Here is a 57,423-nt window from a genome sequence, read left to right as displayed (position 1 = left end):
TTGTTGTTATTGCTTGATCTGGCAGGGTCTTTGATCTCCATAATGTGGGCATGTTCAGTGATGTCGGCAGACCACTGTCCTATGACACCAGAGTTGTGAATGCTGGGAATGATACTCTGCATTAGCTCTAGCTTGGGAATATAAAAGTTGTCGATGTTTCTATTGTCCTTCCCCCAATGAGCCCCAGCAGCAAGGATTACATCCTTGTTCATGTGAAACTCAGTTAGAGCACCTGAGATGCGCCCAAGATCTTCCTGGTCAATACAGTGGCTCAAAAAAGTGTCTCAATGTTTGTTGGTTTTCATGTAATTGCTTTCTTATGAGTCAGGGTGTGGGAATCTGACTATGCTATAGGAAGGTGTCAGAAAGGTCCACCTCCCAGCTATATTTATGTTCCCTATAGCGTGGGAGGCCGACGCTACCGTGTGAAGATATGGACATCTTAATCTGATGACTCATTGAGACACTTTTTGACTTCAAGTTTGACCAATACAATCTTTATAATTCTAGTACTTTGTGTTACCTCCCTTGGCTTTAATCACTGCTGCTATTCTTCTGGGCATACTTTCTATCAATCTCTGACATTCCTCTTTGGTAATTCTTTTCCACTCTACCACAACTCTCTCCCATAGTTCAAATAGCCCCTTTGGAGAATCTTGATAGGCAGCAAGTAGTCTTTTGAGTAATTCCCAGAGATGTTCAATAGGATTGAGGTCTGGAGACTGTGCTGGCCATGATAGAACATTGATATCATGGTCTTCAAACCATTTGGTGGCCAGTTTTGAGGTATGCTTGAGATCATTGTTCTGCTGGAAAATGATGTCTTCTTCATCAACACCTGACTCCTGCATGCTTCTGAGCAGACACTCCTCTAGAATGGAGACATACTGCTCTGCATTCATCCTCCCCTCCACCTCACACAAAATCCCCACTCCATTCCATCCCATCTAGCCCCATACCATCAAGTTTCCCCCTCCAAACTTTAGTGTGCCTTTCACCTCTCTTTCTCCTAGTGGTTCTCCTGCCTTTTTCCATACATATTCCTGACCATCTGACCCTAGTCTATTGATTTTGGTCTCATCTAACCAAATAACCCTCTTCCAGTCCTCTATAGTCCAGTGTTGGTGCTTTAGAGCAAAGGCTAGTCTCTTCTTCCTATGAGCTGGTGAAAGAAGTGGTTTCTTCTTCTTGGTTACAGCTTTCAGGTTAGCTGCCTTGAGAGTATTTCTTACTGTTTGGGTGGAGACAGTGAAGGGGATGATGGAATTAATGAGTTTGGTGGCTTGAACAGCATTTGAAGCTTCTCCAGATAGAATAGAATAGACAATAGCTCTTTTGTCATGAGGGGTGAGCTTAGAGGGACGTCCCATATTGATATTTTCTTTGTTTGGAATAGACTTCTTGATGACTCTAGCAATAGTAGCCCTGCTAAGACCAGTTTTGGAAGCAATCTGTCTAGTAGATAGACCAGAGGAGGTAAGAACAAGGATATTATCCTTTTGAGCAGGAGAGATAGACTTCATAAGGATTATGAAGGATTTCATGGTTTAGCTTGTACTTATATAAATGTCAGATATTAAAATCAGACCATATAATTAATATGACACCATTTTTTGAAATATTTAGTAATGATATTTTGTCTAGGTGGTCTGATTTATCTAAAAGAAATTAAAGTCAAAAAAGTGTCTCAATGAGTCATCAAATCAAAATGTCCATATCTTCACACGGTAGTGTCAGCCTCCCACACTATATGGAACATAAATATAGCTGGGAGGTGGACCTTTCTGACACCTCCCCATAGCATAGTCAGATTCCCACACCCTGACTCATAAGAAAGCAATTACATGAAAACCAACAAACATTGAGACACTTTTTTGAGCTACTGTATGTGGCGACTGTATGAGATACCAGAACTGCATGAGTGCATGTACAGCAGTGATGACACAAGGAGGTGCTGCATCCACACTGATAGCAATGATATAACATTGAATTTCTTGTTCACAGCGACCAGTGACTTGTTTTAATTTGGAGATGCCACCGTAAAAGTGTCGATAACTGGTGATGGGCTGTAACACTGAGAACCGGAAGTCTATTTCAGAATCTCCAACAGCGCGAATGAGCCATTGGGTGTCATGGTCAAAGAATTCTTTATGATGATGGAGTGATTCCGGTGTAAGAAACCGGGAGGGGTCTGCTAGTGCATAGTCCCACCAGAACGGTTTGTCGACACCATTCAGTCAGAATTTATGTGCCTTATGGAAATATGCCTCAAGATCATTAGGATCAGCACGTGAGCACACAACAGCGAGCTGTGCAATCATCATTGATTTTGTCTGGGGTTCATGATGGAATGCATCCCTGAACTGCTTATACATTGCCATCATCACTGGCGATGTTTTTCCACCAATGACTGCCAGCATCATGGCCTCGGGGGTGTCGGTGATATAGCTCATGAGAGCAGTGAAGCAATACCGACTGCATCCGATAGGATCAGACAGCATGACACCATGTTGAGTGGATTGCTTGAGTGGCTCAAGAATAATATTGAGGCATTGATGTATAAGGCAATCCTCCAATACACCCTTCATTCACTTTTTCTTGTGAATGAACTTGGGGACTGGTAACAGGGCAGTGAGAACGAAAGAGTTGGTTGATGATTTCAAGTGTACATTCATATGGATGTTGGAGAGGCTAATTAGGAGCGGATGAGTTACATGATCCCCTGTTAATGCAGTGATGTTCGTCTTGTCAGAGGAGAGAATGGTGCCAAGGAGGGTTGCACCCTTGGGTATTGCCGACTTTAAGAATACATGAGTACCAAACCTCAATATTTGACTATCTACTCACTTGCATATCCCATGTGACGTTTCCTGACATCCATCCGGTATATACATGACATAGTTTCTCTGCAGTAGAGTAAATCTTGCGAGGCATGAGATCCATATGACGGTGAAACAGTGGGTGATTGAAGATGCTGGCGATACATTCAATAGGGTCACGCCAGTACAGAATGACTGGTGACTTTGTAGGATGCGATGTATGAATGACTTGAGACTTCCAGCATGGACCACTGGGCAGCATCTCAGCTTGACTGCATAGTTCTCTGGTGGAGCGGAATGACAAGGGTAAATCCTTGATCTAAAAAGACGTGAATCGTTAGCAGTGAAAGTGAAGTAGACAAACTGACCATTTCGAGTGATAGAAAAGAGTCGATCTTCCCCATGCTTAGGCCCGAATGTAAGAGCCATGCTGCAAGTTGCCAATCTTGTCAACTGCTAAACAGATAATAGAGGTTCGTTTTCCGATATACACTGTTTTCATCCACATCAAACAGCCCCAGAAATGTGTAGCTGTCCTCATAGGCCAGAGTAGGCTCTGGAAATTAGTCGATTACTTCACCAGCATGCACTTTATTTCCATCAGGGATGTCCTCTCCTCCTGCACCGAAATAATGAAAATTTTCCTTGCCTCCAAGTCCCAGATCATAAGAAACATCACAAGGAAGTCCAGTGAAGTCCTCGTCATCTGCAGAGCCCATGTTATGATCTTCACCAGGTGAAATGGAGTTGATCATATCCTCTAACCACGTGTTGCATCCAGACCGAGGCTGGCTCATATGACGAGCTGTCACAACCCCTTTAAACGAATTAACGCAGGGCAGAGACTAGGACTCAAACAACAAGATAATCACAAAGAGGATAAGGCAGCAGGTACATCTTGGATTGCTCACTTGGAGATACAAGAGGTTTGAACTAAAGAACTACTGACTACGACAAGCTACCTATATACACATATTGAAACTGAGATCGAAACTGAGTATGAACTAACTAACCAATCAGAATAATTAAAGGTATCGTACGATTCTATATATAACTATGATGTCATAACATGTGCCGCAGCCGCAGTAAGACTCTGGAACATTCCAAGAGTGTCGCAAGGCATGACGTCAATATCTTCGGCATTGTCCGATTGATCATGTGACTCTGGTAATTCTACAATAGACGCAATAATAGGAACTTCTTCAACAGTAAACATATTCTTAGGAACAGGCGCTGTGACTGGGCGCTTAAAGGACTTAAAATTAAGGAACGAATAATGGTTTGTATTTGGAACTCGTGACATTACCCCCTCTCTAGGATGAGCGTCATCGCGAATGAAACTAGGACGAATAAACTTCTTGCGCCATTCCAAAAACTCTTGGGTTTCGAACACCGATTTGTTAATTTTGCAGGGATTCAATGCCTTCGGATTTTGCCGGTGAAATTCTTGAACTTTCAACCGTGCATTCTCAAGGTTTTCCTCAGGTTCCCATGTCGCTTCTTCTATCGGATATCCTTCCCACTCTACTAGGTATTGGAGTTTTGATCTGTGCAGTCTCGAGTCTAGGACTTTTCGTACTGTCCATTCGGAATCGCCTTCTGATAAGATCTCTGGCGGCGGACGATGATGTGGAGGTCTTTGGACTAAGGTTGAGGGGGAATGCGGAGTGAGTAATTCTACATGGAATACCGGATGAATCTGATATTTTGCTGGAAGGTTCAGGCGGTAATTTACATCACCCGTCTTCTCTAGCACTTCAAACGGACCAAGTCGTCGATCGGAGAGTTTCTTATTTGGTCTTTTCTGACGGATATTTTTGGCATTGAGCCAGACCAGATCTCCTTTCTTGAATTGTGGTGCGTCTTTTACTCCTCTATCATAGAATTTTTTCATCCGCTCATTCACCATTCGCAGCATACTTTCTGTGTCTTCCTTCGCCTCTTTCATTACATCCACTCGTTCATCAGCTGCAGGTACTTTAGAATTGGAAATTGGTGAAAAAGTAAACTCTGGATTGTATCCATAGAGTACTTTGAATGGACTATGACCCGTTACAGTGACAGAGTTATTGTGAGCGAATTCTGCTATCGGAAGCCAGTCTACCCAATCATTTTGGCGGTAAGACGTGAACATTCTCAGATATTGCTCTACTTCTTGGTTGATTCTCTCTGTTTGTCCGTCTGTCTGAGGATGATAAGCCGTTGACATGTTCCATTTTATGCCTAGGCGTTTCGACACTTGTCCCATAAACTTGGAAACAAATTGTGTTCCTCTGTCCGATATCACCTGTTTCGGAGTTCCATGGTGTTTCCATACGTTATCTAAGAAAAGTTTCGCGATTCCTCGAGCGTCAACTTCCTTTTTTGTAGGCATGATGTGCGTTTGTTTTGTGTATCGATCAACGACAACAAAAATAGAGTCGAACCCTTCGCTTTTAGGCAAATCTACTATCAAATCACAAGTGATTGATTGCCAAGGTCCCGCTGGTATTTCATTTGGTTTAAGCGGACCATGTGGTTGCATTGGGTGAATCTTTGTTGCTCTGCATCTATCACAGCCATCTACGTAATCGTGGACATACTTTGTCATTGAAGGCCACCAATAATTTCTGGAAATCAATTCTAAGGTTTTGGCACGTCCAGGATGTCCAGCCGGTGGAGAGTCATGAAACAACTCCAATATCTCTCGGCGAATCTCTTTATCGTTTGGAACGTAAACCAGTCCTCGGAATAACACCAATCCATCCTCCACATTCCATTCTTCAACTCCTCTACGCAATTGTACCGGTGCTGCTTTTAGCGTTTGTAGTGCTTTAGCGACTTCAGGCTCTCGTTCTGTGCATTGCCTTATCTTTCTCAGCAATTGTTTTTCTCCTTGCACTAGAACTTGACCTCTTTTAGCAGCTTTTACAGTAAAAAACTCCGGTTTTAACAAAATACGATCAGAATTGTCGTTTTCTACCCCCCCTCTGTGGTCTTCTCTCCGAGAAAGCTTATCGGCCTTATCGTTGACTACACCAGGCTTATGTTGGAGCGTAAATTCATACTCCGCCAGGAACAGACTCCATCTGGCTTGCCTTCTTGTCAACTTTTGGCTCGTCATAAAGTACTCGAGATTCTTATGATCCATCCAGATCTCCACATGATGAGGTTTTCCCTGCACATAGTGCCTCCACTCCTCCAACGCTCGAATGATTGCGAGTAACTCTTTGTCATGGATGTCGTAATTTCTTTCTGCATCATTCATTGACTTAGAGTAATATGCCACGGGGTGCCATAGGTCATCTTCCATCAGTTGAGATAGAACCGCTCCAGTTGCGTAATCAGAAGCATCGGTTTCTATTTTCATTTTTTTCTCAACGTCAGGCATTACTAGGATCGGAGCTGATGTAAACCTTGACTTCAGTTCATCAAAAGCATCTTGCTGTTTCTCCATCCAATCCCATTTGACATCTTTCCATAGTAAATCATTCATTGGTCTAGCGATGTCTGAGAACCCGAAGATAAATCTTCTGTAGAAGTTGGCGAAGCCCATAAATGCTTGTATATCTTTAACGCATTTGGGTACCGGCCATTTCATTACTCCTTCTACTTTCACAGGGTCCATTTGAACACCACCCTTCTCCACTATCAACCCGAGGAACTCGACTTCTGTCTGTTCGAAGCTACACTTTTCAGGCTTCAGATACAGATCATTCTCTTTTAGTCATTTCAGTACCTCTCATACAACTTTTCGGTGTTGCTCCCTATTGCCATTCGTGAATACGAGGATATCATCGATATAGACAACTACGGTCTTTCCATCAATTAAATCTCTGAATATCTCGTTCATCATGGTTTGAAACGTGGCAGGGGAGTTTGTTAAACCGAAGTACATTACGGTTGGTTCGTGGTGACCAAACGGCGTTTTGAAGGCCGCCTTCCACTCATCTCCTTCTTTCATGCGAATATTATTGTACCCCCATCTTACATCCATCTTGGAGTACATCGTGGCACCGGTTAAAGCATCAATCAAATCTTGAGATCTCGGTAGCGGATATGCATTTTTAACCGTCTTCTCATTGAGCTTTCTATAGTCCATCACCGGTCTCAACTTGCCATCTTTTTTGGCCACAAAGAAGAAAGGTGCTGCCACTGGAGATTGTGAATTTCTTATACGTCCCAGTGCAGTCTCGGCTTTTAACCAATCTTTCAAAGTGTCCATCTCCTTGGGTGATAAGGGATAGGGTTTCGCATTTGGCGGAAGATCGCCATCATCTTTAAGATCTATCGCATGATCCCATTTCTTTCTTTCAGGGAAGCGCTTAGATTCTTCTTCTGAGAAAACTCCCAGGTACTCGTGAAGCCAATCGGGAACCATCTCTTTGACCGATTTCTTCACCTTCGTTGCTTCTTCTGCAACCTTCTGCTCCGTGGCAACCGAGGCTTTATACTTGATCCATTCTCCAGGATACTCTTCGTCTTCTATTTCCTCAACCGTCGCCCTCTTCATCGCCATGTCTTCTTCGTCATCCTCTTCTGTGGGAATCAGGTCTGGCACTTCTTCTATCTTTTTTTGTTCTTTTCTTTTTTCTTTATTTTTTTGTCTTTGTTCTTTTTTAGTAATACATTTAACTGGGCAATGAGAAAGTGCAAAACGTCCAGCGTTCCAATCTATTTCCGGGTTGTGATATCTTAGCCAATCTATGCCAATAATAACATCATCGCTTCCTAAGTCCGTAACCATGAAGGCTGCTTGATCCTCAACATGGTCACCGATCTTTAGACCTAATTCAGCGTAATGAGTCATCGATCCAGCGGCATTTAACGAGCCATCAATATTTTTAACCGGAATGGGCCTTAATAATTTATGGCACCGGACTTCGTTCTTTTTTACAAACTTCTCGCTAATAAATAATGTCGATGCACCGCAATCTACCAGTGCTTTCACATCTGCTTGTCGGTTCTTTCCCTTCAACGTGATCGGAATGTAAAAATGTTCAGATTTGGATTTAATATATACTTCTGATACATCCGAGAACGTAGATAGGATAGAGAAACGATTGTTTGGGTCTAAGTTCGCAGACTTTGACTTCGACCCTTCTAAAAACCCTTGCCTTCCTTGGAGCTGACCCAAGCTTTGAACCAACTTGGAATAGGGTCTTCTTCTTTTGGCACTGTAGTAGCCTTCACCTGCACTTTTGGTGCGACTGCGTCTTTGCAGTTTCTAGCCATATGGCCTTCGCCTCCACAGCGGTAGCATTTGAAGGATCCAGTCCTTCCTTGAGGTTTTGGAGCACCTCGCTGTTTGTTGGCGTCGACGTCCATAGCGTCACTTTCCCTACTAGGGCCAGGTTTGTATTCTGGGGTCCTGGGGCCTTGTTTAGGGGTCCACCAGGTCGTCTTCTTCTTGTCCGCATCCAGCTCTTCGAAGTTGCGTCCGATTTGGATCGCATGTTCCACCAGTTTCTTCATGGTGTTTTTGTCCTCGTAACGGACATGAGCGAGCTGTATTTTGACACGGTCTTGAAGTCCCAGTCTAAACTTCTGTCTCTGGTCGTAATCGGAAAATGAAGTGTGTGCAGCCTTTTGTCTGAAAGCGGCTGCGTACTCTGGAACTGAGGAAGATCCTTGTCTAAGGGATTCCAGTTCTCTGATCGCTTTTCCTTCACGATCTTCTTGCCCCCACATGGCTTCTAAGTCTTCCAGGAATTTCTCCACGGTCAACTTCTCATCTCCGGTCTTTCCAAGTTTGGTGATGTAAGGTTGCGCCCATTTGGCTGCAGTACCTTTCATAAAGGAGAGCATTACTCCGATTCTTTGGCCTTCTTGGATGTTGGGCCATTGCGCAGTGTATAGCGCTACTTGGGATATCCAGACCATGAGTTCTATGGAGTCCTTTTCTCCAGTGAAGTCTTGGGGTTTGGAGTATTTGATGGAAGGGGAGGAGTTCGATGAAAGTAAGCTAGCTCCTGCAGAGCCGAATGATGGTTGTTGAGACTGCATTTTCACAGTCTCGTCTTCTTGCATTTCTAGGCGTACGCCCAGGAGTCTGTTTGCTTCTTCTAGAGCCGCATTCTTGGCTTCTAGTTCTGTGATTCTGACCCTGAAGCTTTCCGCTTGATTTGCAAGTGACATGTGAATGTACTCGACAACCTCCTGTGGAGTGGATGGTAACACCACTGTCGGTGCAGACTGTGTAGGAGAGTTTGGTAATTCAGACATAGTGCCAGTTGTGTTCTGGAACCCGATTCACTGATGTCTGTTGAAGAGCTGCTCGTAAGGGCTCTTCCGAAAGGGAATGATGGTGAAAAGAAGAAGGTTATGTAAATGGAAAACTGAAGCGGTCCCCAATATCTGATCGGATCTACCACGTACTTCAGGATCGAAGGGTTCTTTAATCAACCCAACCGATGCTTCCCTAATACTAACTAAAAAGGATACGTAACTATACTCGATCGAGTGGGAAAAACTAGGGACAATGCAATCTCCGTTCTGAGGGTACAAGCTTAGGACAAGTTATCACTCTTCCAGCCGAAGCTTACAAGTGCGAGTCTCACTAGGGTATGTCTCTAAATCCTCGTAGGTCGAAAGCACGGTTTGTCGTCTAGACAGTTCCGCTATTGACTCGAAACGAATGCCTACGTGCGTATGAAGAAAGGGATAGGTAAAATGAAACTATAGTAACGTTGAGCAGGCAGGGTTTTGGGCCAGCACTCAAAGTTGCAGTGACACGCCTAATGTCGTGAACACCTCCGTATACTGGCGGCTGCGGTAAGACAGGGCCTGGTATAGGACTACTAACTACGAAAGATGATAGGTAGGAAAATGCGCTCAAATGAGCAAAGGGATGAAATCAAAAGATCGCGGCGGTTTAAGCCGGGCAAAAGTATAACGGTTCTGTTTCGGTTGATGGTGTGGTGACTACCAACACGACCAGGCGAAAGAGAAAGAGATGCGAGAGTGTAACGCGAGAGTCGGAGTCTCCTATAGTTCAAACCTAATGTCACAACCCCTTTAAACGAATTAACGCAGGGCAGAGACTAGGACTCAAACAACAAGATAATCACAAAGAGGATAAGGCAGCAGGTACATCTTGGATTGCTCACTTGGAGATACAAGAGGTTTGAACTAAAGAACTACTGACTACGACAAGCTACCTATATACACATATTGAAACTGAGATCGAAACTGAGTATGAACTAACTAACCAATCAGAATAATTAAAGGTATCGTACGATTCTATATATAACTATGATGTCATAACATGTGCCGCAGCCGCAGTAAGACTCTGGAACATTCCAAGAGTGTCGCAAGGCATGACGTCAATATCTTCGGCATTGTCCGATTGATCATGTGACTCTGGTAATTCTACAATAGATGCAATAATAGGAACTTCTTCAACAGTAAACATATTCTTAGGAACAGGCGCTGTGACTGGGCGCTTAAAGGACTTAGAATTAAGGAACGAATAATGGTTTGTATTTGGAACTCGTGACACGAGCAATGGAAGTGTGGTCTTTGAAGATTTTGCCGCATGAGGGGCAGCTGGAATCATGATGAGACATACTAGTAGTAAGACACTCAGCCTAGTAAGAAACACAGACTTCAGTAATATGGCTGATACTAATACCGGCATTTCCCGAAACTATTTCTCAATACACAATGACCATCAATCTGCGTGCATTATCGACAAAAGTGTCAGGTCTAGCTGACGACATTCTTCATCAGCACCATGATGACGCGAGACCAGGGACATGTGGGATGGACTTTTACGAGCTTCTTGAAGCTATTACTTCCTTGGTAAAGTCAATTTTACATTTCTCATTTCTTGAAGGCACCTAAATTTTTATCAATTGATACAGAATTCAACTAATTCTGAAACAAAACTTGTTATGGACCTCGCACGAGCCAAGCGTGAAGTATTTCGGGCACAAAAGGCACTTGCAGAGTGTTTACTACAGGAAAATGAAGTATTATTGAGCTTGCTCAGATTCCGAGTAGATGTCACAGGGAAGACACTAGACGATGCAGACATGGGCCTGGGGTGCATGAGACTTGCCTTAAACAGCATGGCTGGTCTCATTTATCTGCAAGACAATGCAAAAGTGATCATCAGTGTGCCGGTAAGTTTATGATCTGTGAGAGAAAGCAATTGTACTTATCAGGTGCAGAAAATTCATTATCTGCTACGACAGAAGGTCCAAGTGGCCGCGCTCTCACTATCCAGCTTGACTGACCTGTTTGTCATGAACTGTTTGCACTACTATATGTCACATTATGATATTAGCCTCGTGTACTACTAGCACTATTAGTACTGTGTTTTCCTTACAGTTCATACAATGTTTATGCTCATGTTGTTATCTCAGTGTTTGAATGTAATTTTGCATTGTCCAAAGCCATCCATAGTCCAAAATAAAAGATTGAGTTCACATTTCTATGGTATTACTAGTACTGGTATATACTACTTACTACTGGTAGCTATTCAAACTCGGACTCCTTCGACTTTCAAATGCAAAGTCCTGTGAGTCATGTTGAACTGTGAGTGATTGTAATAAATGTATACCTTGTGGTACTATTTGCTGTGACTCTCGGCGGAACTGTGAAATCTGTGATCAGCTGTTGTGGGAACATAAGTCGTGTGCCTTCTGTGGGGAAAGTTGTAGTTTGCTGATGGACCACAATTGTGATTGTGATGCCTCAGATCTAATCTCTCTCTCCCAGTTGGCACCCACACCTCATATCTAGTCAGCCTAAGTATTGGTATATTTGCTCTCACAGAGCAGTCTGGAAAGAAGGGAAGATTGTGATTGACTGCTACAGTTGTTTTACCCAGCGAGAACAGATTGTCACTTGTAATGCTGTGACAGGGAAACTTATGCACACATCTGAAGTGGCTACTGGAGGGCCACAAATGATTCTCATTGGATGGCCCGTCGGGATTGGTGGAGGTCTTCGAATTAGTGCAAATTTACTGTATAATAAATACAATACTGTTTATGATGTACACTTTTTTGTATGACATCAGTAAATTCACACATTGCTTGACCTTCCTTTTTTGCAACTTGCCGCCGGATAATTCCCAAAAAGGAGCAGAAAAGCCATTCATAAGAACGGTGACATCAACTTGCCGTGAACTTGCCACACGACGATTATAAGTCAAAAAAGCAGATGCCTCCTCTTGACTTCAACTTTTTCCAAACTTATTTTAGTTTTTTTGGCAATTATTTCGTACTTATTGCTACATTGTGAGCTGTGCCAGTAGCACAATTCAGAGATACTTATTATACTTATTTCACTTATTGTACACTTTCCAGACTTATTTAACTCTTGTTAAGATCATAAGCAAAAAACACTGAATTTCAGAGGGAGTAACTAATATAATGAGTACTAGTGAGCGGGTGAGAGTAAGTAGCGAGCAAGCGAAAGTAAGTAGCGAGCAGGAGAGAGTAAGTAGCGAGCAGGAGAGAGTAGCGAGCAGGAGAATAACAGGCTAACTGATGGAGATGTTATTAGTATAAAAAAGACAAGAAAAACAAAGACTTACTCACATAGTACCTACAGGCAGGACATGGCACTGTCAACCGTCCACCAAGAGACGAGATCATGCACTGGCTGAGAGCAGGATACGGCTGCGGCACTATCAGAATCGGGTAGGCAGATTAAAAGATGAGATCACGCACGGTCTAAGAGTGGGATACGGCCGCAACACCATCAGCGTGGAGTAGGCAGGTAAAAGGCCATGTAAAAAAACAAAGTAGGTTAGCAACATAAAGAATACACTCACCTCTGTGGCTTACCAGAGAAAGATACCGCAATTCCAAGACAAGTTGTGTTGAAGAAGATGGAGGGGCAGAGCAGTGGAAGAAAGCATTGACGTGTCCAAGAACATTTGTTGAACCATGGGAATAAACAAACATACACAAATGTTTGACTTGGATGTTTCGGACTCGTTCAAGCTCAGGCCGATCCAAGTCGTTGCCCACTGTCCACAGTATGTGAGTGTGTCATTCCTTGTTCGAGTTCGAGCCACACTGATTCAAGTTGTTGCCTACCGTTTGGGGGAGGTGAGTGTGTCGTTCCTCATTTGAGCTTGGGCCATGCTGATCCAAGTTGTTGCCCACCATTTGCAGGAAGTGAGTGTGTTGTTCCTCGTTCAAGCAACGGCCATGCTAATCCAAGTTGTCACCCACCATTTGCAGGAAGTGAGTGTGTCGTTCCTCATTCGAGCAATGGCCATGCTGATCCAAGTCGTCGCCCACCATTTGCAGGAAGTGAGTGTGTCATTCCTTGTTCGAGCAATGGCCATGCTGATCCAAGTCGTCGCCCACTGTTCGCAGGAAGTGAGTGTGTCGTTCCTTGTTCGAGCAACAGCCATGCTGATCCAAGTCTTTGCCTGCTGTTCGCGCTTCGTGGGTGTGTCGGTCATCCTTCAAGCAAGAGCCACGCTGATCCAGGTTGTTGCCCGCTGTTCGTGCTTCATGGGTGTGTTGATCCTCCTTCAAGCAAGAGCCATGCTGATCCAAGTCGTTGCCCGCTGTTCACAGTTCATGAGTCTGTCGATCCTTCTTCGAGCAAGAGCCATGCTGATCCAAGTCATTTCCTGCCATTCACCATTCGTGAGTCCGTCAATCTCGTTATTGTGTTGCTACTACTGACATACATTGTACCTACACCCATATATCTAGTGCAGGAATATATGGGTCACGAGCTACCCGCCACAGATTAGATACCAAGTTGAATTACTTATTTTACTTGCTGTACTTATTTTTGTTTTGAATACTTGAACTAACTTTTCTGACTTTTCGGCACTTGTGTGTCATGCGCTTCCTTTTTTGACTTGTGAAAACAAACAGCCAAGTGAATAAAGGTGAATAAGTGTCAATAAGTTAAAAATAAGTTTTAATTTTTGAAAAAAGGTCTGCCAAGCAATGTGTGAATTTACTGATGGAGCTGTGGATAGCAGCTTTCCGTCAGCGGAAAAGGCTGCACAAGTGACGTCATATGTGTGTTGAAGAGGTGGCCCGTCAGAAGTTGCCGAGTCAACACTTACCACAACCACGACCTCACCTTACCAGCGTCAGCGAGCAGCACGGTCCCCAACTCTATTTCACAGCTATCTTTCGTCGGTACCGACCCGCATAATGCTTAGCACCTCGTTCTCGTCATTTGCATCCTATTCGCAGCCCACAACTTCGGCACTTGTCAATAATTACACATGTCTCTTCTTATACTGTCTACAAGATACCAATTCGTCCAACCGTTCACTCATTCTCGTACTCTCGTTCTCGTCATTCAGACCCTACGCTGTCAAACACGACGCCACTCCCTTCTGCCTCCTTTTTTCGCATTCCATTCGGCCCAGCGACAACCGAGGACCCTTACTATTTTACAGCATAATCCCTACTGCCAGGCAATCACATCCAGTCTCGAAGCCTCAGTCTCGCACTTGTTATCATTAGTATCGCTATATCTATCATCTATCATCTCAGATTCTCTATAGTATAACCCTCGCTGACGAATACTTGATTCATCAGCGCACTTATATCCCCCAGGGGTCAGTGGTCTCCACACCCCTTCGCACTCACACTCTTCCGCAGACTTACATATCTTTTTCTCACTTCAGTTTTTCCTACTCCCAACCAGAGTGTCACTCACGGCAAAGTCCCACTTGGACCAATCAGACACAGATTCACTCGACGCAAGAGCGAGAGGGTGCCAAAGGAAGATATGAGTTTTCATGCGAACCATCACCGTTAATCGAACTTTTGACGGACTAGAAGCCCAGGCCATCCAGCGATCGGTAGGATACTTTCCCGGATCCGCGAACATTTTATTTCCTCGCCAAGAGGGAGGTACCCGCGACTACGTGGTTCACCCCACGGTTCATACACTTCACAGAAGTTTTAACCAACTTTATACCACTGTGCTCAGGTCTTCGTCGAAGATATTTCACGACGGATGTATTTGTGGACAGTACTTATCTACCTACCGCATATCATAGTAAAGTGGTAATCAATTGAAACTAGAAATTGACTATAAAATTACAAAGAGGTTATAAGTAAAGTTAGGGAATAAATCAAGTACGGCACGCTTGTGGTACGCTATACATTTGCCTCTGCCGACTTTGCCGAAACAGAACACGATTCACTGGCACTGTCCTGCTCTGGCGTAGTTGCGTTGGTTCCTTCTGATGTGGTCCCTGCAAACGCCAGAGTCGTAGGTGCCGCTGGAGCATTTCGGGTCGACCAAGCATGGGTAACTGCCCTCCCTCGTGCCACGCGTATGATGATGAACAACTGCGTAATGCCCTATTTTTTTGGAAAAAGAAGCCAGTGTCAGAGACACAGATAAATCAGGTCTTTACATGCTTACTTGAACTTGGTAAATGGATAGGAAGCATAGCGTGGAAACAGTGTCTGAATGCACAGCAAATGCAACTATGAAGATGATGACGAAGACAGTGTATGCCATGGCGGACTCGACGACCATGAGGATGATGGTATCATAGATGCTAGAGTCATATTCAGCCAACGCCGTCTTCATCTCGCTTCGTATGGAGAGCAGGCGTTTCGCCACGAGAATGGTATAAAGCACAGTGTTTGCCACTAAGAAGGCGAGGTATGCAAGCGTGGCGTTGATAGTGTAAAATGAAGCCCCGGTGCCCGCCTGGACCAACACGACGATGGCTGCTGCTGCTCAAGATGTCAGCAACTACGACCGTTTTGTAAATAATCTAGCTGCACCAATCATGCCGATATAGACGACGAACATGGGGATCATCACATGTCTCGCCCAATCCCATAGCACGAAACATCGGTAAAGCTAAGTATTTCAGGGGTCAGGCTTACACATACGGCAAACTATTCGGCTCACGAGCAGTGCTTGCATGAACCACTCCGCGACGTAACCACTAGATGAGATTGTCAACGTTGTGTGTAGGTGGATAGATAAAGGTGCTTGCCAGAGTATCGCCACAAAGTTGATACGGTAGTGCATTGAGTTCTCAATCAGCGCAACGGGTCCACCAGGTGCATCGCGAAGGGTTATCCAGATCACCTCGGTATATTTGGTACTGCAAGCAAAGCATATCGTCGAAAGTGCGAACGTGATGAGGGTGTAACAAAGAAGCATGCGACGATTGTTTGCAATTTTCTGCCCACGTCGGGGACGTTGCATGAGAGCAGTCACCGCTTGTACAGTAAGGAGAAGGTATACGCCTATCATGGTACAGAGGTCAACTACCGAATCCTCGTGAGTGGGCCGAAAACGCACCGTAGGATACACCTCCCAGAATTATTCCGATAAGACGAGACCGTTCAAGTGACAAATCTGTCTGTGGGGTATAGGATGACATGACCGAAAATTTGGGAAGATGAGGGGATGTCGGGAAGGTGTATCTTAATATCTGGCAGCAGCAGCGGTGAGAACAACCAGCAGGGTGGTTTAGCCCTGGCCCGGGAGAAAGCAGCAGTCATATATACGGTCTCGGAATACAATTTTCACCCAGGAGAAAGAATGTGTCGACCAGGGACAGTGTAAACCCTTTTACGTGAAGTGATAAAGACGAGCGCGACAGCCTAGGGTTGATATATCAATCATCCACAAGGCTGCAACGTGCCGTTAAATCTTGACGTGGGATCGAGCGAAAGAATGGACTAACCTCAAGCTTCGTAGCCTCAGATGGCCTGAAGGATAAATTACAAACTTCCCATAACTTTGGTGTAGCTGCTGGTCATGCTCAGATGTGACACCTGCATATACACATCGGGGTGAACGATATTTAAAAGAGGTTTATATGTTGTACAAAATGTGAAGACAATATTTAATATTTAAACTAACATAAAGATGGGTGCACGACTTCAAATTTTGGTGGTGTTTTGTGCGTAATCCAAAATATCAAATATTCACAACCATATTCCCACAGACAATATGTCAACAAACATAAGAAATATAGTCAGATTTTTCATGTCTGCTTCAACTTAAAGTTCAATTTCCATGTAAAACTTTGGAGAAAACTTGAAGTTTTACAGATGACATGACATTAAAACTCGATTTAAATGTCAAGCTTTGGCAAAACTTCAAGTTTTCTCCAAAGTTTTATGTAAGAATCAAACTTTAAATTGAAGCAGACATGGAAAATCTGATTATATTTATTATATTTGTTGACATATTGTCTGTGGGAATATGGTTGTGAATATTTGATATTTTGGATGACACACAAAACACCACCAAAATTTGAAGTCGTGCACCCATCTTTATGTTAGTTTAAATATCAAATATTGTTTTCACATTTTGTACAACATATAAACCTCTTTTAAATATTGTTCACCCCGATGTGATACTTAACCGTTCATTTGATCCTTCTCACGCCTTTTTCAGACTCGCAACATGCACATCACAATGATATTCAAGCAAAAGAATACTGTAATACAACCCCCGTCATTAGCACGAACGTACTGTTCTCCACATGCATGATGTACTCGCAAGGAGGCGGTCATTTGGAAAAGGAAGTGGACTTGATATATTCGTGGATCGTGAGCCGTGAGTCGTGACCCAGGCTGCCATCGGTGGCAGTGTTTGAGTAATATCCTAATCAAGCCATACTTTAAACTCGCAGTGTTGGATGACTATGTCAACTTGTTGGTACTCGCTGTACGTGACACTTTCATAAAGCGGAACTCATCAATCATTTAAACATATGTAGGGCTGATGCCAACATGACGTCCCGTTCAGCCATTCCATCTCTGTACGTGACACACTCGTGCCTATTGCACTCAAACCTATCTTCCAGGCCGATGACACGACCTCCAGTCCGTCAGCCAATCAGCGCCGGGTACCAAAGTTTTTCCGACGACCTACCAGATCGCACTCAGGTATGTCGTTAATGTCTCATCCAGTGCTGTTATTTCCTGACCTCGATATTCAGGTTTCTGTATGACACCGCCTCCATCCTCGATCATGAACATCGCATGTACTAAGCACCCTTGGTGACCGGTTGTCTCCTCTATTCAGTCTCATACACCCCGATGCCCATGATACATCATCCCGACCCCGCTTTTTCCACTGGGTTCGAAATCGTCTCTGGCAGACCAGGCGGTGAAGATATCGAGTTCCGCGAGCGTTCCTCAGGAGTTGTCGATATTCCGTATGCTAAGTGTGTGTCACCTTTGTCCTTCTCGAATATCCAACCCATCTCATATTACGTAGAGGAATGCATCAGCAAGAGAAAACAGATAAAAATCATTCCATTGAAACACGGAAAGCCTGCCGCATGTCCTCCCGATAGCAACGCCACAGCACACTCTAATGGTGCGGCTCAAGCCCAATCTCCGCAAGCACAAGCTGCTGTCTCCGTCTCCGCCGCACTTCCCATTGTTAATACGATAATCCTGATGCAACGATAAAAAATGCTGGACGCTGGACTCGCTTCTGGCTGTTTTTATTGTACCTCTCCCGAATAATTGTCATCAGGATAACATACGAAAACGGCATTGACACATACTAGTGCGCAGACAGCCAAGCACATTGGCAGGAGCGGTGGAGTGCAGGTAGAGCGTGCACATGGGAGTCACTTCTACGGGAACAACTGTCTCGTCCTTGCATACGTTAGAAACAAGAAATTCGCGGACGGACAAGTATTATTCAGATTCCCAATCATTCTTTATTTACAGTAGTAATGACTTGAATAAATTGAGTACACTTGCTGTATCTTTCCCTCATTCATCAGTGGACTTGGAGAGAGATAAAATATATCAAAAGGATCTATTTCTCAAACGAATGCCAATATCGAGCTTCGTTCCGGCTCTCCCATAATACGCTTCTTCTCCGCGACGCGTTTTTCCAGTTCCCATCGAACGAGTTCGCTCTTAAGCTTCTCTATGCGAACCTCATTCACAGGATGTGAGGAACCCATGATCTGTCGTGTAAGCGCCCAACTCGAATTGCTTGTCTCCGGGCGACCAGTCAGAGAACATTCAGCAGCTTGAGGCGCATTCTGTTTGTGTTCCCAGAATGCTACTGCCTGGCGCGCATCAAAACCGGCATGCGCAAGGATCCTGGCGGATACAACATCCGCCTCTATCTCTTGGTGCACACTCGTGCAGTATTCCCCTATTTTGGTCAGTTCCCCAGAACCAACTTTACCCAGCTGGGCAACTGCGTCATTGACAAACGGCCCAAAGAGCATCGTTACGGGGAATAAGAGGGTACGTGTGAAGTCAGCAAACATGGAAATCAAAGCAGGGACCATGATAGTGACGGATGAGAGCGTCTCCAGGTGATGCGAGAGAACGAGGTGTGCAACTTCATGGGCAAGGAGAATGGCGAGTTCGGCTGTTTGTTGCTCTGTGGGCACTGGATGGGGTGGTAATGTGGATAATGGCGAAATAAAGAGCGAACCGAAAAGGTGTGCCCACCACGAGCTTTCTTCAGGTAGACCTTGTGGCGTGTAGCCGGAGGAGAAAGTTGTAGAAGGAGCTTTCGAAAGGATGTTGTCAATGAATCCGGAGTAAACCACAATGCCGCAAGCACCATCTGGCCCAAAGCCGTAAGAAAATGCATTAGCCGCATCGGGTTTATCAACGATAAGCAGTGAATATGGTGGTCCAGCGATGACATGAGCTGAATGAGGTGAGCTTCGCCCACAGAGACCTTCCGACCACCTTCTCATGGTGTCCGTGGCTCGGGGCCGAGGTCGTAGGGGATACTCTGCAGGTGGAGGTAATGGCGGCTGATCAGGAGTTGTATCCAACCAATGCGAAGCCAACTCTTGTTCGCGCTGCAATACGGGAATGCCAACCTCTAATCGCCGTAAGGTGTCACGTACCCACTGATATCGCCAATCAGTGGCTGGAATCAACTTGAGTTGACCGTCTGTTGAGAGAATTTCAGTGACAGCGTGATACCAATTCGGGCCTTTGAGCTGCGCAGCTATCTCATCCTCCTCTTCGGGCGATAGAACGATAAGCCGCCATCTGTAAATCAACTTAGCTGATAGGCAGAAATTGAATACTATACATGACATACCGTCCTGTGATAGGTGTCTGCTCGGCGCTTGCTAGAATTGCCAACCAGAATAATGTGACAGGAACAAACAAAAGTACGTTAAAAACAAGCGTCCTTGCACGTATACGTTTTAAAAGCGCGGCTTTTTTCTCTTCGTCGACCGGTGTACCAGGATGAAATTTGTCGTGGTGCTTGAGGTATTTCTTTGACCAGCGGTTTTTGAAAAGGATGAGGGGCAGGAATGTAAGTGCAATACGGGCAGTGGTACGCGCTACCTCTATGGTAGTAGATGCCTGAAAAACTAAGTATAGGACTTGCAAGAGTTATTCAGGTGAACATGCCTTGAAGGCTCCCAATAGCATCGGTATGAGAGGAAGTCCCTGGTTTGGCCCGGAAGAATGAAATGGTGCAATTCCTCTCTGTGCATGCCATATTTGCCTCCTCATACAATCGTTAACTTGAACATGGACAAGACCGCTGAATTTTGGCGTGGGATGGAATACATGATATGAACTTGAACGTGCTGTGATTAGTACTCTTGCTGCTCGAGCGCCAGCTGAAGGGAAGTGCCAGGATATCGAGGAAATTGAAGGAGCTCTGGGCGTGACTGGGCGAAACATTGTACATGGTTCTGTCGAACCAGTGTATTTCCTTGATCAAGTTATAGGATTTGATAGCCTTGAAGCTGCGGTGCCGCTACCGAAGTCATGACGGTATGTGTGGCTGTGCCCATCGGTTGGGCTTGGCTGTGCCATATCGTTCCCGCTTTCAGCCGCTTTCACCGACTCCTGTCACTCAAGTCGAAAAGTCAGCCAGCACCTTGCAAGAGGTCTTCATAAATCATCCCTCGCACGCGACTTTAATCATATTGGGCTATTATTAGCTTTGCGGGTTGTTTGCCATGGCCAGTGACCGATATTAATGTTGGTGACCGCGCTGCTGATCATCACCGATCGGCCAGGGCCTTTGCTATTGATGTGACTGGGGTCTGCCAGCTTTATTCAATCAAATCATACGTGCTGTGGATATCCCTGCAGTAGGTTCAATATATATACTCGCATCTAAAATTTGAAGTCTCTGCCAGTCTGGTGTTAAGACTCAAAGGGTGCCAATTGCCAGCTGGAGCCTCGTGACCCAATTGACTTTCGGGGCCCACCTCCGCTTTTGCAGCACGAATTCGAATTTCAGCTGTTCGGAAGCACTGGCGTGTACTATCGCTGAGTGGTCGTTACTTTGACGCATCTCTTGATGGTTGCCGGATCTTGTACCATTTCCTTGCAGAATATCCTTCTGTGGCATGTTGGCATACTTCTACGGACCAGTCAGGAAAGTGAGGCAGGGAATACTGACTATGTAACTTCTTTATGTCTTTGTCGAATCCGCTTGTGTTGACCATCTCGCGGTGACGGGCAATATATTTTGTACTTCGTACAACTCAAAGACGTTTCAGCGTCACGTTCCTGAAAGTAGCTTTCGATGAACGCCAACCTACGCCAACCCCCAAACCGTAATACCCGAGGCTCCTCGTGTCCCATTTTACGTGATAGCTATGACACCATTACAAGTGCACATGACAGCGCTCCTTATAGCAAAGAGTGGAAGCTGTGGAAGGTTGTGGAGATATCGATTGGAGTTCCTCTCGGAGCGCGCCTACATCACCGTCTTTCTCCTCCGCTATGACACTCTATCCGACGCCGGAGCAAACTATCGATCATCTATTTCAGATCATCTACATCACCGATCCAGGTTCAAGCAGTCAAATCCCTTGTCGGGATATCAAGGGGAAGGGATCGGAGTTCTTCGGATCCGTGAGTACTTGGTTCACAATCTTCAGGATCTTGCTCCCGATGTGACCGCTTCTGCTTATTTCCCCGTTTCGATTCAGACTTTTTTGTTTATTACTCACCAGGGGTGTATGATGAAATTGCCGAATTCCGCGGGGTAATCGTGAAAACGCGTTACCTAGGACTAATCTCTGTAAGATATCTTGGCTTACTTTTGAAACGAGTTAAACATCCGTCCGAGGAATTTCTCGTGCCATTGACTTGGCGTGATCTCGCATAAAACATTGGGCATTTCTGGCGAGGTTTTAGCGACGATATGGGAAAGAGTGCGTCCTGTTTTTCATTTCACAAAAACACAGGTAGCTCATGACTCATTCGACTCACTTGTATAGAATTCTGTACCGCCGTTGTGGTTCGATGAGGATACATAGGTGCTGCTACTGGCTTCGGGTGGCTGTGGAAAACAGAGGAATCGTCTGGCTACAACGGGCCGCGGTGATTGTGTGCGATCTGCTTGGGCCAAGTCTTGAAGCGCGGATCATTTACGAGGTCAGCAATGGTGGGTTTGGACATTCTTATTGGCCTTGATACCGACTGACCGGCCAGTGCCGTCACCTATCAACAAATGATCGAACCATCAAACGGACACTAGACTCAGGTTTCAGATGCGGCAGCTGACATGACATGGAATCTAATGCAATCCCTCAATCAAACGATATGTTGCGTTGACTATTGAGTGGGTTTTCCAAGAGGTGATGATTTCCGGGGGTAGTGTTATTCTAATAATATCAAGAGGCACTGATGTGTTTACTATTCACCCCCAGAGTACTTGTGGGGAAATCTCTCTGCTCAATACACCAGTCTTTTATAAACCAATCCATGTCGCTCAATCCGCCTACCGTGGCAATCGGCACGAAAATGATGTTGACCCCTTGAACCACGCATCAAATCGTTGATCTATTCCTCGACTTCAGCTGCAGGACTAAACATATCCGACGGAGCGGGGCGTCCCATCAGAGGCAGGTCCGAGCGCAGTAGCAGGTGTCCCGGCTCGTACTCGGCAAGCGCGTGTCCTCGATAGATAGAGCCGTAGCCTCCCGCTATAGAGGTCTGGCCTTGGTTCCCCTTGCAGTCCGTCCCATTACACCGAGTGAATATTTATGCCTTGAGTTAATTACTCAACACTGAAAAGAAAGATTTGCTGCTGACCATAATTCTCCACGGTACCGAAGGGTCTCCAAGATACGTATAAATTGCATACGCCACTCGCGTCACTTCCCCCACAAACATGAACAGTCTCATCAATATCGTTGTCTGGGTGTTAGTAGCTTGCGTTCTTATTGCCTTGGTTATTCCAAGGTTTGAGAGAATGGCTAGACTACCACTCCCCCCAGGTCCGAAACCGCTTCCCATCATGGGCAACTTCCTCCAATTGAATATTGCTCGACCATGGCTAACATATACACACTGGAGGAAAAAATATGGTGTGCAGCGGGTACATTCTAGTAAATGGGACGTGCTCACCCCAATACAGGCGATCTGATCTATTTTCGCCTCCTTGGACTTGACTTTATCGTGGTCAATTCGGAAAAGGTTGCAAGAGCACTCATGGATCAACGTTCCGCCATATATTCTGATCGCCCCTTTATCGCAACAAACGAGCTGTATGCTTTGGTCTATATTTTGACCACCATTTAACGTTCATCATAATCCAGTTTTGGCCTCGATTTTAGTACCGTCATGCTGCCTTACCACGGCACTGACTGGAGACTTCACCGCAAGATGTTTCACCATGCACTTCGCTTGGAGAGTGCATCACGCTATCATCACATCCACACGAAAAGAGTTCGAGCATTGCTGAAGGATCTGCTTGATGATCCATCACATTTCGAAATCCATATCCAGAGGTAAATCACATTGCAATCGCGAAGAAATTTAATATATAATAATCTAGATTCATTGCCTCGAACGTTATGGCGTTTACCTACGGGTACGATGTAGCTCCGCGCAACGATCCAATAGTTGCCAATGTCAAAGAACTTGTCGATATACTCGCAAAGGCACTCTCCCCTGAGCGTAGCGCCATCGTGTCCGTTTTTCCAATACGTAAGCAAAAAAAGCCTGTTCCAGAATGCCGCTCATTCACGTTAGTCGCTCGCCTGCCTGCGTGGCTCCCTGGTCTAGGATCTCAACGTGACGCTGCTCGTGCGAGAGAATTAGCAGGACAAGTGCTCAATGTGCCGTTCAATCTGGTCAAGAAGAATATTGTATGTCCTTAACAATCCGAGTGCTACTCGATGATTAAAGTGCACACACTAGGATGCCGGGTTGGCCACTCATTCCATGGTATCTGATTGCTTAGCTCAAATCGACGAGAAGGAAGACCAACATAAACAAGAAGCCGCTATAAAAGCGGCGGCAGCTACTGCCTTTATAGGTAACTTTTCATCTATGACCCGTGTCCTGGGCATAAGTATACTCAATATTCTGTGAATATCATCGCAGCTGGCTTTGAGTCGGTAGATGTTTTTTCCCCTTGCTGGGAGTGCTATTATTGACAAGTAGATAAAAGAGCTCATCGATGCTGCATACATTCATTCTCGCCATGATTCTCTATCCAGAGGTGCAGGCGAAGGGTCAGGCAGAGATTGATTCTGTCATAGGGGTAACTAGCAGATTGCCAGAATTCGACGACCGACCGCTGCTACCGTACGTCGATGCGATCCTTCGAGAGCTGCTGAGATGGATTCCTGTGGTTCCTCTGGGTTAGTCGCCTTTATCATACTCGGGTTTCTTGTTGCTAACGTAGGGACAGGCATACCCCATGCTACTTCAAAGGACGATGTTTATGATGATTGCTTCATTCCCAAGGGTGAGGACGAATTTATCAAGTACTCAGAACTGACTAAAATAAATATTACAGGCGCATTGGTGATAAACAACGTTTGGTTTGTACGCGGAACTCGCATATTTGTAATACTGGCTGATATTATTCGTGAAGGGCAATGAGCAGAGATGAATCAAAACACGGGGCCGATGTTGAAGACTTTAGGCCTGAACGGCACCTCACAGCTGAAAACAACTCGAACCTCCAGCCCATCTCCGCTGACCCAATTTTTGGGCTCGGTCGTCGTATATGTATGCAATCCTCATCATGATCGAGGCTTCAATCAGGTAGCTCATAAGATTGACAACAGGCCCAGGGAGATTCACAGCGGAGGCGGTGATCTGGATCGCCATTGTGAATATTCTCGCGACATTTCGCATTGTGAAGTCGAAGGACATCTTGGGTGAAGAAATCGATGTGAAGAAAGAATTTACCGCCGGTATAGCCATGTGTGTGAAATTCTTATACTGCCTCGTTTATTTCTGACTATCACCGCCTCTCAGCCAACCCATACACTTCTCTTGCTCTTTTGTCAGCCGTTCAGAAGAAAGAGCATCTACTCTGTGATTTACATTCGCCTAGGAAGCTAATCATACGGCTCCCACCCTCAGAAGTAAAAAGAATGCCGAGCATTCCACGAGATTACATTAAAGCAACAGTATACTTACACGCAGGGGAAAATGTAGATGTGAAGATGAATAGGCATCTAAGATATGAACGAGGCTTCTGTGTATAGCAACCCTTCTACATCTAATCCTTCGGAAAGCCCGGGAATAATTGCATCTGGACCACGCACAACAAGCTTGGCCTTGTCTTGCCACTATCAGATCGCTGTTAGCTACCGGATAAGTTGAATACAACACCTCCCAATTACCTGATAAATATATGGCTTTGTGCCTGCAACGTAACTGACCATTGTCTTGATCACATACGGGATCTCTGCAAGGAAGTCCACCTTCTCAATTAAACCCTTAGGTGAAGATGGACTGCCGACATCAAGATGCACAGATGCATTGACAGAACCATCCACACCAGGCAGCAGGGATGGGCCTGCCCATCGGAACTCAACCGCAGTAGGCTGCATGTAGCCAGTATCCGGATCATGGACAGGGTTGAGGTGATGGGCACGCGACATCACAGCTTTCATAGACTGTCCTTCGCCTGCCCATTTAGTCTCTGCTGTGACCGCAGCTAGCTTCCCACCAAGCACTAATGAACCAACGTTGACTACGACTCCGCCAGAGCCAGGTCCATGGCGACCATGAGTGTCCAAAGTTTTGAATTCCATTTGGATTGCAGATACACCGTCATGGGCGTCGCTTTGGAAGTGCGCGAAATTCCATCGCGATGCAAGTAAGTCGGGACGCATGCCTTGGATAGCATGAACGAGCATGCCGTGGCCCTCAGCAACGATTGCACGGCCATTGTGGATGATGTGACCGCTGGCTTTAGTACGAGGCCAGAAGCGATGGACGACGTAGCCATCTGGTTTCTGTTGATCTGACCCAAAGTACGAGTATCCCCCTTTTGGCCCCTTGCCAATCTTGAACCCGGGTACAGCAGAGGGACGTGAGACATCGAGTGATATCTGCAAGTTGTCTGAGAGGTTTGCGCGAATGGTGTACATTTCAGCATGTGAATCATCCGAGGAAGGCTTGTGGGTGATGGAGAATTGATCTGCCTTGCTAGATCTCTTGTCGAGACCAGGTGGAGCGGTTGTAAAGTTTGTAACATTGACAGAACGCCAAATCGTTTCTTTCGTCGTGGGGTTATAGATCTTGCATGTGAACTGAATAGTAGGATACCACAAACTGCCGAATAATCAGTCAAATCGAACAAGCGCAAACGAACAAAAGCTCACCCGATTGACGAGTGAATCACTTGACACATCAACATCGTTCCATCCTGTAAGAACTGATAAAAAATCTGAGTCTCTGCTGTAAAGCCTCCTGCACATGTCCACTCAAGATCCTTCGCCTCCAGCCCCCCGAGGAGATCTGAACTTTCCGAGACAGGGAATAAGTTCTGGGCCTTCGGATCGACAGGGGGTGCAGTTCTACGAAATCCCTTAGACTAAAATCACAGACTAAACATCCAACTCACGAAAATAAAGAGGAGAACATGTTTTGAGGTGGGATGAAGGAAAGACTGCCGCAGCCTTCCAGAAATCCAAATCAAACGTAATGCTCCACTAGTATGTCGGAGTTCAGAATTCCTTTTTGGGTGTTATCTCATTGCGCCTATAAGATTATCATTTAGTGTATGCAAGTCCCTGCATCAACTACGGACTTGATTCAAGCCAGACGATGATTGTCACATTAAACGTCCAGTCGCGAGCTATAAATTGTTTTTATACGCAGCACCTTTTCACAGAACTCGATGCATGTCTGAAGGAAAAGGAGGCGCCGGCGCAGCTAAAAGCTTCTAGATTGGTCAGATGTTAACTTGACCAGGTTTTATGAAAAAGCTCTCGCCCACAACGTTTCAGAATTCAGAATAATCGAGTCGAATAGAGTAAAAAGAATGGAATCATACAGTAGAACAGGTGTCATCAATCGGCCCGTACCAAGTAAGATTTACCCACAGATCTCAGGAACGCCAGTAGTCTCCGCAGCCTCCATCGCAGTAAAATCCAGTAGAGATATAATGTCAGCGAGTGCTCTCAAGCTCCTGCTTTCTGCGGCAGTGAAATGTTTCGAAGGGGAAGAATCTGATGTTGATGCGCGAAGTGAGCTCTGATCAAATTCCCGGATGGAATGGAGACATGGAACTGAGAAACGTTTGGTGGCGCGATCGGGGTGGTCAATAGGCTCAGACGCAACGCAGGCTGAATGTGCTTCTCGGTGCTTCGAGGAAGGCATGTAGGCGAGACCAGACGTGTGGTCATCCGAGGTCAGATCAAGCTTTGACTGGGAGATGACATAGAAGAAACCTCCTTCAAGCTCTGATGATGTGTCACACTTGTCCAAGTCCTCGACCTCAGCATCCTCAGTAGAATTCCGGGCAGCATCATACTTGATAACAGCGGAGTCATCGACAGGAGTTGTCGCAACCAAAACGCCTGCTGCTCCGCCGGGAGGAGAGCCCTTGTCTGCACCATTAACATCGAAGGAGTCACCTTGAGATGTACCTTTGCTGGATCCTTCTTCATATTTCTCTTCTTCCGGGAGGTCGAAGATATTTGAATACACGGATATAAAGTCGTCTCCGTCGTCCGAGAACCGAGAAGAAGGAGCACACGGAAGCGTCGTGTAAGGCTCGTGTTGGAGGGCTACAACATCGTCTTGGAAAAATTTCGTAGCATCGAATGAGACGGAAACAGTGCCTCGAACGTTGGCTAGGACACCTTCTGAATTCATCCATACATCATGAGGTAGCGTCTTGTCCGAGGGGCTCCAAGGGGATTCAAGACGGATCGAGGGGTCAGGTATCCCCACAGATGCTCCTGAGAACCCACGTCGAATTGCGAACGGGGATGCGCTGACGCTATGAACCGACTCAGATGCGTTCACTTGAGTGAGTCTCGCCGACGAAGAGATACGAAGACGAGTGCCAGTTAAACGAGGTATTTTGGCTAAATGAGGTCCCGCTGGGCTTGAGCCTAGAACCGATCCATTTGTGATGGAAGCGATACGCGATGAGAGCCTTCGGGGCGGAAGAGGGCTGCTCGATACCAAAGTTGGACTCCATATCTCAGCTACGCCAGGCGTGATGCTGTTGCACAAGTCCCGATCTAAAGGCTGGGCAAAACTGCGGAGCGAAGTTGGTGTACGAAGAGTGCTACCTTCAGCTACACAGCCAGGGGAAACTGTTCGTGCGATGAAACCGGGAAACGAGGAGGTTGCATGTTTCTTGGTTCGCAAGTCTTCATTCTGATTACCGATACCATCACGATAGAGGGTGCCTTGATGGATTTCTTCTGCCATAGTGTGCATTGCCGGAGACTGACTTGAGAGCCCTTTTTTCTGGGAGCTTCGCTGAGGAGTGTGCCTGTTAGATAGCTTGAGATCTACTAGCTCGAGTCGTCTGGGAACAGGCGGTTTGAGACGGGCAGGCTGACTTCCCGCTGTCACTGGCGTTGGCAGCGTTGTAGAAGGTCCCTTTGACTTGAACATGCCTGTGAATGAGTGGGCGAGTTTGACGAAGAAAAGCCAGAAACGTAAGAAGAGACCTGGAGGCTGCGGAGGTGGGTCGACCCGACGTACAGGCATGATTTGTTTTCAAGGTAAGGACAGTAATAGTTTGTTGTGAAATGATATAAATGCCACCCTCGATCCAAGCTTGATCGCTTTGAGCCGCGGTTCCAGGAGAGGCTGGCTTTTACATCATGCTCCTAGTCAGCCACGTATTAGCAACCGAATACACGTTCTGTAAACGTAACGAAATTCAAGACATCACCGAGTCACAAGTAGTTAATCACCCGAAACCTCCAAAGTAGATACTGTTCAGGTTGTCGTGTATCAAATTATCATTCACTTGGCTATTCAACATATTTTTCTGCAATTGTTGATATCCTTTTTCTGAAATAATGGTTCAGACCCCCTTGTACGTGGCACGTCGGACTCGTAGTAACGCCGTTTACGATGAAACTTTGCTGCAGCCAACGAAGGTCTGGACAAAGAAGTGAGTGACCCGGAAATTTCTAGAGAGTGACGTGACGGATGAAGGCAAGATCGTGGCCCACGCACAGCGTCACATTCCCCGCACACGTTCCGCCAGCGTTTGCAGGAAATGTAAATGGTCCGCTGACTTGCTTTGAGACGGGTTCTCCGTCTTCTTCTTCCTCTGTCGAGACTCGACATTCAAATTTGCAAGGGACTACTGAATGTCACACTTAAGTGACACACGGATAGCTTCAGTGCAGTCCCAGGTGAACCAATATGCGGAAGAGGCGTCCTCGCTGCCTCCTTCTCCAGACCAGATCGTCCACGAGGAACATGCCCCAGCTCCTCCTCCCCAGGTTTCTCCATCTGAGGCGTCTCACTCGGACTCTGGATTCAGTTTATCATCTAGCTCCTCCGGGGAGGTAAGTTTCTATTGATCCAAGACACGTGTAGTGGAGTGGCGGTCATAATCACCTAAACCCTGTTCTCGTTGTTCTCGATTAATATATGTGTTCTCGAGGAACTGCACGATCCTGACATTCGTCTGGGATGCTTCAGGTTACTGGGACTCCCTTTGATTTTGGGACACAGCGCTATGAATACCCCTTCCCTCCCACTCAAGGTACATCAAGCGATCCATATTTACCACTTTCTTCATCAATTACAATCACATCTCCATCCAACTCCATCTGGCCTTTGTGGCCTGCACAAGTCACAAAATCTTTCCCTCTCACTCCCCCTCCCCCCAGGAAAGTCAGGACCCATCCGAAGTTGCGATCGGTGGCTGCGCGAGAACCACCCGTTCCGCCTAGCCTAGCGAATAAACGTAGTTTCTGGAGCCTGAGCCTGCAACGCCAGGTCTCTGCAGAAAGTCAACAAAGCGACTTTAGCGACACCCAAACACGCGGCCGGAGGCTTCCTCCTGGCGGTGTGGGGTTTACCGAGGCAGACGCCTATTCCGCGTCTGAACCGGAAATCACTGTGCGCCGTCGTCAGCCTTCAGCATATGCCGTGTATGCTTCTGGCTCTAGGATGGATCCAAATGGGGGAACAGGCAATCAAAATGAGTTGATAACATGTGGCGGTCGTGCGCCAGAAGTACCGGTTGCGGGTGGACCAGTCTCTGGTCATGGGCCCAATGGTGGCCATAACAAACTTGACGTCGGTCTTCACTCGCATACATCATCAGGGGCACATTTGCTTACTGAATATCGTCCTATCAGCTGCGGCCAGGGAATGCGCCAAATCGGGGCAATGTACAAAACTCGTCTGTCGGCGAGGTTTTAAGAATAGTCGCCGGTCGACGTAGGTGATGATTCTTTTTTCACTGAACTTTGTGACGGATTTGACATCAGTTTTGAATTGGGTTTTACGCTTTTTCTTGGGTTCTTGAGGTCCTGGCGGAGGACATAGCTATCAGCACTTTGGTACGTGTTTTATTATTTCCATTGGATCTTCAAGCTTAGCCAGTCCTAGATGTAACAATCTATCATCAACATCTATTGTTGCATATCACATCTACTAAATCATCCACATTTCACGAATTCACTCATCGTGATAGAAGACTTGTACACGCGCGATATTCCTACTTTTTTGCTACTTACTCTCATGCATATCATTCCCCTCATGCTTAACGTCGTTTCGTCAATACCACGTCGATTACGTCCATAGGAGCAGAATTTGCCACCTCGCTTCCGACCATACCTGTCACGCCACGCCACGCCCTACTTGCTTTATCGCAATATGTTGTCCTCACGATGAGGATCACTACTAAGTTTGACCGGATTGTAGTGATATTTTCCAGCTAGTTCCAAATCGATATGCCAGATTCGATTTTACGCCTTTGCTTTAGTTTTGGAGCGAATCAAACTTGGATTTCTACTTCAGGTTATTAGTGCGTGTCTGAAACATTGTAACTATGTTCGGATCAAGGGGAGAACCAAGATGTGATTGGCCGTGAGATGCGCGAGTACTTCCGTGGGACGCGATGGCATAGATTGTAATCCGAGTCCGCAAGATGAAAAGAGTGCACTAGTGGTGGTGTAAGCTTCGCACATGTGTCACTCCGAGCTGCGGAAATGGCAGTGCTAGGTAGTACTGCTGGCACACTCTGTATAGGATCGTTAATCTCGCTATTGATCATATGCTGTGACGGCGCTACAGCCTGCCGAGTGCGCTTCGTTCCGCAGTCGAGGCTATTTTTGTACAGCCCTCGAAAGGCCATCATGTAATTACTATGATAGGCGATGTAACGTAGCCATCGTGCATATAAAATCACCACGAGTGGTCTATGCGGCAATCATCCCCACATCATTTCTGCCATGAGTCACTATCCCGATGAAAAATCTAACAATCCGTACGCAACCTATCTGGAGCCCCCTGTCCCGGCTCCTCAGCAGCAACAGAACCAATACCAGGTACCTTTAGGCCCACCTCCTGCATACACCCAGGAGGCATCTTATGCTCCGCGTGATAGCACGTATCAAGAGTACAACCCTCAGCCGCAAACATACCAGGGGTCTCCGGGATCAGTATCCCACCTTCCTCCAGGATATCAGGGAGATCAGGCACCACCAGCAACTGGTCATTACGACCGAAAAGGCGGGGAATACCCAGCATACCAGGGGGCTTCCTCAGGAGCTAGGGATCCATATGACCATAACAGGGCAGGATCATCAAATTACCCTGTATACCAGCCAAACAACAGTCTTAGCCCATACAATCAGACTCCAGGCGCTGTGCCACAAGATCGCGTACCTTCCTCAAATGGCGAGAGTAGAGGGTTGTCCATGGCTTCATTCTTTGGTAGCACGGGTCCTCCGCCAATGTGGCAACGTCAGCCGCCTCAGCATCTGCGTTACGACCAGTTCCCTCCCCTGTGTCTCATCTCAAACCAAACGGACCTGAGCAAAGGCTTCCCTGAGGTAGCTCCCCCATGCCAACTATGTGTTCACCCATTTGTGACGCATGATATCTCGGAGGAGGGTTGGAAACGGTCCGTAGACTTTTCATCAGGCCGTCCCATTTGGATTGATCTAAAAGGTTTTTAGATTCCTGGCAGACATCAAGAAAGCAGGTTCGTTATCTGCGGGACAACGCATCAAATCGAATGCCATACCCCTTATAACAGGCGCCAGTCTTATTGGTACGTAGTGCAACAAGCCATTGTAGAAAATGATCCTATGTCTGCACTCCTAGGCGGGTTCTTCATGACTGGAGCCATCGAGAAACGAATGAAAGCGAATAATCGCAATGCGGCAGGAGACGTCGTTGATAACTGGAACCAAGTCAGTATAAGTCCTGCGAAACACCATCAGACTATTCACCATCTTTTTTTCAGTACTTCTTCGGACCTCGCAGAATGGAGGCCGTTCTCTGCCAAGGGTCAGAACGCTTGAGCGGCCGTGAGGGAGCGGCCCCGCTTGGTGATTATAACCAACTCCGGACGGCAAATGGCCTCCGTCGCCGAGCCTCGAGTTCCTCGTCTTCTTCTTCGTCTTCCTCGTCTTCTTCTTCATCTTCCTCGTCTTCTTCTTCGTCTTCCTCATCAGATTCCGAGGATGACAGGAGTCGCAATAAGCATGGATTCGGGTCGTCTGCATCCCACAAGTTTGATAAAAGACAACGCCGTGCCGCAAGGAGGGAGGCTAGGACTGAGAGACGCCAGGAGAAACGCGCTCGTAAGGCAGAACGTCGCAGTGGTAAGGCCCGTATGGAACGTTCGGAGCCTTACCAGCTTTTCATTCAAGCTATCTAGTGAGATAGATGACTCGGAGTAGATGCGAGATAAATCGTCAAGGACATTTATTGTATTTGAGTCCTTGTGATCTTTGCGTGGTGTGATCAAAACGAGTCATTATTACAGACCCGGATAGTAACAAACCCTTTTTCAACGCCATTCGTGACAAATGAAGAAAAATGTGGGGTGGGTGAAAGGTTTCCTATGTGTTTGACCTTGGTGCACCATGAGTCAGCAGCCTGACACACCGGCGGTTTCTGAGTTTTGCTTAGGGTAAGATTTTAATTGAAATGAGAATGTCAAGTTAGGCATTCGTACTTTGAATTGTATCACTGGGATAATGGCAAATTTCGACTGACGGAAAAAATGACAAAGCAAATAACCTATTTCGACACCAATTTGACGTGTATTTTATACTCGAAATTTTTTCCTTCCGAAAAATATAAACTTCTACAATCCTATTTCGTGGGAAGATAAATTCGAAATTTCGAGGTGCAGAAAAATGTTCCGTAAAATATTATGTAATAACGGGCGTTTGGCCACTCCGGGAAATTTTGAATTTCCCCTACGCTTAAATGAGATTGAGAAAATGCAAAGTTTAAGCAGCGGGAGAATATAATGGGCATTCATTGGGCGCTCGCTGGGCATTCATCAGGTATTAGTCGCACATTCATAAATAGTTTATGTTTGAATATATGTGACACGTGACTTCGAAGACCTGTTCATTGAAACTGAACGCGTTAATTATTGAACACGTTCATCTTCAGATGTTAATTCTACTTCAATCAACAACAATGGCTGAGCTTAACGCAAATGATGTAAGTTGTCGGTAGCCTGATGACATGCGGGTGTTGGCGCGTGAAACACGCACGTGACAACGCGACACGGCTTGGCGGAGTATCTCATAGGAATTCGAACCATTATTTATATGTTTCATCTCGCTTGTTTCCTTTTCCCTCAGTCCATTATCCATGACTGAGGGTATGTCTCTTATTTCTTCGTATACTACCTAGACACTAACACTACTACTATAGTCTGACATTTGTCTAGGTACTTAGTAATCCAGTCCGTTATCCATGACTGAGGTCTGATGTTTGTCTAGTCCAGTAGGTTATGAGCCCTGCTCACTCGTAAAACGAGCGAGCAGAAATCTTCTAGGCAACGTCGCCCCAATAGGGCATCTATCACCACATTCACGCCGCCGGCGTGTAGAGTTAGAGATTGATGTCATCGAAACGATCATCCGTTGACCGACGTCATCAAACATCGTTATATTTCCCTTTCAAGCAAGAAGTACCTCGCTGATAGACGTGGGCACCCCTTAAATAACAGGGATTGCTCGCATTCTTCTCTTTGCTCCTTTCCTTCTTATCATCATCCAGTATGGTAAAGCAACATCTGCGTTCAAACAGTACCAATACCCATAGCAATACCCCCAGAGCGGCCATATCCACCCCCTCTACTTCCAAGTTCACGACTCCTCCTACGCTTTCACTGCCCCAAGCCGTGACTACCACTTCCACCATGTCCGCTACGAACTCTAAGATAGCAGCCATCACATTAAGTCATACGGACCTAGAGAAGATTGAACTTCTCGACCGAGGCCAGAATAACTGGGGGACATGGTCCACCAAAATGCGCAACTACCTGCTCCTTAAGCATGGGGGGGGTTACCTTCTTGGTGTTGTGACACGTCCGGACGAAACCTTGGACCCCGAGGGTGCTAGCACTTGGGACCTCAACAACCTCTGCATTGTCGCAGCGTTGAGCACTCGCTCCTGCTCGGAAGATCAGGACTTCTTACTCCCCTTTGTCAATGCACACATTGCATGGGGGGCTCTCAAGTCCCGTCATGAGCAAGTAGGACCTATCGCGCAGATACTACTCATCCAACAGGCTTTCGCATTGCGCTACCGACGCTCTGAGCGTTTCGTGCTTACTAGCACTCAGCTCACCGACCTTGCCAGGCGCATATATGCCATTGGCATCCCTAAGGAGGAAGATTTCTTAACTATCCTAATGCTCAACGCCATGGGCGAGGACCTCCCTCACGTACGAAACCACATAGCCGACGCCATCACTATCAGCTTGCCATCTGCTCCATATGGTCCCACCCATATCCGCTCCCATCTTGAACTGGAACAACAGCTCGTCAACAACGACAAGGGAAAGGGTTCCGGGGATGTCGCCATGGTCGTGTCCAATAAAGGAAAACCAAACTGTGGTCACCCAACCAACCAGACAGCTTGCGCTGACTGTGGTCAGTCTTCCCACACCAATTGCTGCACTACCTGCGGGGGCTGGTGGCATTCAGCCAAAGACTGCTATGGTAAGGGGGGCGCCATGGAAGGCAAGAAAGACAAGGTCATCGCACGCCGTTGTGCTGCACGTGCTGGCAGCAATTCTGGCAGGACACCCACAACCTCCTCATGTCCGACGAAAAGTGCCTCCACCGGTAAACCAGGTGGTCCACGGTATGACATGAACGGCCGCGCTTACCTTCTAGATGCTGAGACACATGAGGCCATATTTGTCGCTACTGCTCCTGCCCCTTCAGTGCCAGGACCTCCTACCCCTACACAGGAGTTTGCAGGGCTCGCATATGATGCCCCCACCTCTGCCTTCATTGAGGAACTCCCGGAAGACGTATATGATGCGCTCCTTGCCACAATTGACCTGCAAGCGAGCGTTGACTGGCGCACTCATTCCCAACATGTCGACTTCGCCGGTCTAACTTATAAGGCGCCTAATCAGCGCGCGCGTACCCCTGTCGACCCCTCCATCGTTCCATTTTACTTGGACAGCAGCGTGTCCGTTCATATCAGTAATGTTGAATCAGACTTCTACACTCTGCGCCCTGTTCCTCCTCGCGTCGTCAGCGGCATCAGCAACTCGTCCATCCAAGCTGTTGGTGTTGGCACAATACATTTGATCATTGCGAAAGGTATTCACCTGACACTCAACAACGTCTTGTTCATTCCTCATGTGACCGTTCGCCTTTTGTCCGTCTCGGCTATGTGCACTGCCCATAGATGTACCGCATCTTTCGATGCTACCTCGTGTTGGGTTCAGGCCCGCAGTGGCACGCAGATGCTCACAGGCACTCTGACCTCACAGCGCCTCTACGCGCTTTCCGGGGGACAATTATCCGCTGACCATGCGTATCTTGCGAGCCACACGCCAACATTAGAAACCTGGCACAAATGCCTTGGCCACACCAACTACTGTACCGTTTATGACCTCGCCCGCTCTGGCCTTGCTACCGGTATGCCCATTAACCTGTCATTACTTCCTTCCGTTTGTGACGCTTGTATTCTCGGCAAACAGACGAAAACGAGCATACCGAAGGTTAGGGAGGGGAAGTGTTCAGATCGTAAGCTTGGCATTGTACACGTCGACTTAATGGAGCATCCGGATTCTGTCTCCGTCCCGGGACATAGATACATAATGGACATTATTGACGACTTCTCGTCATATTCATGGTCTATCCCCCTCGCCTCGAAAAGTGATGCCTTCCCGGCTCTACAAGCCTGGGAACGCGGGCGAGAAGTTGAGACAGGTTTGAGGGTTGGTATCTTCCGTTCTGACAATGGCAAACTCAAATCAGCCGGCATGCGTGAGTGGCTCCTCACGCGTGGCACCCAACATCAATTCACTGCGCCTTACACTTCGGCTCAAAACGGCCGTGTCGAACATTTACACCGCACTCTCATGGGTAAGGCGCGCGCAATGTGTACCTCGTGCAATGTGCCTGCTAATCGTTGGGATGAATTTGTCTTGACCACGGGCTACCTGACCAACTGTACGCCAGTCAAGTCTCAATCTGGTCATACACCCTATGAGGCCTGGTTCGGTGAGAATCCCGACCTCTCTCACCTGCGTGAAATTGGTTGTCGCGCATTCGTGCTTATCCAGAATCGACACAATCCCAAAGTTTTCGACCACTCTACTGAGTGCATCCTCATTGGCTATTCTCAGGATTCTAAGGCTTATAGGTGCTATCACCGCGCCTCCAACAAAGTTTTTATCTCTTTCCACATTTCGTTTATAGAATCTTTTAATGATCACAGCACACCCTTAGAACACACACCCTTAGAACACACACCCTTAGAACATGTTCCTGCCCCATCCCCCACCGGCACTCCCTATCGTGCCTCTGTCTCTGATGCTATTGATGCAGATGTCGACACCCCTCCACGCCATTCCTCACGCGCGCCTGTCCCATCTGAAAAACGCTGTACTATTGAGGGCCTACCATACGTCCCAGCAGCTCAACGGGCAGCCCTAGCTTCTCTCGCAGCCGCAGAACACCTTCGCGCTCTTGATACTGTGTCTGATCATGTTTTTAGCGCCGAGTCCACTGGCTCTGACATCGAGGAGCTAGAGGCCGAACTTTCCCACCTCACTGAAGTATTTGCTGCAGTGCCTGACGACTTTGACCATGAACACTCCGATGATCCAGCAACTTACGCCAATGCTATGGCGTCCCCACACACTTGTGAATGGACTGTCACCCTGCAGGAGGAGTTCAACTCCTTGCAGGACTTGGGTGTCTACACACTCGTACCTCGCTCCTCCATACCTGCTGGTCGTAAGCTGATGAAAGGCCGACCTGTATTTAAGCTCAAACGCGACCAAACTGGTGCGGCGGCTCGTTTCAAAGCACGCTACGTATGCCGGGGTTATTCAGCAGTCTGGGGTCAGGACTACACCAAGGCTTCAGCTCCTATGGCACGACTCGAATCTTTCTGTATTCTCGCTCACCTCGGCGCGGCCCTCGATTGGGAAATCGAGCAATTAGATATAAAGACCGCTTTCCTATATGGGCTGCTAGATTCGGACGAAGTTTGTGATATGGAACAGCCAGAAGGCTCCATCGCACCCGGCTTCGAAGATCACGTATGGGAGCTTCAGAAAGGCCTCTATGGGATGAAACAGGGTGGCCTCATATGGAACAAGACCCTCAATGAGGCAATGATTTCATGGGGATTCCGACATCTCAAGAGTGAACACTGCATTTATTACCGGCGCTCTTCCGCCGGTATTCTCCTCATCACTGTTCACGTTGACGACTTCTTCACTGTTAGTAGTTCTAAGGCCGCTCTCGCTGACTTCAAAACTCAGCTTCACATGAAGTGGCAGGTAGCTGAACTTGGGGACGCTCACTTCTGCCTTGGCATAGCCATCACTCGCGATCACCCAGCTCGGACCATTTCCCTCTCGCAGACCGCTCTTATCGACCGGATCGTCAAACAATTCGGGCTTCAGGACGCTGTACCTTGCTCCGTTCCTATGGAACCAGGCTTATGCTTGTCCTGCCACGACCATTCCCCCCGTAACGATATGGAATGGGAACTCATGTCGCGCACACCCTACCGATCACTTGTCGGTTTGCTGATGTACCTTGCTATTGGTACACGGCCGAACATCTCCTACGCTGTCCAACAACTCTGTAAATTTCTGGACTCATACGGTCCAGTACATTGGGAGGCTGCCAAACGGGTGGTGCGTTATCTCAAAGGATCACGCTCCCTTTGTCTCGTGCTCGGCGGGGAACATGTCATACGGCTACTGGCTTACACAGATAGCGATCTCGCGAGCTGCGTCGACACTCGTCGTTCTGTCAGTGGATACTCATGCTCACTGGGCAGCGGGACCGTTACCTGGAGCGCATGTCAACAAAAGACCATTTCACTATCCACATGCGAGGCCGAGTACATTGCTGCATCCGAGGCCGGAAAAGAGATTGCATGGATCTGTATGCTGTTGAACGAACTCGGTTTTCCTCAAAGTTCCACTTCTCCCTTGATGTGCGACAACAACGGCGCGATAGTCCTCACCGAGGACGCGTCTTACCATGCGAAGGTCAAGCATATTGACATCGCATATCACTCAATTCGAGAACACGTGAACCGTCGTCAGCTCAAAGTCCATTATGTCCGGACTCACGAAAACATTGCCGACATATTCACGAAAGCATTGGCGAAGAAAGATCACTGTCGTTTGCGGAACTATTTGGGACTATGGTGAAGAACTCGAGGAGGAGCACGCATCGCGTTGAGGAGGAGTGTTGACGCATGAAACACGCACGTGACAACGCGACGTGGCTTGGCGGAGTATCTCATAGGAATTCGAACCATTATTTATATGTTTCATCTCACTTTTTTCCTTTTCCCTCAGTCTGTTATCCACGACTGAGGGTATGTCTCTTATTTCTTCGTATACTACCTAGACACTAACACTACTACTATAGTCTGACATTTGTCTAGGTACTTAGTAATCCAGTCCATTATCCACGACTGAGGTCTGACGTTTGTCTAGTCCAATAGCGGGGACTGATGCATCGTCTGCAGGAAGTTGATATTAATGAAAACTACCATGTAAGATAGACTACCGCCTGAGTGAATACACTAATTCTACAATAGACTTTTCATGGGGAGGAACAAGCTGGAAATGACATGCAGGATCAGGGAGGAGGTATGGAGGAGCACACTGGAGGTATAGAGGAGCACGCTGGAGGTATAGAGGAGCACACTGGGAACATGGAGCAAGATCTGGAGGATCACAATGGGAACATCGAGCACGCTGGAAACATATGGGACCAACCCAGTCAAGAAACATTCACAGTAATGCCATCCGCGATAGTAAGTCCATTGCTGCCCATCCCCGTTAGTAAATTACGATGTTTCTAGGTGCTATGGGACTACGCACAGGAAATCATACAAGACAATATGGAACACATGCAAGCCCATCCGCACGCGCCACGTCCTGTCCACTCCCCCATCCAAATGTCGCGTTGCGACAAATGCCTCCTAGCATTGATGGTAGAGGATAGGCGCGAAGCACTGCTCAGGTTATGGCGGGAGTTGGACGAGATGGAACATCTTCTGGGTTTAGAGCACATCTAGGCAACTGCACGGGCTTCAGAAACCCATGTGGGTGGTGGGTATGGGTGTTCCAAGGGTGTGGGTGGGGGTCCATGTTTCAGGCACCCTCACCCATACCCGCGGCTTGGGTTGACACGTCAAAATCACTATATTTCTCTACCTAAACAGGAAATCGGCTACTCGTACTGTACAGTTGTTAAAAAATCAATAGCAAGCATATCAGTATCACTATCCTCTAGCCGTGAGTCATAGACATCATGCAGCCAAACATATTTGCAAAAACAGCAAAATGAGTCACCAAACTCACAGACAAGGCGAAGGCAGCCCTTGAAGAGAAGCTTGATGGCCCCTCGACTAAGAAACGGAAGAAAGACATGAATGGGGAAAATGCGGCACCGAGCCAGTTTAAGAAGGCTAAAAGTATCCTGAACCATGGTCGCACAAAGGATGACATGGAAGACAATGTCATGGCTACTCCGAGTCCCGCAGCTACACCAGTACAGGGACATCGAGCAGTGGTTTGTACCGAAGAGGAAGAGGCTGATCTGCATAATGATGTGATCATGGTCAATGATGATGAGAGTGACGATGATGCCAATGAGACTTGCAATCCAAGTCTGGACATTGAAACTGCTGAAGATGAGCTCAGTACGCAATATGATCTTCAATTAAAACAATTTGTTAATCAGATGATAGCTCGACTAATGAAGGAGTGGTGCTCACCTGTATACGCATTCTTCGAGCCCAAACCACGTATCATTGAGCACAATGGATGTCGCGCACATCAGTTCAAGTGCTGTGCTTGAGGATGCAAAACTACAATTCGACGATTCCTCGACAAAAAGGATGTGAGGTCTACTGGTAACATGCAAAAGCACGTCAAATTGTGCTGGGGTGATGAGGTTCTGCAATATGCAGACCAAGCCAAAGATGCCCAGGAGGTTTGGACTAAGATAGCTGGTAGCATCCTACGGAGTGGGTCAATCACAACGTCATTTGAGCGAAAAGGCAAGGGGAAAGTGACATACTCACATCGCCAACATACACGGACTGAGACAAAGTACGCTGCCATCTTTCCTAACTGGATTGAGAGCTGAGATAGCCACGATAAGGGCTGAAATCATTCGTTGGGTCACCAAAAGTCTACGACCGTTCTAAATTGTCAGGGACAGGGGATTTCAGTCTCTTATGAAGACCGGAAGACCTGAATATTACTTACCTTTGGCTGCTACAGTGTCGTGTGACGTTCGGTTGGTCTTTGCCAGGACAAGACAGTGCATAGCTAAAATCACAAATGCACGGTCATCATTTAAACATAGCGCAGCATGAATCTAATATACTCACTGGCAGGAACATGAAGGTAAAGTCAACTTCACAACAGATGGATGGACTTCGACAAACCATCAGGCTTTGGTCGCTGTATCTGTGCACCTCGAACATAAAGGAGTGCCACTGAGTCTGCTGTTAGATATTGTTGAGATACCAAAAGTAAGGATGACCTACTTTGGCCTGACTTGATTGATATTGAGCATGTTAGTTGCATACCAGCAAGGAATTAGTGGGAGCGTTTGAACAGATACTAGATGATTTTGGAATCATAGAAAAAGTTAGTCCAATCAACACAATGTATTCAATGAGACTTACTGCAATGAAGATCCTGGCTGTTACATGCGACAACACATTGAATAACACAGTAATGATCGACGAAATCAGTACCGCACTCCCCGACTTTGGCGGAAAAGCATCGCACACACAGTGCTTTTGCACACCATCAATCTTGTAGCAAAGTCCTTGCTCCGTGAATTCAAGGCATCCACAAATGACAAGGACACAGAAGAGTCGATAGCTGATGATGAAGATGACGTGGATGGCTTGGTCAATGAAGTTTCTTTGTTGACAGATATCGAGCAGGAAAACCTTAGGAATAGTGTGCATCCCATCAAGTTAGTACTCACAAAGGTGGGAGTTCAGATCATGAAACATACCTTGAAAATTGACATAGTACCTAGCTTCGCAAACTTGGATTCAAGATCATACATTCGACAGTTAAACTCCTCCCAGCCTGGCATGAAATTCTTGAAGCTTTGAAGATGAGGGTTATGACACTCCCACGGGATGTTTCCACACACTGGAACTCGACATTTGACATGGTCGAGTATGCACTGAGGCATCGAGAGGCGATTGATGCCGTGACCCAGCGACGAGACCTGGGCTTGCAACAACTTGAGTTAACAGACCACGAATGGGTAATTGCAGAGCAATTACGGGATGTCTTGAAGGTGTGTGCACATATGTAACCATATGTGACACTGTATATTACTTAATTAGTAACACTTACATGACACTTTGCTCTAGATCCTCAAGGACGCAACACTGTTCTTCTCGTGTTCAACCCCAAACTTGGCAACTGTTATCCCAGCAATGGACCTAATCGACAAGAAACTGACCACTTACTCCTTGAATGCTTCATTCCTTCCATCGATTCGTGTAGCTGTAGGACTCGCCAAAAAGACATTGAATCGCTATTACCAACTGACAGATACATCAGAAGTGTACCATATTGCCATGGGTGAGTTTCTTTCTTAATCTATGTCATTTGTCTGACCTCTTACTTTTAGTTCTACACCCACGTCACAAACTCACATATTTCAGATGTGCGAAGTGGGAAGACACTTGGATTGAAACTGCTTGTATGGGAGACATTTGAGCGCTCATACTCTGACTCGATGTTGGCAGCCTTACATGCAGACTCTGAGGCAGACGATGGTATAGCAGCAGAAGTTTCTTCGGTGAGTTTTATTGTCTGTCTTGATGCACTCGCTGACTCACAACCTATCTACATCCACAGGGCAACATCTTCGACAATATCCCTGCACTTGCACCCCCGACAAGTCACTCTGTAAACGAACTTGACAGGTACCTGGGCACTGACATCGAGCATGTTGAGGACCCCCTTGCTTGGTGGTATGAATGTCGTATTGTTTATCCATGCCTTTCTCGCATGGCGTTAGATTATCTTAGTATACCTGGTATGTTTTGTTTTTACATTTATTTCATATTAAGGAGCTAACTATTTGACTATGGTAGCTACTTCCGTGGATGTTGAACGTCTTTTTAGTCGCGGGCATCTCCTCCTTTCACATGTTCGCTCTCAATTATCAGCTCAGTCAACCCGCGCACTCCTGTGCCTCGGATATTAGAGCAAGCTCAATCTAGTGAAGACAGAGGATGTCATGTCTGTTGCAGCACTTGCAGATGTTGAAGGTGAGGAGGAGCAGGAGCTGGAGATTGGGTGGGATGCCATTAAATTAGAGTAGCTACATTTTGTACATGAACTGTTTGAATTTGCAGCAACCCGCAGGTATACCCTTTGCGGGTTACTGTGCGGGTCATTTACCCGTCCACCCACGCAAAAACCCAGACCCACTTTGAGGGTATGGGTATTCCTCTGGGTGTGGGTGTGGGTATGAGCGCTGACACCTGGGGGTTTACCCGTGCAGTTGCCTAAGCACATCTAGGGATGTAGGAGGAAAAGCCAGAGAAGGAGAAGGGAGAACGGAAGCGATACAATGATTAGATATCATTAACTACCCCTTATGATTTACGAACTTTTTTTTCTGGAATGCCATCCATCACTTGCTTGGCTTGGCCGTCCCATCAACGTACAGGTGTTCTACCAAACGAGTTGTCAGTTCCTGGCGGGTAGCAGTTCACGAACATTCTTTTCTGGAATGCCATCCACCACTTGCTTGGCTGGCCCATCTCATCAGCATACAGGTGTTCTACCAGATGAATTGTCAGTTCCTAGTGGGCAGCAGTTCATGAACCTTCTTTTCTGGAATGCCATCCACCACTTGCTTGGCTGACCCATCCCATCAGCATACAGGCATTCTACCAGATGAGTTGCCAGTTCCTGGCATGCAGCAGTTCACAATTCATAAACCTTCTTTTCTGGAATATCCACTGGTTGCTTGACTCACCCATCCTGTCAGCATATAGGTGTTCTACCAGACAAGCTGCAAGTTGATAATATGTATTGTAAGTGTAAGCATAAGATGAATACAGGCTCACAAAGTACTAGAAAATATCATTGATTGAAGGACACAAGGTCATCTAGGCCAGCTATCAAACTGAGGATCTCAACGTCATCTTCAGGATCCAGCCTATGCTTCTTGCCAGATGGTGTGACTTGCACCTGTGCGGACATCACATCTTGTGAGGTGCATAGTGACTTGATGTATAAACGATGTCCGCTTTGCTTGTTGGTCGGATGCATTTTTTGCAGTACGGCCACGTCTTTGTCAGGCCATCCGGATGAGCCAAGGTGCTTCTCGTAGATATCGATGATGACCTTGTGTGTGTGCAGGACCTGCATACCTATCTCCTTCTGGTAAGCAGAAGACTCCAACAGGCAGCGTTGCACGACATCTATCATCTTTTGCTGTGCAGCCATGCGCACAGACCCAGCTTCGTCCAAAACTTTCCTGCAATGAGAGCCACAATCACACAAGTGACTCCTGTGCCTCAGGGGAAACTGAGGAGTACCAATGTGAGAAGAACTGGGCTAGTTCAACTGATGAGATTGTCGAGTGGTTTGCAGCCGATGAATATATCATGCGGAAAGTAGGTTCTAGCGACAAGCCAACCTGATTTCACGGATCCTCCGGTCCCCACCAGCAGATCAGCGTCAAAGATCTGCAAAATGAATTGCATCCGGTCAATGACGCTCATGTAGCTCTCCCTGTACTTCAAGGCTGTCCACAGAACGACGTACAGACCAGATTCGAGGTCATCCTCGACAGCATGGACAGCAAAATTATTTTTAATGAGGTGAGCAGACATGAACTGCCAGGTTCCCTTGGTGATGGCAAAATCAATACAATATATGAGTTTAGAAAATGAACATACCGTGCAGGTGGTTTGTCAAGGACCCTGAATGATAAGTAACTTTGCTAAGTCCCAATAGATGAGAAAGCCCCTCCCTCGGTAGATAACGATATTTCTGACGCTGAGATCTTGATGTAATATTTTTGCATTTTTAGATGCATCCTGGTGGGCTGCGTGGATAATGAGTATGGACATTAGGTAATATGTGCAAAGTAAATATGTACCAAGTAATGCGTCACGAACAGACTGGACGAGTTCACGAGAACTCTCAAAATCAGTCAATTGCTCGCCTACAAGATCGAGAACCAGGCGGTGAAGAATGTGGGGAGTGACAGCCTTGTTGGGGCAAGCCCATTTGGCGCTCCCAAACTTGACAGTCCTGGGTGTTTTGCTCAGGAGTAGTGTGGATCACATCATTAAATGCGATGCATGATGTGACATTACGAACATTGTGCGACTTCAATAATTTGTGAGTCTCACCTTCCGGTAGAACATCCTTTAATGACATGCGCCAAGAATCCTTGAACATTACAACCCTGTTGTTGAATATATCAAACACAGGACATGTGCGAGTCCAGCGGCCAATGAGCAGAAAACATTTTGCAACAGGTTGGGGGATGATCAACGTCAACCAGTCAGAGTCCTCAATGGCAGGATCCTGAGGGACTGCAACTTTCAACATGCATGTGGTAGTAGCGAGCTTTAACACCGTCCTTGTGAGGGCAGCATCTTCAGTTGCTAGCAGGGGTTACAGAAGTGTCAATGCCATGCAGGGCAGGCGATGCCCGTGCAAAACGATAGAAGAAATAGGCCAGGTGTGACTCAGTGGTAGTAGTTGAAGGTGTTGGTGACAATAGCTCCCTCCCTATCCCATCTGATGATGCGAGCACGATTGTGGATAATGAGGACAGAGAATGCTATGGGTACGATATTGAGTGCCAAGCTGAGCGACAGCATAGCTGGTTATTTGGCCCAACGTATCGAAGCCCTTATCGGTTTGTGACACAACTGACTGATCGACTCCAGGATTTTTACAGAATGCGTCGTGGATATTATTCCATTTGAATTCGATGTTGACTTCGAATTTGGAAATATTGCAGCCGTGTGATGTTCCGTCGCTGTATACATATACATCCGGCTTGACTGTTGAATGTGAATGATGAGCAGTTATTGGTGTCTGCATGTTTGGAACTGTTCACAAATGATAACTGGGGAGCGAAGGGTCGTATGCCGTTAATCTGCAGTAAAACTGTCAAGGATCTGAATATCATAAGTGCGGAATTACTCACGAATCGATTGTAAGAATCCTCCTCTTTCTTAATAGATTGCATGTCGAACACTTCAGCATTGGAGGCTGAAGCGAAGCGTGAAGCAAAGTCCGAAGTGTCATAATCTTCAGGGTTCGGCAGGAACTCATTGAGGAAGTTCTCTACTGGATCGGGCCAATGACATAGTTTTGCATCTCCTTGCCCATGGAGTTGAGGGTATCAACTCGGCATCAAGCAAGGGTCGTGAAGGGTAGTCTTGTCGAACTATCTTGTTTGATAGGAGTATCGACGATAGGAGTAGCTAGTGAATCCAGCACTGACAGGCTGTGCTAGTGTTGGAGGGGTGATGTTCCCTTCAGCTGCAGAACTATCCTGTTGGACAGTAGCGGAGGCAAGCTGCGAACCCTGCATGGCAAACTGCACTGGAATTATTTCTGCATTTACTGCAGCAGGGGTGACAATCCCATCACCTGTAGTAGGGCGATGCAGGTCACCAAGACTCATGATATTTGATACAATAATATGTACAGGTATGTATAGTGTATATGCTAGTAAAACATTATCTTATGTATATATGTGGGTATGGGTATGGGTATAGGGAACGGCAAAAAACCGGACTGCGTTTGTGTGCGCCTACAGTATGTGTTGTATGAGAAAGAGAAAAAGGAACAAGAAACAACATGACACAGTTTATATAGGGAATGAAACTCAGTCCGGATTTTCCCAGACAATGATGCAAGTGGTATAATTAGCACATTGATTTTTCATATTAATTGACAGTACTTACTGTTCACCAAGCTGCTACTCACTGCGGCAGTCCGGGTAGATATCAGTAGTGCGAAGGCGTAAATCTGAAATGTGTAGATCTATTAAGTTAGAGCAAGTCAGGTAGGCAGTGATATGGAAACTACAATGTATGCATCAGAAAAGCTTAGCGCCCGCTTCAAACGTGACAAACAACTTTTTAAGTTAGATACCATGCAGAGCAAACTATGTGTTATGTATGTATTGAATCAAGAAAAAGAAAGCAAGAACAAAACACCTAGGTGAATGCCCACAAAGTTCAGCGCCCACTTCTCCTGACATGTATGTCGCCTTGATGGCTCTTTTTATCACTGTAGTATGTGGACAGACACCTTGCGTCAAGCTATATAGCAGTGGATATTGTTTTTTGGCATGATTCAATCCTATTAATCGTGAGTTGACATCACAATTGTCAGATAGAGAGAATGCACCTGACTCAGAGATACAACAATGATATGCTGTGCAGAAAAGTTCCATCTTGTGAAATGCGACACTACCCACTCAGGCATGACAATTGTGAGATGTTGAGTGAGCGCTGACGAGAATAAACGAGCTGGGAAGTGAGGATAATGGAGAAAAGGATCAGAGTGAGAATCTGATGGAAGGTGATGCTGCACGGCGAAACACACTCCTCGCTCTGTTTCAAAAATATACTTAATGGTCCCTGGTATTGGTTGCACATTCCTAAGGCCGTCAGGATAATAAAGAATGAGGCTGTTACCAACATGAGTGGAGTCGCAAGTATAGATAGATCCCTCGTGGAAGGTGCGAGCATGCAAGACTGCCCGCCGAAGTTGAATGAGTTGGCAGAGGTCTTCTGGAATAACTTCTTTTATAGTAGAGGCCATCAGGTGACCTTGACATCCATCACTTGGATTAGCATTGGTCAAGGGAGACACAAATTTGTCAAATAGCCACTTGACCTCTCTAAATACAGGAGGACAAGAGGGACGGTTCAGCCAGTATTTGAGCTTTGCGGCCTTGATGTATGACTGGAGGAGTGTTGATTCTTGCTGTCCTGCATACCAGCACACCATAAGAAGTTTATCATCGGCAAACAAGTTCAAATATTACCGAAAATGTGATTGCTGGGCAACCGCTGTAGCTGCCCGATGAGGTGCTCATATGGGAAGCACCACCATGACCGCATGGGTCCAAAGAGTTGCAGGTAGTCCCAGACATGCAATGCCATATGACCATTGGTTCGATGGTGTGTATGGGGGTGGATTACTTGCAAATCCCTTATCCACTCGACTATATATGTACGGTATGCATCTGCGCAATCTGTCGTCATGGAGCGCAGACAGGCGATATGAATAGCAGATATGAGGGCCATCGTGTGATCAAGGGTGGCACGATGGCTGTCCGCGATGTCTGTGTTGCGATGTACTGATCCCTCACCCCATAAACTGATTAATGCTATGGGTAAGTATACAGTCATTAACATGCGCCATTTGTTGGCCTTCATGGTCCCAGCTTTTGTTTCCCCAAAGTTATAGGGGACTGATCTCAAGAAAGATGGCGTATCTGTCATCTTGATGACATCAGAAATACGCCGCATAACTTCTGGAGTAACAATGCGTGATTTTGACAACCCAGGAGAGAAAGGTCGTGTTCGACGCTACAAAGGGATCACTCAATTAAGAGGGTATGAGAACAACACTATTGAAATGCCTACCCAAGCAAGGAGCAATCTAACCCAATGAATTTTGTAGAATTTTTTTCCAGGGTGCATGACCTCTGGCTTGATGCCCAAACCTACAGATACGAACTGAAGACATGCGACCTTCTTCGTTAACAGTCTTCTCTCTAAGTCAACAATGTGATCCTCGATGAGCTCAGGGTCACTTCCCTCGAGGTCAGGAACTGCTTCTGTAAGAAGGCTATGGATTGACTGGACGGCTCTGATGTCTTTCTCATTGAACTCTGGAGGTTTGTGTGAATTAACGTCGAGGAAAGGATGTTCGAAAGCAGGGACAACATCAGACTTGCGATTGGTGGAGTCAGCTGTGAGACCTAGAAATTCACGGAAATGAGCATGTGCGAGACCCTCCAGGAGGCAATGCATAGTGTCGACCACAATTTGATGAGAGGGATCCCAGTACGATAACCTCCAGAGTGTTGACCATCGCACACTGTGCAATGAAAACAATTTGTTGCACTCAATCAAATTTTCGGCGTTCTTCCAGAGCTCAGCATAACGACGAACTTCGTTCTTGTCCCTAAGAACCCAATCTTCAGTCTGGATGTCTGTTCTACCACAATTCGACCTGTGTCAGCAATGGCAGGCCGTGCAATAAAAGTGACTTGTTGGACCTACCAGCTGGGTGGCCTTTCTCGCCACTGGGAGGTCGCACACAAGACATGCTATAATGCTGCGCATAACTCGACCGGGACTATGTAGAGCTGTGCGGGAATAATGTATGCCACGCTCCCAACTTTCTACCATGTCATCAACCACGGGATCGAGGAAGTGATTCAGCTCATTGCCTGAAGGTTCTGAAGGTCCAGGAATGATGCCAGCTAAATACATGCTCTCAGATTTATACCGAATATCAAGGGGGAGGTTCAGACATGCACATGAGATGATGCCAGTAGAGGTTGAGGCATTTCATTGGAGATTGCCTTCAATGTTGAAAAAATAAATGTTGAGTGTGAAAGTGTATCAACCCTCAGTGCCTCTATTGATAAATAGGGATTGCCTGGAAGGACCTTTGAAAGTGCGAAAGAAGTTGGCATCCCAAACATCCTTGATAATATGAGGTGGGCTGCCAATAGACACCAGCAAATCATCGCAAGGCCTATCCATCAACACTTCAAGGTCGGGACGAGACAGCAGTCCAGCGAGGTAGTTGTGAAAGTGGTGATAAAGGAATATTTTGATTGGTTCTAACTTTCCATCAGCAGAGGGCTGCAACAGCGGTTCATCACAAGGACCATCCTCTGGTATCGGACGGTTGAAGCACTTCATGGGATATTGGGCATGACTTGAGTTGAGGCTGGTGGTCGGTCTATAAGTACAGTTGCATGCTGGACAGACCGCGTAAGCTGTAGTCTGGCTGTTGAGCTTGAAGTGCGATAGGGCGGTTTCCATAGAGCGTGGGATTTGAGAGTGTGTGTTTTGACGGTGGGACTCAGAGTGAGGGTTCTGAGCCTCCATAGCAAGGCCCAAAATGAGGGCAAGGACTCCCATGAAGAACTCTCCGTGTCTGCGACTGATGCCAAAAATGACGACAGATACAGCCCCTAGGAAGAGGGATATCTGGGCAACTTCATCACAGAGGTCGATTGGCAAGTCAAAATGGTGTGCTTCATGTATCTTAGTCGAAGGGCACAAGCAGGATGAATAGAACTTACACAAATCAAATTCAATCGGCTCAGATGACACAGAAAGCGCATCTTCCTTGTCACAGAGGAGTTTGTGCATGTCATTACACGACCCCTCTAGCTGACTTCTACAAGAAACGATGCACGAGACCTTGTACTTGACGTTTCTTAGGGCCATCGTGATCACAGCCAGTTCATCTTGGATGGTCTGCATAACATCATGGGAAGTCGCAGAGAAAATTTGGCTGCAAGCCCTATCCATCTGTGACTCTACAACATCCAAAGCTTCTTGAGCCTTTGAGCAGTGTCGCTTCTCAGCAGCCTGAAGAGCTTGGGCAATGTGTCTGGGAATCGACCAAGTTAGGGAATATAAGGTCAGACGAAATACGATACTCACTGCGTGTCATCTACCGTGAATGTAGCTGCACTGTCCAGAGAATGATAGGCTTGTCCCTTCTCCTGCTGAACTTCTGCACAGGAATTCCAGAGTTTGCTGTGGCTGTCTGGATTGACGTCATTGTCGGTTAATGTGATAGCAAATAACTCGGCAGCAAGATTGTCGACCTGTAAAGCATCAGACTCTAGCTGCTGGCGAGCGAGATGAAGCAAGGATGCTTTACACTCGGACAATAGAGCAAAGTTAGCAGCTTGGAGCAAATGTGCGGTTTTCATAGCGGTGGGTACTTCTTTGCCACCAGGATTCCCAGGCAAGCCGTCTTCTCCAACGTTGCAGCATCGCGCACACCTACAAAGAAATGTGCGGCTAGGCATCTAAATAAATTTCAGATGATGTACTAGCTGCTGTCGATAATCTGACCTTGGAGAAAGATAAAAAAACAAAGGTCAAAAAAGTGCAATGTTACACGCATAAAGCGTCGGGGAACATATAAGGCCTGGATCTCGGGTTGTTATGGGCGATGCCAAATTACAAGGAGCTACATATTTGAGACATAGGTGCCAAATCAGCATAAATTACAATTCCTGAGGATGCAGGCTTACTTGGCACTTAGATTTGCTTTGAGCGAACACTTGTATTTTGTTCATGATCAATACAAGAACGACTTTTTCTGCTAATTTTTGCTCATGATATAAATTACTACAACTAAGTTACGACAGTACAGTACATCGAAATCAGAAAGAAAAGTTGATCGCCAAATGAGGACACACCTAAATACTGAATGACTACATATCAAACTCTGCCAGCATTTGCCGCTCAACGCTGTTACAGTGTACTACAAATTCTAGTGCCAAAAGATCAAGTGTTATGTGATGTATACAAATATATAAGCTATTTTTTTCAGTGCTGTGGTTCCACTGCATTGCATGTGTGAGGAAATGATTAAATTATGATTAAATTACAAGAGTTCTCACCTGGTGAGACCTGCAGATCCACAGCCAGTTCGACATCGCCTGGAGCAAAGCTACGCATAATGTCGACAAGATCCCCGGCAGCAGTAGCCGAGTAACCTTGCAAAGTAACACACTTGACTTGAGGAAGGGCTTGAATCCAAGCTGCAGATAGTGCCTATGCTCACGATTAGTATTGAAAAAGTGCTGTAACAAGAATACATACCAACAAATCACTTGTAGCACATCTGGCTGAACCATCTGAGCAGTCAATCACTAAGTGTTTGATGCGGACCATCGAACGGGTGCCTGACCAACACATCATCACTGCACTAGAATGACTATTAGGTAGGGAAAGGAGGAGATATCCGATGCTGTCACAATGGCCAACACACTGTAAAATGGAAGTGATGTAGTCAGGCGATGCATCATGAGCTTGTAAGGAAATGTGAAGGCAGGTGAGGTTTTGTTGTTTACGATGACTCTGAAGGATTGGAAGGAGATGTGACAAGGGTCCGTCCAGGGTAGACAGAGAAAGAATGAAAGGTTTGGTAACTCGATTAGCCCTCCAGGGAACACCAGCAGGTCGCGGAATGACACTGAGGTTACTGACAGCAGGCTGACGGACTAGAAAATGAATGAGCGTGGGTGGCGCACAATCAGCATCGACTCGGAGTTCGACAAGTGTTGGGATTGTGAAGTGGTGCATGAGTTTGTCCCAGTGTGCAGCACTGAGCTTGACAGAACTCAGTCGAAGTTTTTCCAAACAGGGGGAAAGACGGATGGTCTGGATTGTGAAAGGAACGATCTTTGGGGAAAAAAACGCCCGTGAAGAAGCCTCAAAGGCTTTCAGGTTGTTTGCACCTATGCACGCCTGGATTCGGGTAAGGCCAGTGATAGACGGCGAGACTGTGCCATCACAGAAACCCATGCATGTCAGTTCTTCGACGCCAGAAGGACAGATATTTTCTAGTAATGCAACCATTTGAGAGAGAACTGGAGAAGTGAGAATGTCGAAGTTCCAAAACAGTGTGATGTATTTTATCAACTTGTGGGGGATGGACTCGAGGAAGTGCGACAATGTGGATATCTGTGAGGATTGCAAATCAGAATCCAGCCAACTCAGCACCATGCACAGTGGACAAAAATTATCCGTTCGTCTCCAAGTTGACAAGACGTCAAAATTTGGCAAGTCCACACGAATGTGAAATAGATTCTTCGGGGAAGTTGGAAAGTCTCTTTGGACAAAGGACAGCGGAGAAGAAACTTGCGTGACAGAACACAGATCTTGTGCTCCTAGAAGTGTGACGGTAGTGATGAGGATTTCCACAGGTAGAGACCATATGAAGGTCTTGGTGTTGCACGGCTCATAAAGTGTCACATGTTTGATCCCAAAGGGACCTAGTTGAACATCCGCTTGACACTTCATAAAAATGTCAGACTACAATCTGGAATCAGTAAAGATAATTATATATAGCAGTGACTCCATACTGCTTCCCTGAACAACCGCTTCACCATCGGACTGATTAAGTCAGTGTGGTGGTGACTTATTTTTGGCTATAACTTTGTTAACACTGATAAAGATATTTGAAATTAGACATACCGTGATATCAGAATATACCACAACAACTTGACACATGTCGCCTGTAGAATAGGATTCTAGAACACATCGCTTTCGAGGGGTGACCAAGTCACCAAAATCGATTTTGTGCTTCAGGGATGGTGCATCGCTTTCAAGTGTTAGAGCATTGATGTCCTGTGTGTAGAAGTTAAGTCGAACACAATTTTGATACGGAGAATCTCACCTTCGAAGGTCCTAGACTGCCACGGAAGTCAGTCTTTGACATGAAGTCCTGCAATTGTATTGAAGAATGTAAGTCACGAAGAATAGAGATAATATATATATGGGGCACACATCACGACAAGCACTTTTTGGACTGGAGATGCAACTTGTTGAGTTTCCCATCGCAAAGGCAGGAGAAATATGATTGAAGATGACCTTGACGATGTTTTTCTACTTGCTTTAAGTCGCGCAAAGTTGTTGCGCCAGGGACAGGGAACTTATTGTTTAGTTCTGGATGTGGAGAAATCATTGTTTTTTTTCATATTCCTAGAGGATACAGCAGCACTCATGGAAGCAAGTATGGGTACTGGGAGACAATATACCGAATGCAGCCTAAGATGAAGTCTAGACGCAATATCGACTGTTATTGTGAAGTTACGGTGGTCTTAGTGCCACTAGGGTTTGTGACTTGATTCAAAAATTACTGATTTAAAGATTACAAGTCGGAACTTAACTAAATCACAACTCACTCATGCCATGCACATTGTGCAACAAAAAGACTGCACCCCGTAAGGTGCACTTCAATCCATACGCTCAGCCCTACACTTTGAGCAATGAAAGTATTGCACCGACACCTCTAACAAGGACACTTGCCTTATATTTCGACGAGGAAGTGACATTGAATACTGCTGTAAGTAAATATGTCAAGGCTGTGGCCAGCAGTGACTGAAATGGACATTCTCAGCTTGAGTGGATGGGATCCGCTATGTTGATTGACGAAGCCCCTGTACTCAACAGGACAACAGGAAGTCGGCAAGACGTCTCAATGCCAAACATACCAATGTGTCGATACATACATCCAACAAATTAATCTTGGAACTATACTTGGCATCCAAGCGGGTTAATTCAGCTTCATTGTCGGCCAAAAACCTATCTCTTGCTAAATGCATTTCGTGTTCAAATTGAACCTCCTTCTCCACCAATAAGTTTTCTATTTCAGCGTGGCCCTCGTTTTGGGCTTTATGAAGACCAAGTGCCATATTGCTCTGTTAATGCAAGTCAGAATGCTGATATGGGAGTGAAAGAATCTTACCTGAAGCTCTGCTACTTCTTTACGATGGTTCTGGTCCAAGGAGGCGAGGGCATTAGCATTGTCACACTGAAGAGATTGGTTCTGTTGCTGATACTGTACAATGGTCAACTGCATATCTGATTCACGAACATTTGAGGTGACCTGAAATGAGTTAAGTGTGAACGTGAGGGATGTGAGACTATTTGCACCTGCGTGTTGCGTTTCCAGAGTAGAAGATTATGGTTGCTAAAATGTAGCTCACGCACATCTTCACGCAGCTTGAACAACTGATCGACTTCCTTGAGCAAGACTTTATTCAGCTAAATATTTGTTATTTGTTAGTTGACACAAGGAGCTGAATTGGACATTCCTCACCCGCTGCTCATTGTCATCTCTCACCCTATGGACAGACTGCCAAGGATTGTCTAACTCCATCAGACACTCCTTGTTGGAGGAAATAACTGGCTGTGGTAGGTACGTGTGAGTCATTGCTGAGGGATGACAGTCATCATGATCTACACTAGCCAATGTACCACTTGCAGGTGGGTACGTATGGGCTGTGGTTGGAGGAAGCTCGTTGAGAGGGTGTGACTCAATAGCTTCAGGGACCGGATCGTCCGAAGAGAAGAAGGACATTAGATGAGACATCTTGATACAAGAAATTATTCTGCAATTCACAACTTATCTGAGGACGACTTACCTGGTTGTCTAACTGAGTGCAAAAACATTGGTTGTCACCTTAATTCATTCCCAAGTACATACAAGCAAAACCAACTGAACAAAACAGACAATAAGTTCTTATCATGACTGCTTCTGATACATTTGACTACTGCTTCCCAACTCCTTCCGAAATGATGGGGTCTATTGAAATTTACGAGAACCTTTGTGTCGCGCCTTGGCAGGAGTATTTTTTAGCTGCATCTGAATCATATCCCCAACTGGCCAACTCCCATGATAATCAGCCAGTTCTGGAAAATGGCCTAGAGCCTTTTAAGAAGTTAATATCAAGCAGCCATAGCAACCGCAGACATACCTCTTTGTAAACCTGAAGCAAAGCAGCTGGAGCTTGAAGTTTCTTGCTTTTGCCAACATGACAATGCTTCTCGATAGACCAGTGAACATATTCCTAATGTTATGTAAGGATGAAAAAAAATTGATAAGTGCAATCCCACTTTGAGATTTTTGAAGCGCTCAGCATCCCAGTTAAGTGCCTTTTCCAAGTTGTACCCACCACAGCCAGGATGGCCAGCCTCACCCTCTGGTTTGGGGATTTTGGAGTCCTTGGAATCTATGGAGGACAAGGAGGAATATGTTGACACCTTCTCGGACTCGCTGTTCTGTGTGAACTGTTCTGGCGAGAAGGAGACTAATTTGATGACTTTGGGAGTAGGCATGGGAGGAGGGATGGGTGTGATTCCATGGAACATGGTCGTGAAGATGCGGGAAGGAGTAGGACTGCGTCCCCTTAGTGGAAGGGCAGAGAACACTATCTCTTCTTGTGGAGATAACAAGACGAGCGATAACATATGACAAAACATCTCCGTATGATATGTCAGTAATGGAAGGGCCTGGGGAGGACCTTCAGATTCATGAAAGGGGTGACGGGAGTAGAAAATTGAGGCATGACTGACTTTGGAACTGAACAGAGCCAGGAAGATATTTAATGGATGATGGCAATCTGGGCCTAGATCAGAACCCAGCGCCCGCCCAGGGTTGCCTGGTAATGGCATTGTTGTCTTATTGTAAACCACCTTATAAAGGTGTTCAACTCAGTCTTGGCATTTATAACTACCAATGCTTTTCCTATCCACCAACAGCTGCAAAGAATATCGGCTTGAAGGGCACCTCATCAGACACAAGAATCCCATCAATTGCCTAGTGGTTTTGAGCAATGGAAACATGTTGGCAAGCGGGGGTAAGTGGAATATTCAGAATGACATTTACACACTCACCCGAGTACAGGCTCAGATGGCATGAGGATCTGGGACCTCAAACGATGAGTGCAGCTCCCAGCTCCATGTCAAACCCCAGCCATACAAAATCCAGCAGACCCGGTGACCTGTGCATGCTGGATAACTCAGCAAGAAGCAATGCGCGAGACACTATGCTATGGCACAGGGCTGGGTTTCATAAGCATCTGGCAACAGCAAGGGGAAGACTTGAAGGACTTCCACGCAAAAGTATCAAGACGAATTGGGACAGGTAAAGAGATCATGTGTCTTACATATGACCACACCGGGGACGAAACTCGTATTGCAAGTGGAACCCATGACAGACGGGTTCAAGTATGGGCATTTGACTCTAAAGGACCATTGATACCGATCTTCAGTGTTGAGCTGTCCACTACAGTCCCGCACACTGTCCAATTCAAACAAATGGCAAGTAGAAACCTGTGAGTATTCAGGATGTATGACGGCGAAATGTAGGTGCACATGCATACACATTATCAACGAGTTCAATGATGTTTTTAGACATACACTTCAAGGCTCAGATGGTACTATCGTCGGTACAACAAGGCTGGACCTATGATGTGAGCATTGGCATCAGACAAGTCAAAATATACTCACCAATTTACCAAAGCAGGCATGCTGCTGTGGACGCCCCTCAAACACTATTCCTAATCGACAACGTGGTTAACGGATTCAGCCTACATCGTTTGGAAGATGGAGCCTGCATCTGTACCTACAATACCAATCCAGTGAAGACATTCCACAACACAGTTGTTTTTGGGGACTGGGCTACCCTTGTTGTTGGAGGTAGTGACACAGGAACTATTCGGATTTTCGACAAAATGATGGTGCCCTTAAGCAAGTATTGCAACATGCAGACAGGGGGACGAGTACAAACTGTAATGGTAAGTTATTTCATTGATCAAATGAACGTGAATTTGACCAAGTACAAGACATACGACAGTCCACAACAGCCTGATTTTGGAGCAACATCTACCAACGATGCAGAACCGACCATCTCCATCTGGTGTCGCAAACGTGCAATATCACCAAGCGACCGTCCTCTGGGGTCAGAGGTCAAGAATTTGTACGGGGAATAATCCAGCTAGCTATCGCAATGGCGATAATAGCATATGTTAGTAATATGGTACGTGATATATGTGATGCAAAACACCACTGACTCATTAGAATGCAGTTGATTGAACATTTGTCGGGGATTACATTGCTGGGAAATGCCTGGCGAGAGTATTCAAATTGGGGGCTGAAACGGCTGACCTAAC

At 46.3% G+C, this 57,423-nt stretch overlaps 14 protein-coding genes across 14 annotated transcripts; 5 read left to right on the top strand and 9 right to left on the bottom strand.

Annotated features, from left to right (window-relative positions):
- Positions 1–2,237: 2,237 nt before the first annotated feature.
- F5891DRAFT_1192500 (uncharacterized protein) lies at positions 2,238–3,616 on the bottom strand (the record flags this gene model as incomplete). The annotated part of the gene is made up of 5 exons (XM_041367614.1): positions 2,238–2,475; positions 2,593–2,798; positions 2,848–3,138; positions 3,188–3,249; positions 3,400–3,616. The coding sequence occupies 5 exons, from the start codon at positions 3,614–3,616 to the stop codon at positions 2,238–2,240; spliced, it is 1,014 nt and encodes a 337-aa protein (XP_041222423.1).
- Positions 3,617–14,752: 11,136 nt separating this feature from the next.
- F5891DRAFT_1150010 (uncharacterized protein) lies at positions 14,753–16,482 on the bottom strand. The gene is made up of 7 exons (XM_041365116.1): positions 16,462–16,482; positions 16,074–16,405; positions 15,763–16,018; positions 15,675–15,711; positions 15,545–15,623; positions 15,174–15,493; positions 14,753–15,109 (listed from the first exon to the last, which is right to left on the bottom strand). The coding sequence occupies exons 2-7, from the start codon at positions 16,153–16,155 to the stop codon at positions 14,903–14,905; spliced, it is 981 nt and encodes a 326-aa protein (XP_041222422.1). The 5' UTR covers positions 16,156–16,405; positions 16,462–16,482; the 3' UTR covers positions 14,753–14,902.
- Positions 16,483–18,483: 2,001 nt separating this feature from the next.
- On the bottom strand, positions 18,484–20,512 carry F5891DRAFT_1051261 (peptidase family M48-domain-containing protein). Its single transcript, XM_041362485.1, has 3 exons — positions 20,147–20,512; positions 19,827–20,098; positions 18,484–19,774 (listed from the first exon to the last, which is right to left on the bottom strand). Exons 1-3 carry the CDS (start codon positions 20,423–20,425, stop codon positions 18,571–18,573), a joined length of 1,755 nt encoding a protein of 584 aa, XP_041222421.1. The 5' UTR covers positions 20,426–20,512; the 3' UTR covers positions 18,484–18,570.
- Positions 20,513–22,440: 1,928 nt separating this feature from the next.
- Positions 22,441–25,179, top strand: F5891DRAFT_566843 (cytochrome P450). Its single transcript, XM_041372297.1, has 14 exons — positions 22,441–22,739; positions 22,822–23,073; positions 23,124–23,253; positions 23,305–23,496; positions 23,544–23,695; positions 23,741–23,856; positions 23,909–24,026; positions 24,095–24,108; positions 24,162–24,354; positions 24,405–24,461; positions 24,513–24,537; positions 24,591–24,727; positions 24,787–24,925; positions 24,980–25,179. The coding sequence occupies exons 2-14, from the start codon at positions 22,878–22,880 to the stop codon at positions 25,041–25,043; spliced, it is 1,533 nt and encodes a 510-aa protein (XP_041222420.1). The 5' UTR covers positions 22,441–22,739; positions 22,822–22,877; the 3' UTR covers positions 25,044–25,179.
- Positions 25,180–25,182: 3 nt separating this feature from the next.
- F5891DRAFT_1192492 (oxidative stress survival, Svf1-like protein) lies at positions 25,183–26,599 on the bottom strand (the record flags this gene model as incomplete). The annotated part of the gene is made up of 4 exons (XM_041367613.1): positions 25,183–25,296; positions 25,351–26,287; positions 26,338–26,532; positions 26,580–26,599. The coding sequence occupies 4 exons, from the start codon at positions 26,597–26,599 to the stop codon at positions 25,183–25,185; spliced, it is 1,266 nt and encodes a 421-aa protein (XP_041222419.1).
- Positions 26,600–26,803: 204 nt separating this feature from the next.
- Positions 26,804–29,141, bottom strand: F5891DRAFT_1051243 (uncharacterized protein). The gene has a single exon (XM_041362484.1). It carries the CDS (start codon positions 28,685–28,687, stop codon positions 27,053–27,055), a length of 1,635 nt encoding a protein of 544 aa, XP_041222418.1. The 5' UTR covers positions 28,688–29,141; the 3' UTR covers positions 26,804–27,052.
- Positions 29,142–29,182: 41 nt separating this feature from the next.
- On the top strand, positions 29,183–30,699 carry F5891DRAFT_1051241 (uncharacterized protein). Its single transcript, XM_041362483.1, has one exon. It carries the CDS (start codon positions 29,630–29,632, stop codon positions 30,365–30,367), a length of 738 nt encoding a protein of 245 aa, XP_041222417.1. The 5' UTR covers positions 29,183–29,629; the 3' UTR covers positions 30,368–30,699.
- Positions 30,700–31,321: 622 nt separating this feature from the next.
- F5891DRAFT_1051229 (uncharacterized protein) lies at positions 31,322–33,271 on the top strand. The gene is made up of 4 exons (XM_041362482.1): positions 31,322–32,075; positions 32,131–32,225; positions 32,279–32,367; positions 32,421–33,271. The coding sequence occupies exons 1-4, from the start codon at positions 31,402–31,404 to the stop codon at positions 32,835–32,837; spliced, it is 1,275 nt and encodes a 424-aa protein (XP_041222416.1). The 5' UTR covers positions 31,322–31,401; the 3' UTR covers positions 32,838–33,271.
- Positions 33,272–41,715: 8,444 nt separating this feature from the next.
- Positions 41,716–42,292, top strand: F5891DRAFT_958036 (uncharacterized protein; the record flags this gene model as incomplete). Its single annotated transcript, XM_041375531.1, has 2 exons — positions 41,716–41,985; positions 42,071–42,292. Coding segments are annotated over 2 exons (492 nt in total), but the record flags the coding sequence as incomplete, so codon positions are not given.
- Positions 42,293–43,472: 1,180 nt separating this feature from the next.
- Positions 43,473–43,634, bottom strand: F5891DRAFT_957986 (uncharacterized protein; the record flags this gene model as incomplete). Its single annotated transcript, XM_041375526.1, has 1 exon — positions 43,473–43,634. A coding segment is annotated over one exon (162 nt), but the record flags the coding sequence as incomplete, so codon positions are not given.
- Positions 43,635–44,386: 752 nt separating this feature from the next.
- Positions 44,387–45,179, bottom strand: F5891DRAFT_932725 (uncharacterized protein; the record flags this gene model as incomplete). Its single annotated transcript, XM_041373990.1, is given in 5 exon segments — positions 44,387–44,563; positions 44,611–44,638; positions 44,655–44,763; positions 44,818–44,929; positions 44,964–45,179. Coding segments are annotated over 5 exon segments (642 nt in total), but the record flags the coding sequence as incomplete, so codon positions are not given.
- A 4,151-nt stretch (positions 45,180–49,330) lies between these two features.
- On the bottom strand, positions 49,331–54,842 carry F5891DRAFT_1192484 (uncharacterized protein; the record flags this gene model as incomplete). The annotated part of the gene is made up of 13 exons (XM_041367612.1): positions 49,331–49,974; positions 50,023–50,336; positions 50,390–50,708; positions 51,364–51,517; positions 51,566–52,780; positions 52,831–52,896; positions 52,943–53,095; positions 53,145–53,192; positions 53,980–54,168; positions 54,216–54,356; positions 54,404–54,514; positions 54,570–54,659; positions 54,714–54,842. The coding sequence occupies 13 exons, from the start codon at positions 54,840–54,842 to the stop codon at positions 49,331–49,333; spliced, it is 3,573 nt and encodes a 1,190-aa protein (XP_041222412.1).
- A 213-nt stretch (positions 54,843–55,055) lies between these two features.
- F5891DRAFT_1192483 (uncharacterized protein) lies at positions 55,056–55,924 on the bottom strand (the record flags this gene model as incomplete). The annotated part of the gene is made up of 3 exons (XM_041367611.1): positions 55,056–55,181; positions 55,228–55,320; positions 55,367–55,924. 3 exons carry the CDS (start codon positions 55,922–55,924, stop codon positions 55,056–55,058), a joined length of 777 nt encoding a protein of 258 aa, XP_041222411.1.
- Positions 55,925–56,599: 675 nt separating this feature from the next.
- F5891DRAFT_1192482 (uncharacterized protein) lies at positions 56,600–57,243 on the top strand (the record flags this gene model as incomplete). Its single annotated transcript, XM_041367610.1, has 4 exons — positions 56,600–56,616; positions 56,680–56,724; positions 56,778–57,048; positions 57,097–57,243. 4 exons carry the CDS (start codon positions 56,600–56,602, stop codon positions 57,241–57,243), a joined length of 480 nt encoding a protein of 159 aa, XP_041222410.1.
- Positions 57,244–57,423: the final 180 nt, after the last annotated feature.

Source organism: Suillus fuscotomentosus, assembly GCF_016647785.1.
Source record: "Suillus fuscotomentosus strain FC203 chromosome Unknown F5891scaffold_51, whole genome shotgun sequence".
NCBI lineage: Eukaryota > Fungi > Basidiomycota > Agaricomycetes > Boletales > Suillaceae > Suillus > Suillus fuscotomentosus.
This window is presented reverse-complemented; position numbering and strand designations above follow the sequence as displayed.

What these genes read in the sequence shown, in the direction of transcription:
- F5891DRAFT_1051229 (XM_041362482.1), top strand. Translation starts at nt 31,402, where the DNA reads ATGAGTCACTATCCCGATGAAAAATCTAACAATCCGTACGCAACCTAT. An exon ending in AACAGGCGCCAGTCTTATTG is followed by an intron (nt 32,226 to 32,278) that starts GTACGTAGTGCA and finishes CTGCACTCCTAG; the next exon opens with GCGGGTTCTTCATGACTGGA. An exon ending in TCGTTGATAACTGGAACCAA is followed by an intron (nt 32,368 to 32,420) that starts GTCAGTATAAGT and finishes TCTTTTTTTCAG; the next exon opens with TACTTCTTCGGACCTCGCAG.
- F5891DRAFT_1051241 (XM_041362483.1), top strand. Translation starts at nt 29,630, where the DNA reads ATGCTTCAGGTTACTGGGACTCCCTTTGATTTTGGGACACAGCGCTAT.
- F5891DRAFT_566843 (XM_041372297.1), top strand. Translation starts at nt 22,878, where the DNA reads ATGAACAGTCTCATCAATATCGTTGTCTGGGTGTTAGTAGCTTGCGTT. An exon ending in CGTGTCCGTTTTTCCAATAC is followed by an intron (nt 23,696 to 23,740) that starts GTAAGCAAAAAA and finishes CATTCACGTTAG; the next exon opens with TCGCTCGCCTGCCTGCGTGG. An exon ending in GATTCCTGTGGTTCCTCTGG is followed by an intron (nt 24,355 to 24,404) that starts GTTAGTCGCCTT and finishes ACGTAGGGACAG; the next exon opens with GCATACCCCATGCTACTTCA.
- F5891DRAFT_1051243 (XM_041362484.1), bottom strand. Translation starts at nt 28,687, where the DNA reads ATGCCTGTACGTCGGGTCGACCCACCTCCGCAGCCTCCAGGTCTCTTC.
- F5891DRAFT_1150010 (XM_041365116.1), bottom strand. Translation starts at nt 16,155, where the DNA reads ATGTCATCCTATACCCCACAGACAGATTTGTCACTTGAACGGTCTCGT. An exon ending in TCTGGGAGGTGTATCCTACG is followed by an intron (nt 16,019 to 16,073) that starts GTGCGTTTTCGG and finishes GTACCATGATAG; the next exon opens with GCGTATACCTTCTCCTTACT. An exon ending in GGTTCATGCAAGCACTGCTC is followed by an intron (nt 15,624 to 15,674) that starts GTGAGCCGAATA and finishes TGAAATACTTAG; the next exon opens with CTTTACCGATGTTTCGTGCT.
- F5891DRAFT_1051261 (XM_041362485.1), bottom strand. Translation starts at nt 20,425, where the DNA reads ATGTTTCGCCCAGTCACGCCCAGAGCTCCTTCAATTTCCTCGATATCC. An exon ending in TGCTATTGGGAGCCTTCAAG is followed by an intron (nt 20,099 to 20,146) that starts GCATGTTCACCT and finishes TTAGTTTTTCAG; the next exon opens with GCATCTACTACCATAGAGGT. An exon ending in CAGACACCTATCACAGGACG is followed by an intron (nt 19,775 to 19,826) that starts GTATGTCATGTA and finishes GTTGATTTACAG; the next exon opens with ATGGCGGCTTATCGTTCTAT.